General features: G+C 49.2%; 2 protein-coding genes across 6 annotated transcripts; one reads left to right on the top strand and one right to left on the bottom strand.

Moving 5' to 3' along the window:
• The first annotated feature begins 5083 nt into the window (after nt 1-5083).
• Nucleotides 5084-12981, top strand: LOC100284043 (uncharacterized). Of its 2 annotated transcripts, NM_001370570.1 has the most exons (11): nt 5130-5375; nt 5561-5626; nt 5743-5781; nt 5902-5968; nt 6227-6300; nt 7380-7518; nt 7602-7694; nt 9219-9284; nt 9674-9787; nt 11507-11620; nt 12469-12965. In NM_001370570.1, the coding sequence occupies exons 2-11, from the start codon at nt 5598-5600 to the stop codon at nt 12856-12858; spliced, it is 1125 nt and encodes a 374-aa protein (NP_001357499.1). In that variant the 5' UTR covers nt 5130-5375; nt 5561-5597; the 3' UTR covers nt 12859-12965. The 2 variants fall into 2 exon arrangements, with proteins under 2 accessions (XP_035821795.1, NP_001357499.1); XM_035965902.1 differs by lacking the exons at nt 5743-5781; nt 5902-5968 and having other exon boundaries at nt 5084-5375; nt 5561-5742; nt 12469-12981.
• Nucleotides 12982-49711: 36730 nt separating this feature from the next.
• IDP798 (Cleavage and polyadenylation specificity factor subunit 2) lies at nt 49712-58920 on the bottom strand. Of its 4 annotated transcripts, NR_182144.1 has the most exons (20): nt 58398-58892; nt 56946-57114; nt 56679-56775; nt 56461-56587; nt 56269-56384; nt 55945-56039; nt 55715-55866; nt 55361-55418; nt 55177-55284; nt 54658-54910; nt 53859-54037; nt 53487-53582; nt 53269-53367; nt 52733-52864; nt 52181-52225; nt 51566-51730; nt 50863-50937; nt 50300-50404; nt 50109-50179; nt 49712-49971 (listed from the first exon to the last, which is right to left on the bottom strand). NR_182144.1 is itself a non-coding variant. In XM_035965918.1 (19 exons), exons 1-18 carry the CDS (start codon nt 58544-58546, stop codon nt 50306-50308), a joined length of 2214 nt encoding a protein of 737 aa, XP_035821811.1. In that variant the 5' UTR covers nt 58547-58920; the 3' UTR covers nt 50011-50179; nt 50300-50305. The 4 variants fall into 4 exon arrangements, 2 of the variants coding, with proteins under 2 accessions (XP_035821811.1, NP_001151557.2); NR_182145.1 differs by having other exon boundaries at nt 49781-49971; nt 50109-50404; XM_035965918.1 differs by lacking the exon at nt 49712-49971 and having other exon boundaries at nt 50011-50179; nt 58398-58920.
• Nucleotides 58921-70680: the final 11760 nt, after the last annotated feature.

Genomic DNA, 70680 nt, shown 5'->3' on the forward strand with positions numbered 1-70680 from the left:
CTCCATCTCCCTCTTGGTGTGATCTCCCGACATCACTTCGAGCGGTTAGGCTCTAATAAAGCACCGGGCTTTGATACTAATTGAAAGTCGCCTAGAGGGGGAGGGTGAATAGGGCAAATCTGAAATTTACAAACTTAATCACAACTACAAGCCGGGTTAGCGTTAGAAATATAAATGTGTCCGAGAGAGAGGGCGCAAAACAAATCATGAGCGAATAAGGAGCAAGACACGATGATTTGTTTTACCGAGGTTCGGTTCTTGCAAACCTACTCCCCATTGAGGTGGTCACAAAGACCGGGTCTCTTTCAACCCTTTCCCTCTCTCAAACGGTCCCTCGGACCGAGTGAGCTTCTCTTCTTAATCAATTGGGAACAAAACTTCCCGCAAGGACCACCACACAATTGGTGTCTCTTGCGCCTTGATTACAATTGAGATGATCGCAAGAAAGAATGAAAGAAAGAAGCAATCCAAGCGCAAGAGCTCAAAAGAACACAACAAATCTCTCTCACTAATCACTAAAGCCTTGTGTGGAAGTGGGAGAGGATTTGATCACTTGGGTGTGTCTTGTATTGAATGCTTAGCTCTTGTAAGTAGTTGGAAAGTGGAAATCTTGGATGACTTGAATGAGGAGGTGGTTGGGGTATTTATAGCCCCAACCACCAAACTAGCCGTTTGGCGAAGGTTGCTGGCGACGGGCGCACCGGACAGTCCGGTGCGCCACCGGGCAGTGTCCGGTGCGCCAGCCACGTCACCCGGCCGTTAGGGATCGACCGTTGGAGCTCTGACTGGTGGGGTCGCCTGGCTGTTCGATGGTGCACCGGACAGGTACTGTAGACTATCCGGTGCGCCTCCCGCGCGTGCTTTGACTCCGGCGCGCACTGTAGCGCATTAAATGCCTCTGCAGGTGACTGTTGGCGCCGTAGTAGCCGTTGCTTCCGCTGGCACACCGGACAGTCCGGTGTGCACCGGACACTGTCCGGTGACTCACCGGACAGTCCGGTGAATTATAGCGGAGCGCCCTTGAAAATTCCCGAAGGTAGCGAGTTTGGCTTCGAGTGCCCTGGTGCACCGGACACTATCCGGTGGCACACCGGACAGTCCGGTGCGCCATACCAGGGTGCCTTTCGGGTTGTCTTTTGCTCTTTTGTTTGAACCCTTTTCTTGGTCTTTTTATTGGCTTTTTTGTGAACCTTTGGCACCTGTAGAACTTATAGACTAGAGCAAACTAGTTATTCCAGTTATTTGTGTTGGGCAATTCAACCACCAAAATCAATTTGAAATAGGTGTAAGCCTAATTCCCTTTCAGCAAGTCCATTAGCCATGAGATGATGGTTAAGGATTTTAAGCACATTGAAGACTTGGCTCAAGGAAACATCTCCAACACCGAGCCACAAGTCGCCGCCTTCAAGGCAACAAGTGGAAAGGAGGAGGGAGCCTCAAGAAAGGAGCTTCCAATTGATCCCTCCAAGCTTGATGTTGAGGAGATTGACCCTCATCATCAAAAGCTTTCGGCAAATCTTGAAGACCTGGAAGGAGGACTACAATCCTCAAGGAAAGAGGACATGCTACAAATGTGGTAAGCCCAGTCATTATATAGCACAATATCCATATGCCAGTGCTAATGACAGGGAAGAAGTCAAGAAAAGAAATAATAAGGTTGGGAAGAAGAAATTCTTTTACAAGAGAGGTGACACTCATGTTGGCAAGGAGTGGGACTCGAGCGAAAGCTCCTCCAACTTCGATGATGAAGAAGTCGCCACTCTCGCCTTCAACAAAAGTACCCTCTTCCCTAAGGCTGACCACACATGCCTAATGACAAAGGTGAGCAAAAAGAAGGCATGTCCAAGATCCTCTCCTAAATACACATGCTCCAATAGTGAATCAAACAATGAATCTAGTGATGAGGAGGATTTGTCTAAATTTTTCAAGGGCCTTAGTAAAGATCAAATATCTAAAGTGAATGAATTGATCAAAACCATCAATGAGAAGGATGAACTATTGGAAAAGCAGGAGGATCTACTCTTTGATGAAAATGTGAAATGCACTAAGCTAGAGAAGGCCATAACTCATGAAACTGAGAAGAATAAAATTTTGACTAATTAGCTAAAAGTTTGCGATGATTCAAGTTCTTGTATTAAATCTGAGAATGTTCATGTTGAACATGCTAAGGGATGTAGGGTGAGTAATACGAAGATGTACTAAACACTTCTTTTGACTGGGTTGTTTGGGCAGCAACAACGAGCTCTTTTTTTGCTTTTGTATTGTGATTTGACAGGTCTTCGTAGTGTGACCTTTATTCTCTACAGAAAACGCAATACAACTTTCTTGGTTATATATTGAATCTGCCCCCAAAACTTCGGCCACCTCTTCCTCCTCTTAAAGCTGGTAGACGAAAATAGCTCTATGAAGATTGTTGTTGTGTGCCTAATTCCTGGGGTTACTTTGATTGGCCTTGAGGCTGACCAGTCTTTTCTTCGTTCTGGCCTGAGTTGTGTATGCTTAGGATGTGTATTGAATGAAACCTTCCCCCAAAGTCCCTGGCCGTCTCTATGTCTCTCTGCGCTTCTTCCCTTCTTTGGCGAAAATCATTGTCCACCCTGATGTACTCATCCATCTTTTGTAGTAAGTTCTCTAGGGAATGAGGGGTTTTCCTAGCAAAGTACTTGGTTGCAGGTCCTGGACGAAGCCCCTTTATCATTGCTTCGATGACAATGTCATCTTGTACCATTGGCGCTTGGGCCCAGAGTCGAAGAAACCTTTGGACATAAGCCTGAAGGTATTCGTCCTACTCTTGTGTGCATTGGAAGAAAGCTTGTGTGCTGTAGTGGGCTTTATTTGAAAATCTTAGAAGCTGGTGATGAGCATGTCCTTAAGGTTCTACCATGATGAGATGGCGCCTGGCAGAAGAGATGAATATTAGGTTTGAGCTACACTCATAACTGCCATGCCAAAAGATTTTGCATCACTATTGTATTGCCACCATAAGATGATATTGTAGCTTTGTAGCTCATCAAAAATTGCTTTGGGTCTAATAGACCATCATACATCGACAATTGTGGTGACCTGTATAATGGTGGCCATGACATAGCCTATAACTCTGCAGCCAATGGAGAAACATCATCATACAAGAAGTCGTCATAATTATGGTCCTCATGGCGAATGTCCTTCTGATAATGTTGCTCCTCTGGTTGCTCAATTTGCTGCGTTATGTTACGCATTTCCTCTGACGCTTTCATCGATTTGCTTCTGAAGTTGAGAAACCCAAGGCATCTTCTCTTTACACTTTTCTACTTGTTGATGAAGAGATTCGAGATTGTGGATTTGTTGGTCGAGCTCATCCTACTCGCTTTTAACTTCTGAGAGAAACCAAGAACAAAGCAATATTAATGAGAGGATTATCCTCCCTTTAGTAAATTCCCTTCTACGAAGGAGTTGACTAAAGGGAGACTAGTTAGGTACCCATGCTTATATATCACAGATACCTTGATAATAAAAATATTCCGTTCCCAGGTTTGAGTGTTGTAGCAAAAGCATGTGATCAATTGTGACACCTTGTTTCTTTCATTTCTTCTATTTCTTTTATCCTGATCAATGTGTAAGAAACACCTAATTAACTCGTCAAGTTTTCAAATACAGGTCATGCTTGGCCTTGAATCATCATAAAGAAACATACGTGTCTAAAATAAGACACGCATTCATATTTTGCTATTATACACCTGCCTTGTGTTGTTAGTTCAAATTCATTTCTATCACGATGACAAAACCCTTGACAATTTATTTATTTACATACAAGGGCACATGGAGATGCATGCAGGCTTGAGTCAAATTTTTTCATTTCTTGGGCAGCAAACTATTAAGGGCATGGTTGGTATGACTCCAGAGCAAAACTCCAAAGAAGAGTTCGCCAGAGCATGTCAAACACATTAACTCCAGAGTTATAAATTCTATGAAGTTTTTGGAGTTACAGTACAATTTTTCTGAGTACCTCTTTTGCTGTTCCGAAAACTCCAAAAAAACAACCTAGTCATGGAATTTAGAGTTATTTACCCGTCATCGCCACCGGTTATGAGAAACAATCTAAAATCTAGAGCAGAGCTGCTTCACCCAGAGTTGCAAAAAAATGGTCTAGATCAAAACTTTTTTTACTCCAAAAATGCTATGTTATTGATAAAATCATGATTTAAAATACAGAGTTATTATATACGCTCTCAAACAGCTTTTGGTCTAAAATCCTGTGATATACTCAAATACCATAATATTGTCTCGAAATTAAGAAATATCGTGTTCCCGAACAGACGTTTAACATTACTCACGTGAATAGGGGTTTTGAAAGCCGTTGCCATCCCATTCTTGGGTGAGAAAGCCGCTCGGTTCGCTCACCTGCCTGTGTTGCCTTTAGAGATGGCAATGGGTACCCGAAACCCGAAACCCGATGGGTTTTTACCCCATTAGAGTACGGGTTTGGGTCAATTTTCATACTCATGGGTTTGTTAACGGGCATAAATCTATACCCGACGGGTTTATGGGTACGGGTTTGTTCCTATAGTATCCAAACCCGCGAACCCGTGGGTTTTTTAAACCCGACCAAACCTAGTGCATATTGTCATTTTATTTTATAAACGAACAACAAACTTGTTATTCCTTATTTACTTGCTAATTTTTATCAAATAGTGAATGTATAAGTAGTCGGTGAGAGTGTTGCTTGCTTGCTATTATAGTTTTTACTAGTGTTATATATGTGGTGGATGGATAACTTAGTGCAAGGTCACTTAATTATACAACTTATTATTTGTATTACATTCTCTCTACTAATAATTTTTATACCAAATCATGAACTCATTGTTCATCACATAAATTTTGGACCATGATCTCATTAATCCTTACGATACTTATTGATTATAGGAAGAACAAGCATATTGGAGATAAAACCCGTGGGTAACCCACGGGTACCCGCTAACTCGATGGGTACGGGTTTGGGCAAAATCTCAAACCCGTCATGGGTACGGGTTTTTTAATGGGTATAAATATTTTTCACGGGTACGGATTTGGGACGGTAAAACACAGCGGGTTTGTACCCATTGCCATCTCTAGTTGCCTTGCGACTTGCGAGTGGGCGGCGGAGTGCCCGAGTCGGTGCGGCCGTGCAGGAGCGTTTGCTGTCTCCGTTTCCGTCCCGTTCCCTTTCGTGGACTGTTTTGGAAGGCGTTGCGATGAGACGCTGCTGCGGCGGCGGCGAGGAGTGCATCCCTCGGCGATGAGCAGAATCACCACGGGATCTTAATCTCCCTTGCCTCGTTTGCGGAGAGCCTGCGCTGTCGGCGGCGGCGCACCCCCCTCCCCTTCCCCCGGTGCTTCCGTCTGCTGGCTGGACTCAGGTGAGCACAGTGAAGCTGCCAGCCTCTGGCCTCTGGGAGCCCCATCCCACCAATGCCCCCTAAACGAATCTGGCTCGTGCACTCGTGCGTTTTGCCGATTGTGGCCGTGGGGATTGACGGGTGGATTTTCCCTTTAGATTTCTTCAATTTTGATTGCCAATTAAAGCTTAACGCTTGATTTCCAGTTCTTCCAACTCGGCCCTTAACAAGAGAACGACGACCATGCCGATGCGTGGCGTCGATTTCAAGTGGTGCGTCTGCCCCCTCTCGTCTCGCCGCTTCTTCCTTAACTCGTCCCCTCGTTAAATCCCTCCTTGGTGAGTCAAGGTTTGACTGATTGAGAGGCTGGGTTTGCGATTCATTGCAGGTATGATGGGTTCTTCCTCTCCATGCTCGCCACTAGCGTGTATCCTACTTCACCCGATAAGACCTTTACCAACTTCGTCCAATCCAATTTGTTATGTGTGCACCTATATTATTTTGTTGCTAAATGCTATTCCTTAATAATCGTCTGATGCATGATTAGAATTATCGTTTCCATTAATTGGAAGAGGTATCGCCTGTGTGCCCACCCGCTCCACATTTGGATAGTGGTATGGTCTCTTCCTTGCCCCTGTTCTTCCTTAGTACTGTATCTAGATACATAGAAAAAAATTCATTCCTTCCATCAAAAGAAGACATTAAGACTGGATGATTAGTGAAAATTTGCACGTTATCCTGTGAAAACATCATCTTTGGATGACTGGAGGGAGCAAGTTTCTAGGGTTGGTTTGGTTCTCTCTCGGTGCTTACTACTACTTTAAGGATCGCATCTACTGTAATTCATTGCTTCAACTGCCTGCATGCAACAGGTGGACTACACCACTGTCTTCATCTTCCGCCTCCTAATGTTTGTTGATAATGGTCTCGCTGCAGGAATGGGATTGTAAGTCATTTTAAGCCCCACCCCCCATCTTGCTTTTTTTTTCCTAATTCAGCAAAGTATCGCAATACAAACTAATTGCACTGCAATTTAGCATTTTGTATTTACATATGCAAACACGTCTTTGCTGACCCTTGCTGCAATTGAGCATCATATTCATGCTCTCACTGCTTTATCAGCCACCAAAAAAGCTAAATAGAAAAGCAAGTTGTCAGCAGACATGCTAACAGCGCGATGGTTTAGCACCCAGGTGTGGCGCTCCGCACCTGGGTCAAGCCCTGGCGCTGCGTGGGTCGTGTGCCCACCTCTCTGGTTTGTAACAGAACAGATGGTTCCGTGACCGCCAAAGAAGCAAGCACGTGTGAGGTTCCTGCCTGCTTTCTAGAGTTCAGTGGGCCCCTACTTTAAGGTGAAGTCAAGGCGATGTCCCTCCCCTTGATTGAGTCTAGATTCTAGAAAACAAGTTGCGTTCTGAATGAGTAAAATGACCTCACCAACATGAATTACAAGCAGCCACCTGATTGCAACCTGGTCCTATTTGTGTTAAACTAATCAAATTGTTAGTTCTATGACAACTCTTAATGAAAACAAGATTATCGAGATGCATATGCTAGATGGATACCTATGGCTGTGTGATTTACCACCTGATGAGTTCATTTAAGAAAATGGTGAGTCAATAAAAAATATTGGGTTTGTAGTCTCGATTTTTCTTTGTCCAAAGTACTCCATTTTTAATCAGCTAATGAAACCGTCTAATTAGGAGATCTCAGTTTTTTTATATATATATGGAAAGCATGATTCTAAGATTTGAATTTCAATGTGACTGACTGACTGTATCCTTATGATCAAAATAATGATAGCTGTGCCATTTATGATTTATCTTGGTGCATGGGAGTTTCTTGACACCTGTTTTCCTACCATAATTTTTGCTACCTTATGGTTGTCGTTCTTATACTGATGTTTTAGGTTTCTAAGCTTTGTCTTGTTTGTTTGCTCCACTACCAATGACTAACTGAACTTTGCAAAAGTATGGCTGTCAGTTTATTCTATTATGTATCTTCTTTTTTGAAAAAAAAATATAGAGATCTCGGATGGCAACAGAGATATGCTCGTTTTTGTGGAAGAATAATTGTCCTCTCAGTTCTTGTGCTACTTCTCTACCCCTTTCTCTGGGTTTGGACTGTGATTGGAACATTGTGGTTTAGCACTGCAAGAGGCTGCGTGAGTTCTCTTATTCTTGATATAGGTACTACTTGTGTTATTTTATACAGTAAATTCTACTAAATGCATTTTATTCTTTTTAGTTGCCAGAGGAAGGACAAAAGTGGGGCTTCTTGATATGGCTGCTTTTCAGTTACTGTGGGCTCGCCTGTATTGCTTGTGTAGCTATTGGGAAGGTACTATAAAGTTCTTGGTACAATTTTTAAATAATTATCCAACGGTGATGTTAATATGCCATTCGTCAAAAATACTAGTCTGGTGATGCTGCTACTGGAGTTAGATTTGCTGGCCGTCATAACTGAATTGTACAGGCATATTGCAATTTGTTCTTACACGGAGTCATGGATTGAAGTTGTTAAGCTCGGTTTCAGTCTGTGTACAATGTACAGAACTGTTATTTTTTTTGGGAAAGAGCAGGAGAGCTGTGATTCATTAATTATAGAGAGGAAAAAAGGTTCCCAAACAACCTACCCTCTCATACGGGAACCAAGTATTAGGGGCGGAAAATACACTCCAACTACGTAAACCACATGACCCGGCTACAACCCAACAGATTAGGTTGCCCTTCCTAGACCTAGGGCTTGGAGCTTTTTAGCTCCCGCCATGCACCACAGGCTGTGCTTATTCTTTAGTACACTCATGAATCATGATCGAGCTAACTGAAGGAGATATACCATAAAAACACACGACTTTCTATGCTTCCATATGCACCAAGCTCCTAAGACAATCAGGGAGTTCACTCCTTTTCTGTCCTCTTTGCTGATTCTCCTCCCAGTCAATACTGTTACTTAATCTTGATGTATTAACATCTTCTGTTCATCGGCTGGAATAATATCAAGCTAATTTCTTGGCAGTAGTTATTTCCAGAATGTTAGACTGTATATGTCTCTATCTGTACTGGGCCTTCCAGCCCAGCCTATGTAACCATATATATATTAATACAAAGCCCACTGAAAGGGCTAGGGTTTCCAAATTTTCCAACATGGTATCCAGCCAAAAATTTCCCTCACCTTCCCTCCCCTAGTATTAGTGTTGGGAGTTATCCCAAACATGAGATGGGAAATGCTCTAGGGTCTGGTGTGTGTGTGTGTGGGGGGGAGCCCCCTTTGCCTCATGGACTATTCACAAGGGAGATGCGAGGAGGGAATCTTCCTCCCTATCCCTTTTAGTTTGCAATTTACACACCGGTCCTTAGTTTTACGACTCGACCCTTTTTACAAGAGGGGAGGGGGTAAGACTAGGCCATGCCTCATCCCCAACAATACTCACAAGGCACAATGATGACTATACTAATGAGCGTAACCGTGCTTAGATAAACTTTGTGCTATGACATTGATGCAATTTTGTTGGATTCACAAAAGGATGAGATGTTACTGATCCACTATTGTGTCAAGTCTTTAATCTTACTATATTGATGATCATCTTCTTCTAATCAACATAAAATGATATGTTTTATATGTGGTCACTTGGGCCCAACACATCCATACCTCACATACTAACAAAAACTAAAGATGTTCATGTGTTTGAGTTTTCACTATGCGTTTAACTTTAACATGCAATGTGACATGATAAAGGCATGTTCCTGCACAAGTATAATATCATATGGAGCCATAATATTATTGACTTTTTATTACTGTGGCTTTGATCATTCTGAGGATTATTTGAGTAGATGTGGGCAATTTATATGTTTTATTTTGTAGTGGTTACACCGAAGACACGCACTTCAACAGAGAGCACAACAAGGAATTCCAGTCTCTGAACATGGGGTAATGCTTTTCTCTATTTCTGTGCATCTGCATCCTGTCACAAATATAAAATGAGCTGTTGGCGCTGCAGTCGGAAAGTATCAATTGTTTTCGTGCTTTTTTGTTAGTGCTTTTATATCAAGTCCAACTTAGACACACCAATAATATTTTAGTGCAAGTGTAGCTACATAACATATTTATATGAAATTTATTGGGGATTCTTTTGTGTACAAATACACGTTCTTTTTCTTTTTCTATAGGTACACCTAAGAGTTGATTTGCTTTTCTTCCATGCCTAAACTTTCTTTTTTCTTGGGCAAGATTGTATATTTTGGTTGGATGTACATGTTTCTCAATCTATAATTGACTGTTTATTCTAGTGGTATATATTTTGGTGTTCATCTGTGCAGGTTTTAGTTGATATGATCCGTGTTCCTGACTGGGCATTTGAGGCTGTTGGCCTGGAAATGAGAGTGGGTCAAGATACTGCATATCATCCTGGTCTTTATTTAACTGATGCTCAGGTGAATTGATTTGGGCGATCTTGCACAATTTTTTTTTACTTTATGGCTAAAATATTTCCTTGTATGCTTAGCTGTAGATTTAATGGTGGCATGACCTTTTGGTTGTCATTATGGTCATGGAATAGGTCTAGATTAGCAAATATTTGCATTTTTTTGTCTCTCAGTATAGGGAGCAGAAGAACCTACACATGTTTTTTTTTTACTTTGATTAGAGAAGGCTTATAATAAAATATCAATGAATGGTGTGCAATGGGCTTTGCACAAACATAAAGTTTCAACGAAATACATTAGACTCATTAAGGACATGCATAATAACGTTGTGACTAGTGTTCAAACAAGTGACAGACACATATCACTTTCCGATTAGTATAGGACTACATCAAGGCTCGACTTTGAACCCTTACCTTTTTGACTTGGTGATGGATGAGGGGGATATCATTTGGTATATCTTTTATCGTGGATGATGTATTCTAGTTGATGAAAGTTGGACAGGAGTAAATAAGAAACTGGAGTTGTGGTGGGAGACTCTAGAGTCCAAAGGTTTTAGACTCAGGAGGACTAAAAACCGAATATATGAGATGCGACTTCGACACTACTACACATGTACGAGATGTTAGTTTGGAAGGTCAAGTGGTGCTCAGGAAGGATACCTCTCGGTGTTTAGGATTAATGCTACAGAGAGATGGAGATATTGATGAAGATGTTAGCCATAGAATCAAAGCAGGGTGGATGGAGTGGCGTGAAACATGTGACATTCCATGTGATAAGAGGGTACAACAGAAGCTAAAAGGCAAGTTTTATAGTACAACGATTAGACCTGCTATGTTGTATGGTGCAGAATATTGGTCTAAAAAGGACGATATGTTCAACGGATAAGTATTGTGGAATGTGTATGCCGCGTTGGTTTTGTGGCCATACAAGAAGAGATCGTGTCAAACATGGTTTTTAAAGTGGTATGGCGAGACAAGGCATTGGACTGTTTTTGGACGCCTAGGCGAGGTAGGTGAGCAAGGCGCCTAGGCGTTGAACCATCGTCTGGACGCCTAGGCGGCACCTTTAAAACAGTGGTGTCAAGAACGATATACGTGATAGGCTAGGGATAACACCAATTGTAACAACATCGGTTGGGATGGTTTAGATATGTCCAACGAAGACTTCTAAATGCACCAGTGTATAGTTGGATCCTAAGGCACAATAGTAATGGAAAGAGAGGCAAGAGTGTCAGAGTTGACATGGGAAGAGACAGTAAAAGGAGACTTAAATCATGGAATATATCCAAAGATTTAGCCTTAAATAGGAGTGCTTGGAAAACAACTATTCACGTGCTTAAATCAACCCGTGACTTTTGTTGGGTTTCAATTGTAGCCTACCCTAACTTGCTTGAGATTAGAAGGTTTTGTTGTTGTTCTTGACTGTTAGAAATGAACATTCTGTAATTCTATGAAAAAATAGCAATGTGATAATTCTACATAGAGACCGAAGCGCTCAAGGGTTAGAAGATCAATGCTGAAGCTCCTTGCTTAAATGTTTGAATTTTCCTGTGCTCTTCTCTAGTCCTTGGGAAGTAAACAAAAACTCCTGTAATTCCACTCATATAATATCATTAGAGTATCATTTACCTGATCTTATATCTACTGTATTTTATACCAGTATTATGTTAGAACCAAAATTTCCTTCAATGGATTGTACATAGAATTTTGAGTGATCCTTTTTGTGCAGAGAGAAGCAGTTGAGGCACTGATTCAAGAGCTTCCAAAATTCAGGCTGAAAGCTGTTCCAACGGACTGCAGTGAATGCCCCATCTGCCTTGAAGAATTTCATGTTGGCAATGAGGTAAAATCAACTCCTATAGACTTGTCTCGACATCAATCCCTAATAGTTACTACCTCCATTTTCAAATTATAAGTTACTTTGTCTTTTCTAGGCTATGTACTTATATATACACGCAATGTCTGTACATAACGAAACTATGTGCCTAGGAAATAAAAAATGACATATAATTTGGAACAGAGGGAGTAGTTAGCTAATAGCTAAAAACTATTCCCTCTATTCGAAACTGCAAGTTGTTATAGCTTTTTCAGGTATATAGATTTTGCTATGCACTTAGGTATACGCTGTCTAGATGCATAATAAAATCAATCTGTGTATTTAGAAAAACAAAAACGATGAAACAGGTATAGGGTTAAGCATTAGATAACTAATTATTAGCAAGGGGGTCTTTTGATCCACTTAATAGGTGGTTGGATAGTTAGAGATGTATATGAACTATTAGCATCCCTCCACCAACTAATAAACTATTCACTCCGTTCTAATTTATAATTCGTTTGACTTTTTACCCTAAGTTTGATCGGTTCGTCTCTCTCAAAAAAAATCATAATTATTATTAAATTTACTGTGATATCGTTTGGCATATAATCTATTTTAGGTATGGCTTTGATTTTTTTTTCGAAAAGCTTTGAATAAGGCAAACCAATCAAATTTGGGTAAAAAAGTCAAACGAATTATAAATTAGGACGGAGGGAGTAACTATTAACACCTCCACTTGCTAATGGTTAGCTGGTCTATTAATATGCCTGTTTAGATCCCCACTTGCTAATTTTAGCTGCAAGCTATCGGCGCTAACCGATGGAAACAGGCTACGTATCCTCATGGGTCTCCAAATCCAATACATGTCCATGCAGGTCCGTGGGCTCCCATGCGCGCACAATTTCCATGTGGAGTGCATCGACCAGTGGCTTCGGCTGAATGTCAAGTGCCCACGGTGCCGGTGCTCCGTCTTCCCCAACCTGGACCTGAGTGCGTTGAACAATCTTCGGTCGACCAGCGAGCCGGACCATCCATCCGCCAGCGCCAGCAATGTAACGACGGCAACTGCAGCGACGAGATACGTGAGGTCGCAGCCGGCAGGTCAAAGCTATTTGGTGCGGTTGCAGGGGCTGCTGCTCCGCCCTGTCCGGCACGATAGCGTGGAGAGTGACGGTGAGCCGGCGGTGGGCAACAGTCGCTTGGTTGGCACCGAAGAGCTGCCTAGCATACTTGTAGACGATGGCCATCAGCTGCCAGATCGCTGACTGATTTGATGACCTGATGGATCCAGCATACTTGTCAGCATAATTTAGGATACTTGTCAGCTTTTCTTTTACAGTTTTCTTTTGCAAATGAAATGCGAGTTTTGTTGAAAGAATTTTTTTTAACTGAACACTGAAATAAGCAAATAAAATTATTTAGCTCAAAGGAAATAAAATTACATTACTTAAAGAAATCACACAATACATACAATGCATTAAAAATAAAACTAACATTGTCGGGGACCATAATTAGGGGTACCCCCAAGACTCCTAATCTCAGCTGGTAACCCCCATCAGCGTAAAGCTGCAAAGGTCTGATGGGCGCAATTCGGGTAAAGGCTCCATCCACTCAAGGGACACGATCCCGCCTCGCCCGAGTCCAGCCTCGGGCAAAGATAGCCGACCCAGAAGGATTCACGTCTCGCCCGAGGGTCCCCTCAAGCAACGGGCACACCTTCGACTCACCCGAGGCCTAGCTCGGGCAGGCTTCGCGGAGAAGCAACCTTGGCCGGATCGCAACGCCAACCGACCGTATCGCAGGAGCATTCAATGCAAGGATCGCCTGACACCTTATCCTGACGCGCGCTCCTCAGTCGACAGGGCTGAAATGACCGCAGTCACTTCGCCGCTCCACTGACCGACCTGACAGGAGAACAGCGCCGCCTGCCCTGCTCCGACTGCTGTGCCACCCGCCAGGGTGAGACTGACAGCAGCCAAATCCAGCCTCGGGCGCCATAGGAAGCTCCGCCTCGCCCGACCCCAGGGCTCGGACTCAACCTCGACCTCGGAGGAGTCACCGCCTCGCCCGACCTTAGGCTCAGACCGACCACGTCACAGGGGGGCCATCATTACCCTACCCCTAGCAAGCTCAGACTACGGGGAACAAGACCAGCGTCCCATCTGGCTCGCCCCGGTAAAACAAGTAATGATGGCACCCCGCGTGCTCCATGACGACGGCGGTTCTCAGCCTCTTACAGAAGCAAGAAGACGTCAGCAAGGACCCGACATCTCCGACAGCTGTGCTCCCACAGGGCTCAGGCGCTCCTCCGACGGCCACGACATCACATGAACAGGGCAGCAACACCTCTCCAACAGCCACGTTGGCATGTAATTAGGGCTCTGGCTCCTCTCCGCTAGACACGTTAGCACATTGCTACACCCCCCATTGTACACCTGGGCCTTCTCCTTACATCTATAAAATGAAGATCCAGGGCCCTCGTACGAGTGGTGGCCGCGCGGGAGGACGGGCCGACGCACAAGGCTCTCGCTCTCTCTCTCTCCCACGCGAACGCTTGTAACCCCCTACTTCAAGCGCATCCGCCCTGGGCGCAGGACAACACGAGGTCGCGATTCCCCTTATTGTTTCCCCCTTGTGTTCCGTCTCGCACCGACCCATCTGGGCTGGGACACGCAGCGACAATTCACTCGTCGGTCCAGGGACCCCCCGGGGACGAAACGCCGACAGTTGGCGCGCCAGGTAGGGGCCTGCTGCGTGTTGACGAACAGCTTCCCGTCAAGCTCCAGATGGGTAGTCTCCAGCAACCTCTCCAACCCGGGACGCTGCTCCGTTTCGGGAGTCTTGAGTTCATGTCCCTCGACGGCAGCTACGACATGATACTCCTTCCTTCGCTGCGCGACAATGACAATGGCGGCCGTCAGCCCGCCCGCCGGCGGCGGAATCGACGACGTCTTCCCCACGTGGCGGAAGAGCAACATCCGGGTCTGTCCCATCACCTTCCCCGCCGACGGAGGAGGTGGGGCAGCCATGGCCAAGCCGGAGGCGGCTCCTCGTCGGCTGTCGAGCGAGTCGACGGCGCCGGCGCCCCAGCGGGGGACACGTCAGGCGTTGACCTCGCGTCTGAGACGAAGACGAGCGTCGTTTCTCCGCAACACGCCAACCCCAAGCAGACGGATGACGCCAGCACGCTCGCGAAGGGCTTGCTAGGCGTTGGCCTCGTACCTGAGACAACGGTGCAGTCCGTCCCTGACGCGCCTTCGTCACCACCCATCGATCAAGAGGTACCGTCCGTTTCCCATCCTATGCCTTTTAGATTCAGCTTCGACCCACCAAGCGATCCCGCTTCGGTGGGCGCTTTCATAAAGGCATATCCAAACCTTCCGGGGTACCATATGCGGTCAACCTGGGACCGACTGACGGCCGTCTCAACCTACGGGCCCCCGGGTTCCGAGGAAGATGACGAGCCCGACTCTGGTTGGGATTTCTCCGGGCTCGATGACCCCAGTGCCATGCGGGACTTCTTGACCGCATGTGACTACTGTCTCTCCGATTGCTCCGATGATGGCCATAGCCTTGACGACGAGGACTGTGGCCCAAGTCGCGAATGTTTCCACGTCGATCTAGGGGGTCTCGACGAAGGCAACCACCTTGGTATGCCGGAGGACGGCGATCCCCCTAGGCATGCGCCTCGCGTTGACATCCTTCGGGAGCTAGCTGTGGTCCCAGTCCCTGCAGGGGGTCAGGACGCACAGCTCGAGCAAATCCGCGAGATGCAGGCCAGGCTCGACGAGGAAGCAGGACAACTTGTGCAGCTCCGGCAAAATATCAGGCAGGAGTGGGCAGGCCGGGCACCGGCCGGAGAAGCGCGTCATCTGGCCTAGGACGTCCAGCACCGCATCGCCGACAATGCCAGGACAAGGCTGCCCCCGGCTTCCAGTGGGGTCGGCCAGAACCTGGCTGCAGCAGCAATACTACTCCGAGCGATGCCGGAACCATCCACCACCGAGGGGCGACGTATCCAGGGAGAGCTCAAGAATCTCCTGGAAGATGCCGCGGTCCGACGGGCCGAAAGCTCTGCCTCCCGAAGGCAGGGATACCCCTCGGAGCATCGCGCCGCGACTTCCCGATTCATGCGGGAGGCCTCGGTCCACACCGGGCGCACGCGGAACACAGCTTGCGGCCCCGGGTCGCCTCGGCAACGAGCACCACCGCCGCGACCATCGAGCCCACCTCGACGAGAAGGTGCGCCGAGGCTACCACCCCAGGCGTGGGGGACGCTACGACAGCGGGGAGGATCGGAGCCCCTCGCCCGAACCACCCGGTCCGCAAGCTTTCAGCCGGGCCATACGACAGGCGCTGTTCCCGACCCGGTTCTGAACCCCGACTACCATCACCAAGTACTCGGGGGAGACAAAGCCGGAACTATGGCTCGCGTACTACCGGCTGGCCTGCCAGCTGGGTGGAACGGACGATGACAACCTCATCATTCGCAACCTTCCCCTGTTCCTCTCCGACGCCGCCCGGGCCTGGCTGGAACATCTGCCTCCTGCGCAGATCTTCATCTGGGACGACCTGGTCAGAGCCTTCGCTGGCAACTTCTAGGGCACATACGTGCGCCCTGGGAACTCCTGGGATCTCCGAAGCTGCCATCAGCAGCCGGGAGAATCCCTGCGTGACTACATCCGGCGATTTTCGAAGCAGCGCACCGAGCTGCCCAACATCACCGACTCGGATGTCATCAGCGCGTTCCTCGCCGGCACCACTTGCCGCGACCTGGTGAGCAAGCTGGGTCGCAAGACTCCCACCAGGGCGAGCGAGCTGATGGACATCGCCACCAAGTTCGCCTCTGGTCAGGAGGCGGTCGAGGCCATCTTCCGGAAGGACAAGCAGCCTCAGGGGTGCCAGCCGGAAGACGTCCCCGAGGCGTCCGCTCAGCGCGGCGCGAGGAAGAAGGGCAAGAAGAAGTCGCAAGCGAAACGCGACGCCGCCGCCGAGCACAAGAACCCTCGGAAACCTCCCGGAGGCACCAACCTGTTCGACAAGATGCTCAAAGAGTCGTGCCCCTGCCATCAGGGTCCCGTCAAGCACACCCTTGAGGAGTGCGTCATGCTTCTGCGCTACTTCCATAAAGCCGGGCCCCCGGCGGAAAGTGGCAGAGCCCACAACAACGACAAGAAGGAGGATCACAAGGCAGAGGAGTTCCCCGAGGTCCGCGACTGCTTCATGATCTACGGTGGGCAAGTGGCGAACGCCTCGGCTCGGCACCGCAAGCAAGAGCGCCGGGAGGTCTGCTCGGTGAAGGTGGCGGCGCCAGTCTACCTAGACTGGTCCGACAAGCCCATCACCTTCGACCAGGGCGACCACCCGGACCGCGTGCCGAGCCCGGGAAAGTACCCGCTCGTTGTCGATCCCGTCATCGGCAACGTCAGGCTTACCAAGGTCCTCATGGACGGAGGCAGCAGCCTCAACATCATCTACGTCGAGACCCTCGGGCTCCTGCAGATCGATCTGTCCTCGATCCGGGCCGGCGCAGCGCCCTTTCACGGGATCATCCCCGGGAAACGCGTCCAACCCCTTGGGCAACTCGATCTGCCCGTCTGCTTCGGGACTCCCTACAACTTTCAAAAGGAAACCCTCACGTTCGAGGTGGTCGGGTTCCGAGGAACCTACCACGCAGTGCTGGGGAGACCATGCTACGCCAAGTTCATGGCCGTCCCCAACTACACCTACCTCAAGCTCAAGATGTCGGGCCCCAACGGGGTCATCACCGTCGGCTCCACGTACCGCCACGCGTACGAATGCGACGTGGAGTGCGTGGAGTACGCCGAGGCCCTCGCCGAATCCGAGGCCCTCATCGCCGACCTGGAGAACCTCTCCAAGGAGGCGCCAGATGCGAAGCACCACGCCGGCAACTTCGAGCCCGCTGAGGCGGTTAAGTCCGTCCCTCTCGACCCCAGCAACGACGCCTCCAAGCAGATCCGGATCGGCTCCGAGCTCGACCCCAAATAGGAAGCAGCGCTCGTCGACTTCCTCCGCGCGAACGCCGAGGTTTTTGCGTGGAGTCCCTCGGACATGCCTGGCATACCGAGGGATGTCGCCGAGTGTTGGGACCATGCTTCGTCGCCGAAGGTCCTGCAGGAAGAAACAGCTTCGGCTGAAGCTGTCTGTACGTAATGCCGAAGGGTACCGTTCATAAAGCTTCGGAATTGCAACGTATCCGAAGATGAAGGGTCGAACCGACTTAAAGATAGAATGACCTTTTAGTCCATAAAGGTCTGAGTCAATGTTGTAAACTTTTATGAGGGGTATGATTGTAATTCCTCACAGGCTGTGTCCTGTGCCTATAAATAGTGAACAGTATTCCTTTGCTGTTCACGCATTCCTGTAATTGCAATCGCATCACTCGGAAATTATCCTTTGCCAAGGCAGAGGTATAAATGTATCTAATATTTGAATACATCAAGTTTATATAATTTACTTGTCTTTAATGCTTCATATCTCGCATTATTTTATATAATTTCTGAGAGTTTAATTACGAAGATTCAACATTCGTAATTGTACCGTTTTTAACCTTCGTTCGAAGTTCATTAAATCCTTAAGGAAATAATGCTTCAGCGGACGAAGGGCATTAACATTTAACATTTTATGTTGCCTTATTCTTAATTCATAGCATTTGAGAACAAGTCCCCAACATTGGCGCCCACCTCCGGTGAACTCACTTCCACTTTTCTGAGCTGATGGCTTCGTTCAACATTCAAGCTAAAGCTGCTTCGGCTCCGAAGCTGGTACTCCCGATAACAGGCGGTTCATGTTCAGAGCCAGCCAACAAGAAGCAGAAGAAGGAGGCACAGAGAAGGGTACAGCATGTCGGGGTGCAAGGACCCTTCATCAAGTCAAGATGGTCTCACATTCCTATTACCTTCTCCCAAGAGGACCTTCAACTCAAAGATTACCCACACAACGATGATATGGTTATCTCTTGTGTTATCAAAGGATTTCTGGTTCACAATGTTTTGGTTGATACAGGCAGTGCAGCTGATATCATATTTGCTAAAGCCTTCAGACAGATGCAAGAGCCCGAAGATAAAATTCTTAATGCCACACATCCCCTTTGCGGCTTCGGAGGAAGGCAGATTGTAGCACTCGGCAAAATCTCAATGTCAGTGGCCTTCGGATTTATCAACAACACAAGGACTGAACAAGTTATGTTTGATATTGTTGACATGGAATACCCTTACAATGCAATCATTGGTCGTGGTACTCTTAATGCCTTCGAAGCAATTCTGCATCCAGCTTATCTTTGCATGAAGATACCTTCGGACCAAGGCCCCATTGCTATTCATGGAAGTCAAGAAGCTGTCAGAAGGGCCGAAGGAAATTGGACAGACTCAAAAGCAATCCATAATATAGATGGAACTGAAGCTTGTGAGCAATACAAGTTCAGAAGGGAAAAAGCTGCTTCGGCTGATCAGCCGAAACCCATGCTCTTATGTGAGGATATAGTAGAGCAGAAGGTGCTATTGGGATCTCAATTGTCCGAAGAGCAGGAGAAAACCTTGATAAGGTTTTTGTTCAACAATAAAGATGTTTTTGCTTGGTCAGCTAATGATCTTTGTGGAGTTAACAGGGATGTTATTGAGCACTCGCTCAATGTTGATCCATCCTTCAGACCTAGGAAGCAGAGGCTTCGGAAGATGTCTGATGACAAGGCCGAAGGTGCTCGGAATGAAGTGAAAAGACTCCTCAGTGCCGGAGTTATTAGAGAGGTAAAATACCCAGAATGGTTGGCTAACACTATTATGGTGAAGAAGGCCAATGGTAAATGGAGAATGTGTATCGATTTTACTGACCTCAATAAGGCATGTCCGAAGGACGAGTTTCCACTACCAAGGATAGACTCTTTAGTTGATGCAGCAGCTTCATCAGAGCTTATGAGTTTGCTGGATTGCTATTCAGGCTATCATCAAATTTGGATGAAGAAAGAGGATGAACCGAAGACCAGCTTCATAACCCCTAGTGGGACATATTGTTACCTTCGGATGCCCGAGGGGCTTAAAAATGCTGGAGGAAGCTTCAGCAGAATGACAGCGAAGGTTCTATATTCTCAGATAGGCAGGAATGTACTAACTTATGTTGATGATATCATTGTAAAAAGCACGAAGCAAGATAACCACATTGCTGATTTACAGGAGACCTTCGCTAATTTTAGACAGGTTGGTCTAAAGCTGAATCCAGAAAAATGTGTCTTCGGAGTAAAGAAGGGGAAATTTCTTGGTTGCCTAGTTTCAACAAAGGGAATTGAGGCCAACCCAAGTAAAATCGAAGCTATACTTCGAATGGAGCCACCAAGTACAAAAAAGGGGGCTCAAAGATTGACAGGAAGGCTGGCATCTCTCAATAGATTCATATCCAGATCAGCAGAGAGAAACTTACCATTCTTCGAAGTGCTGAAGTCAGCCGAAGTCTTTCAATGGGGACCAATCCAGCAGAAAGCCTTCGAAGAGCTAAAGCAGTATTTGATAGATCTAACAACATTAACTCCACCTACGCCAGGGGCTCCTTTGTTATTATATGTGGCAGCTTCGCACTTAGCGGTAAGTGCAACACTTGTTCAGGAGAAGCTTGAAGGCCAAGTTAAGAGCCAGGCCCCAATATATTTTGTATCCGAGGTTCTTAGTTTATCAAAGAAAAATTATACAGAATTGGACAAGGTACTATATGTTGTTTTGATGGCCTCCAGGAAGCTTCGGCACTATTTTCAAGCTTACAACATAATTGTTCTTTCTTCACAACCTCTGAAGGATATTATGAGAAACCGAGAAGCTACTGGAAGGATTGGAAAATGGGCTGCAGAGCTCAATGAATTTTGTATCGATTATGTTCATAGATCTTCGATTCAATCCCAGGCGTTAGCAGACTTCATTGCTGACTGGACGCCAGGGGCTCAGGAGGAAGAAACAAATAAAGATGCCGAAGCATGGACATTGTTTTGTGATGGGTCTTGGGGAACCTTCGGAGCAGGAGCGGCTGCTGTGTTGGTTTCACCTTCCAAAGTTAAAACTTGTTATGCGGCAAAACTTGATTTTAGTTGCATAAATAATATCGCTGAGTATGAAGCTTTGCTCTTGGGTCTTCGAAAATTAAAGGCAATGGGAATCAGAAGAGCCATTCTTAAAACTGATTCTCAAGTTATCTCTGGTCATATTGACAAGAGTTACAAAGCAAGAGACCCGAAGCTTGAAAAATATCTAGATACAGTCCGAAGGATTGAGGCTTCCTTCGAAGGTTTCTCTGTCAAAAATATTCCTCGTGGAGAAAACGAATACGCTGATCTATTGGCTAAGTCAGCAGCCCAGGGGCTGCCCATACCTTCAGAAGTATTTTTTGAAACAATAAAAGCACCTTTGGTCGAGCTTCTTGAAAGAGCAATCCTTAATATATCCCCTGTTCACAGCGAAGATTGGAGAACTGAGATCGTCTCTTTCCTTCAGGGTAAATTTCTTTCAGATGACGAAGCTTATAACAGGAGAATAGAAGCAAGAGCTCGACCATATGTCATAATAGAAGGGGAGTTATACAAGCGTGGGGTCTGTTCCCCATTGCTCAAGTGTTTATCCAGATCCGAAGGTATAGAATTAATGAAGGAAATACATGCAGGCCTGTGTGGATCTCACATTGGATCTAGGCCCTTGCTTGGGAAAGTTTTTCGCCAAGGATTTTATTGGCCAAAGGCAGCTTCGGATGCAGCGGATATAGTCCAAAAGTGCGAAGGTTGTCAGAAATGTGCAAGAGATCAAAAACAACCTTCGTCTTTAACTCAATTAATACAACCCACTTGGCCGTTGCAAAAGTGGGGTCTTGACTTGTTAGGTCCATTACCACCAGCACAGGGGAACTTAAGATATGTGGTAGTGGCAGTGGAATATTTTTCCAAATGGATTGAGGCAAAGCCTTTAGCCACAATAACTTCATTTACTATTCAAAAGTTTTTCTGACAAAACATTGTTTGTCGCTTCGGAGTGCCGAAGGCTATTACTGTGGATAATGGGACACGGTTTGATTCTGAGGCCTTCAAAGAATTTTGTGATCAAATCGGCACGAAGATTCATTTTGCATCAGTCCGACACCCAGAGTCAAATGGACTTGTCGAAAGATCCAATGGAATCATAATGACAGGAATAATGAAGTCAATCTTCAATTAGCCCAGGGGAAAGTGGCCGGATGAGTTAATCAAAGTGGTGTGGAGCCATAATACAACTATATCAAGGTCAACAGGCTTTACGCCCTTTAAACTATTGTTCGGTGACGAAGCAATAACTCCAGAAGAAGCCAAAGCAGGATCAATAAGGACAGTAGCTTTGGCAGAAGGCGAAGACGAAGCTGATTCCTCTGTAGAAAAAGATGCTATTGAAGGGATCAGACTTCAAGCTGTGGAAAACATCAATAAATATCAAGCTGAAACAATAAGATGGCGTGACAGAAAGGTCAAGCTGAAGAACGTTGAACCAGGACACTTGGTGCTTCGAAGAGTAGCTAATCCTGAGACAGTAGGCAAACTACAGCTGAAGTGGGAAGGCCCCTTTTTAGTAGTATCTTCGTCGAGACCCGGTTCCTACAGATTGAAGGATATGGACGGCAACGACATTCCTAGATCGTCGAATGCGGATGAGCTTCGGCGATATTATGTTTAGTTCGATGTAATTTTTTATATTCTTTTTTGTGGCACCCTTTTCCTTTCCAAAGGGGGAGAAAGGTTTTTAATGGGGCCACAACATGTAATTTTTCCTATTTCAATTTTATGAGAGCGATATCCCCCAAAAAATGTAAATGTAAATGCAAAAGGAAAAAAAGAAAAGGAAACAGGGAGAAGCTCAAAAGTCGTTCCTAAGGGAATGCAGAGCTTACAGCGAAAAATAAACGTTGATTCCGCCGAAAGTAAAAGGCGAAGAAGCTCCTAAGGGAGGCTTACAGCGAAAAATAAGCGCTGATTCCGCTGAAAGTAAAAGGCGAAGAAGCTCCTAAGGGAGGCTTACAGCGAAAAGTCAACGCTGAAGGACTATGATTATGTGTTTTGATATTCATTTGCACAATACATCCCATCATGTCATTTGCATTCATAAAACATGCATTTAGACATATATAGAATCATCATTATACCGCACAAAAAACAAAGATGCTTCGACAATGAGGGAAAATCGAAGGAAAATTTTTATGCTTCGTTGTGCACGAAAAGAAGGGAAGGTGTTTTTTGCCTTCGGCTCAAAAGAGAAGTTTCGTTCACAGCAAAGCAGACTGTATGCGGATAAGGGAGACAGAATATATTACAAGGTATGTACAAATTTACATGAGTTGTTTCATAGCTATATTACAAGAGTTTTTCCAGAATTTTTGCAGGAAAGCATATTGTAAACAATTTTAAGCTTCAGCTAAGGCTTCGTCTTCAGCTTCGTTAAACTTCAGCGTTGTCATTCTTCAGCTTCGTCATCCTGTGCATACCAAACAGCAGAGTAAGAAAGGTGCAAATTTCAAAGGAGAAGGTAAAAGTAACAAACATAAGTTTCTTACCGGCTTAAGATGGCTTCGAGCTTCGTCGCCTGCCATTTTTCGCCCGCCACTTACCCAGATCTGGGTCATGAATCTATTTCCGATGCTTCTGGCTAAGCTTGGGATATCAATTAAATCTGAAGCTGACAAGCTGAAGTTTGGTCTGTTCACAATGTTTCCATGCGTGCAGCCAGCCTTCAAAAAAGCAGTAGCTGTGCCCCGAGAAGCTACCAGGGCGCAGAAGTCGGCGTGCCCACCAATAACTTCGTCAAGGGCATCAACTTCGCCTTCAATATATTCTAATGTTCTCGGCAGATTTTTAGCTGAAGGTGTAAATTTCGAAGAGCTAGCTCCGACAGAGTGAAACACATCCTTCAGCCGCTGCACACATCGGCTGCCGAAGCTTAAGCATTTCTCCTGAAGTTCTTTAAAGGATTTCTGCAAATTTGAGTATTTATCCACTTCAGTTTTCAGGCTTGCTTCAAGATATTTCTTTTCTTGCTCGAATTTTTCTGATTATCGGAGCAATTCATTCTTTAATTTGTCATTCTCCGTTTGGACTTCAGCCAAAGAACCCTCCATGGTCTGAATAACAAAATCCTTCTTTTCTAATGCACCTTCGTGCTCTTTGACCATGATTTCAAGGTCTTGTATTGTGAAGTCTTTCTTTTTCAGATTGGCTTCGTGATTTTCAACTTTTTCAGCCAAATCTTGAATGACGGCTTTGTTTTTCTCTTCTTCCAGATCTTGTTGCATTTTTAGAACCTTGCTTAATAATATTCTCTGTCAAAACGATCTTCGTTAGAACACGACCTAAAAGATAATAATAATAATAGTAATAAAATAACAAAAATATTCGTTACCTTGAAGTTAGCATAAAGCAAGCTTCCGGCGATGTGGTGTCGTTGATAACGGCACATGTCCGCTTCCAGCTTCGGCAAGCCAATGCTTTTGGAGAGGGTTCTAACAATTTTGGCCTCGTTGCGGTTCCGAAGGCATCTTAGTTTCCCTTCGTTGACCCCACCAAATAGCACAACCCCTGATTTATATCCGCAAGATATAGCATATTTTTTCAATTCCTTTTTCTCGGCGTCTATTAACTCTTGTCCAAGCAAATCTTGAAAGTTAAAATTTCCTTCTTCCGAAATTTCATCAATTTGTTCTTTCCCCTTTTTAGTTGCTGTGTTCACCGCAGCAACAGTAGCTTCTTCTTCAGCCATTTTCATGAGTATATTATCAATAACCTCAAGTGTGGTTTCCAGGTTCGACTCTTCGGTGGTCCCGACTTCGGCCCCAGTAGCTTCGGCTTCGCCGGTTTCAGCTTCAGTGGTTTCCACTCCGGTAGCTTCGGCTGCGGCGCCTTCGGCTTCGGCAGACTCGGCAAAGACAATTTTTGACACCGTTGCCGGTGGCGGCGTCTGATGGATCACATCTGTCACTTGAATAATTCTCCGTTTTTTCGGCTTCGCAGGACTTTCTGCTGCCGAAGCTGCCTTGTCCTTCTGAAAAAACTTCGTCAGTTCCAGTGCCAGTGGACTTAGCCTGATAGGCAAGGGTTCAGTCATTACCTTCATAATCTCTTCTACTTCAGCAGCAGAAGGAGTAACATGAGTATCTTCTTCTCGAACCAGCGTTTCCGGCCCTGGAGATGCGCTTTTTCTCTTTCTTGTAGTGGCCACCTTCGGCTCAGAGTTTAACTCTTCAAGGCTAGGTTTGTCAGAATCTTTCTTTTTCTTTTTTGCTACCTTGGCGACCTCTTCGTCAGTAGCGCTGGCAATTCTTTTTCGCTTTGGGCCTCCAGCATCCCCGCCCACTCGACCATAGTCAGCATATTCAAAACCTATAGCGTCAAGTACCCTGTTCAGCCTTCGCTTCGGCCGAGTGCCGAAGGCTGCTGTCATCAGCTGGTCCTCTTTTTTGGAGTAATTTCCAAGAATTTCATTACTCATTGTTTCAATTGTATCGAGCCATTCTTGGCAGGGTGCTTTAAAATATTTTTTAAACTTATAATAATAAGGCAGTCTGACAAGTTCCCCTTCTTTCTTTTCCCCTTTAAGCTTCGGCATGGTCCACTCTTTCATAGTTGGAAAAACCCTGAAGGCCAGGAATTCCTGCACTAAATCTCTAGTGCCAATATGTTCTGCAATAATTTTGAATTCAGCCAGTGCAGCCCAAGTTGGACCTTCTACTGCCATTTTGTATCGGGGTCTTGTTTCTCCGAAGATCAGTTCAAGAGGGCTCTGTACCAGCTTCTCTTTGTCTTCGTCAACTTTGACATAAAACCATTCTGATTTCCAGCCTGCCGGCCATTTGCTTCGGTAGCTGATCACAGGAAACTTCGTGGTCTTCCGATAAGCAAAATTATAGCAACCAAAATTTTCATGCAATCCATCTTTTCTGGCCTTAGTCTGGTAATGCAGCTCATGAACTCAACAGAAGCTGTCGGCAAACGGCTCCACTGCCTGGCTTCGGAGAGCCCAGATATAAACACTAAGCCTGACAATGGCGTTAGGTGTCAGCTGATGAAAATAGATCCCAAACCTTTGCAGCACATCAGAAATCATTCTATTCAAAGGAAACCTCAACCTAGCTTTCAGAAAACTCTTGAAAATAACTATTTCATCCTTTTCTGGCTTCGGGGTAGTTTCCTCCCCCCCCCCCCCGAAGCGAAGCAGCTTCTTCTCATTTTCACTGAAATAGCCTGACTTTACCATTTTGGAGAAATCGGCCTTGGAGACAGTCGACTTTCCGAAGTCCAAATGGCTGGGCTTGCTCGGTACGGCGATATGGTAATCATCATCGGAAGCAGCTTCCTCAATATCTCCTTCCTCTGCTTCGGTAGCAACTTGTTCTGTATCGGCAACAGTCTGTTCTGTTTCGACGGTGGGGATTCCTTCCGAGGACATCAATCCGGATCGTCGCATTGCTTCGGAGATAGGAACAGTCTCCGCTCCTTCGGCTTCGCCTCCCTCACGCTCAACTCTAGCGGTAGAGCGCACTCTGGCCATTTAATTCTGAATTTCTTGGGAACTAAATAACTTCCTCTTCCGAAGCTTTTCTTCTGACGAAGTAGGCTTTAAACTGGAGCTTCGTCTGATTGCGAGAGTCAAGCTTCGGCTATGGTTAAAAATTTTGGCAGCAAAACAGTGCAATAGCAATGAATGCTGTGGTAACTTCACACCTACCCGTCTGTTTATATAGTACTGCAGGTAAGAAGGTGAATCGTCAGGATTTTTACACCAGGCAAACAGCTGCTCACACCCGCTGCGCGGTGGACCGCAGAGACCAAATAGTAACCCTGCAGGGTGGGACCGCTACGCGCTCGGAAACTGTACCGTTTCTCGACAACGAGCTCAGGGAAGGTGTTTTTCGGACCTTCGGCTTCCGGAAGCCTAAGAGACTTTTTTCACGGATCAAGCTCGTTACGAAAAACGATCTAGCACCGCGAAGGGGCTACTGTTGGGACCATGCTTCGTCGCCGAAGGTCCTGCAGGAAGAAACAGCTTCGGCTGAAGCTGTCTGTACGTAATGCCGAAGGGTTGAGAGCACCTAGAGGGGGGGGTGAATAGGTGATCCTGTAAACTTCAAAACTTAAGCCACAAAACTTTGATTAAGTGTTAGCACAGTTAATGCCAAGTGGCTAGAGAGAAGATCTTGCACAATATGATAATCACAAGGAGTTCAACACAGAGAAGACACAGTGATTTATCCCGTGGTTCGGCCAAGTACAAAACTTGCCTACTCCACGTTGTGGCGTCCCAACGGACGAGAGTTGCACTCAACTCCTCTCAAGTGATCCAATGATCAACTTGAATACCACAGTGTTATGCTTTTCTTTCAATATCCCGTTTGCGAGGAATCTCCACAACTTGGAGTCTCTCGCCCTTACACTTGAGATTCACAAAGAAATACAGAGTAAGGGAGGGAAGCAACACACACAAATCCACAGCAAAACGCGCACACACACGGCCAAGAGTCGAGCTCAAAAGACTATCTCAAGGTTCTCACAAGAACGGAGCTCGAATCACTTAGAATGACAATCGGATGCGCAAAGACTGAGTGTGGATGATCAGGAATGCTCTAAGGTTGCTTGGGTATCTCCTCCATGCGCCTAGGGGTCCCTTTTATAGCCCCAAGGCAGCTAGGAGCCGTTGAGAGCAAATCCAGAAGGCCAATCTTGCCTTCTGTCGTCGGGCGCACCGGACAGTCCGGTGCACACCGGACACTGTCCGGTGCCCGATTTATTTCCATAAACAGCGCAGCCGACCGTTGCCGACCGTTGCAGATCTGGCGCACCGGACAGTCCGGTGCACACCGGACAGTCCGGTGCCTCCTTCCGACCGTTGGCCAGACCACGTGTCGCGCGCAGATTCTGCGGCCGACCGTTGGCTCGGCCGACCGTTGACTCACCGGACAGTCCGGTGCACACCGGACAGTCCGGTGAATTTTAGCCGTACGCCGTCGGCAAATTCCCGAGAGCAGCGTCTTCAGGTCGAGGCAGCCTGGCGCACCGGACACTGTTCGGTGCACCACCGGACACTGTCCGGTGCACCACCGGACAGTCCGGTGCCCCAGACCGAAACAGCCTCCTGGCTGTACACAGCCAACTTTCTTCTTCTCTTCTTCTTCCTGTTTCTAATACTTAGACAAGTATATTAGTACACAAAACCAATGTACTAAGACTTAGAAACATATCTTTGCTCTAGATTTGCACTTTGTTTCATCCATGGGCATTGATTCACGTTTAAGCACTTGTGTTGACACTCAATCACCAAAATACTTAGAAATGGCCCGAGGGCACATTTCCCTTTCAATCTCCCCCTTTTTGGTGATTTATGCCAACACAACATAAAGCAACTAGACAAAGTGCAAAATCACTTCAAATAAAACTCAAATTGATTTTGATTCAATTTTGGCATATATGGATCATCCTTTGCCATCACTTGGTTTGTTTTTGCAAATCAAACTCAAATCTCTATCTCTAAGTCAAACACACATGTTGGAGCATAAAGAGAGTCATCCCAAAAGAGATTGATCAAAGATTTCAAAAACTCCCCCTATTTCCCATAATCAGCACTTCTCCCCACAAGAAGCCAACTTTTGACAAGAGAGACAATAAGAGACAATAAAAGCGTTTGACAAAGCAAAAACTCTATTCTACTATTTTCAAAATCTCTCAAGTGGTAGCTGATCCATTTATCGCTTTGGCCTTTATTTTCTCCCCCTTTGGCATCAAGCACCAAAATGGGATCAATCTTGGCCCCATAACCCCATTGCCTCACCAAAGTCTTCAATTAAGAGCAAAAAGGCAATAAGATTTCATGAGATGAACTTGGAATAAGTTACCCTCTCATCGGAGTGTAGTGGAAGTCTTTCATGGTCCAAGTCCACCTTTTCCCTTTCAATCCTCCTTCGAGACTAAATCATCAAACTCAAGCACATGGTTAGTCTCAAAGGGTCAAGTTGTAACACATCTCCCCCTAAACATGTGCATCACTTTGCAACGGACTTGTGAGGTCCAGGGAGTGTTTGTACAACTTGAGCACCATAACAAGCAACAAAATGCAAAAAGGAACATGATCAAAAAGCATAAATACATGTATGCTACATTTCAATCCAGGTTCCGCGAATCTAAGACATTTAGTTCACTACGCAACCTGCAAAAGGTCTTCTCATCTAGAGGCTTAGTGAAGATATCGGCTAGCTGGTTCTCGGTGCTAACATGAAACACTTCGATATCTCCCTTTTGCTGGTGGTCTCTCAAAAAGTGATGCCGGATGTCTATGTGCTTTGTGCGGCTGTGCTCAACAGGATTTTCCGCCATGCGGATAGCACTCTCATTATCACATAGGAGTGGGACTTTGCTCAGATTGTAGCCGAAGTCCCGGAGGGTTTGCCTCATCCAAAGTAGTTGCGCGCAACACTGTCCTGCGGCAACATACTCGGCCTCAGCGGTGGATAGGGCAACGGAGGTTTGTTTCTTAGAGTTCCACGACACCAGGGACCTTCCTAGGAATTGGCACGTCCCTGATGTACTCTTCCTATCGACCTTACATCCAGCATAGTCGGAGTCTGAGTATCCAACTAAGTCAAAGTTAGACCCCTTTGGATACCAGAGCCCGAAGCAAGGCGTAGCAACCAAATATCTAAGAATTCGCTTCACCGCCACTAAGTGACAATCCTTAGGATCGGATTGAAATCTAGCACACATGCATACGCTAAGCATAATATCCGGTCTACTAGCACATAAGTAAAGCAAAGATCCTATCATTGACCGGTATGCTTTTTGATCAACGGACTTACCTCCTTTGTTGAGGTCGGTGTGTCCGTCGGTCCCCATCGGAGTCTTTGCGGGCTTGGCGTCCTTCATCCCAAACCGCTTTAGCAGATCTTGCGTGTACTTTGTTTGGGAGATGAAGGTGCCGTCCTTGAGGTGCTTCACTTGGAACCCAAGGAAGTAGTTCAACTCGCCCATCATCGACATCTCGAACTTTTGCGTCATCACCCTGCTAAACTCTTCACAAGACTTTTGGTTAGTAGAACCAAATATTATGTCATCGACATAAATTTGGCACACAAACAAGTCACCATCACATGTCTTAGTAAAAAGAGTTGGATCGGCTTTCCCAACCTTGAAAGCATTAGCAACTAAGAAATCTCTAAGGCATTCATACCATGCTCTTGGGGCTTGCTTAAGTCCATAGAGCGCCTTAGAGAGCTTACACACATGGTCGGGGAACCGATCATCCTCGAAGCCAGGGGGTTGCTCTACGTACACTTCCTCCTTGATCGGCCCGTTGAGGAAAGCGCTCTTCACATCCATTTGGTACAACCTGAAAGAATGGTGAGCGGCATATGCTAGCAAGATTCGAATTGATTCTAGCCTAGCCACAGGAGCAAAAGTCTCCTCGAAATCCAAACCTGCGACTTGGGCATAACCTTTTGCCACAAGTCGAGCCTTGTTTCTCGTCACCACCCCGTGCTCGTCCTGTTTGTTGCGGAACACCCACTTGGTTCCCACAACATTTTGCTTCGGACGAGGCACCAGTGTCCAAACTTCATTGCGCTTGAAGTTGTTGAGCTCCTCCTGCATGGCCAACACCCAGTCTGGATCTAGCAAGGCCTCCTCTACCCTGAAAGGCTCAATAGAAGAGACAAAGGAGTAATGCTCACAAAAATTAACTAATCGAGATCGAGTAGTTACTCCCTTGCTAATGTCACCCAGAATTTGATCGACGGGATGATCCCTTTGAATCATCGCTCGAACTTGGGTTGGAGGTGCCGGTTGCGCATCTTCCTTCATCACATGATCATCTTGTGCTCCCCCTTGATCATCCGCCTCCTGTTGATGAACCTGTTCATCGTCTTGAGTTGGGGGTAGCACCGTAGTTGAGGAAGATGGTTGATCTCGTTCATCTTGTTCCTGTGGCCGTACTTCCCCAATCGCCATGGTTCGTATAGCTGCCGTCGGAACATCTTCTTCATCTACATCATCACAATCAACAACTTGCTCTCTTGGAGAGCCATTAGTCTCATCAAATACAACGTCGCTAGAGACTTCAACCAAACCCGATGATTTGTTGAAGACTCTATACGCCTTTGTATTTGAGTCATAACCTAACAAAAACCCTTCTACAGCTTTGGGAGCAAACTTAGAATTTCTACCCTTCTTCACTAGAATGTAGCACTTGCTCCCAAATACACGAAAGTAAGATACATTGGGTTTGTTACCGGTTAGAAGCTCATACGACGTCTTCTTGAGGAGGCGGTGAAGGTAGACCCTGTTGATGGCGTGGCAAGCCGTGTTCACGGCTTCCGACCAAAAACGCTCGGGGGTCTTGAACTCTCCAAGCATAGTCCTCGCCATGTCGATTAGCGTCCTGTTCTTCCTCTCTACCACACCATTTTGCTGTGGTGTGTAGGGAGCGGAGAACTCATGCTTGATCCCTTCCTCCTCAAGGAACTCCTCCACTTGAAGGTTCTTGAACTCGGACCCGTTGTCGCTCCTTATCTTCTTCACCTTGAGCTCAAACTCATTTTGAGCTCTCCTGAGGAAGCGCTTGAGGGTCCCTTGGGTTTCAGACTTATCCTGCAAAAAGAACACCCAAGTGAAGCGGGAAAAGTCATCAACAATAACTAGACCATACTTACTCCCTCCTATGCTCAGATAGGCGACGGGTCCGAAGAGGTCCATATGCAGCAGCTCCAGGGGTCTTGAAGTGGTCATCACATTCTTGCTGTGATGTGCTCCTCCCACTTGTTTACCTGCTTGACAAGCTGCACAAGGTCTATCTTTTTCGAATTGCACGTTAGTCAAACCTATCACGTGTTCTCCCTTTAGAAGCTTGTGAAGGTTCTTCATCCCCACATGTGCTAAGCGGCGATGCCACAGCCAGCCCATGCTAGTCTTAGCTATTAAGCATGCATCTAGACCGGCCTCTTCTTTTGCAAAATCAACTAAATAAAGTTTGCCGTCTAATACACCCTTAAAAGCTAGTGAACCATCACTTCTTCTAAAGACAGACACATCTACATTTGTAAATAGACAGTTATACCCCATGTTGCATAATTGACTAACAGATAGCAAATTATATCCCAAGGACTCAACTAAAAACACATTAGAAATTGAGTGCTCATTTGAGATTGCAATTTTACCTAATCCTTTTACCTTGCCTTGATTCCCATCACCGAATATAATTGAATCTTGGGAATCCTTATTCTTGACGTAGGAGGTGAACATCTTCTTCTCCCCCGTCATATGGTTTGTGCATCCGCTATCAATAATCCAGCTTGAACCCCCGGATGCATAAACCTGCAAGGCAAATTTAGGCTTGGGACTTAGGTACCCAACTCTTGTTGGGTCCTACAAGGTTAGTCACAATTTCCTTAGGGACCCAAATGCAAGTTTTGTCTCCCTTGCATTTTGCCCCTAACTTCCTAGCAACTATCTTCCTATCCTTTCTACAAATAGCAAAGGAAGCATTTAAAGTACAATAAATTGTAGAAGGTTCATTTACTACTTTCCTAGGAGCATGAATAGTATTCTTTCTAGGCACGTGATGAATAGCATTTCTCCTAGTCATACTTCTACCATGCATATAGGAAGAACTAGAAGCAGTCATGGCATAAGAATCATAAGCATGTGAATTAAAAGCATCATAACTTCTAACAGCATTTCTAGAATTTTTCTATCATAATACAAAAAGGCATGGTTCTTTTTAGCACTAGTAGCCATAGGGGCCTTCCCTTTCTCCTTAGCGGGAATGGGAGCCTTATGGCTTGTTAAGTTCTTGGCTTCCCTTTTGAAGCCAAGTCCATCCTTAATTGAGGGGTGTCTACCAATCGTGTAGGCATCCCTTGCAAATTTTAGTTTATCGAAGTCATTCTTGCTAGTCTTAAGTTGGGCATTAAGACTAGCCAATTCCTCAGTTAGTTTGGAAATTGAAACTAAATGATCACTAGAGGCATCAACATCGAAATCTATACACCTAGTGCAAATATTAACATGTTCTTCACAAGATGTTGATTTACTATATTTTTCTAGTTTAGCATTTAAATCATCATTTATGCTCTTTAAACTAGCAATTGAATCATGACATGTAGACAACTCACAAGAAAGCATTTCATTTCTCTTAATCTCTAATGCAAGTGATTTTTGTGCTTCTACAAATTTGTCATGTTCTTCATACAACAAATCTTCTTGCTTTTCTAAAAGCACATTCTTATCATTCAAGGCATCAATCAATTCATTTATTTTGTCTATTTTAGATCTATCTAAACCCTTGAATAAGCATGAATAGTCTATGTCATCATCATCACTAGACTCATTATCACTAGAAGAAGCATAAGTGGAGTTTCGAGTACTCACCTTCTTCTCCCTTGCCATAAGGCATGTGTGACGCTCGTTCGGGAAGAGGGATGACTTGTTGAAGGCGGTGGCGGCGAGTCCTTCATTGTCGGAGTCGGAGGAGCAATCCGAATCCCACTCCTTTCCAATGTGTGCCTCGCCCTTGGCCTTCTTGTAGTTCTTCTTCTTTTCCCTCTTGTTCCCCTGTTCCTGGTCACTATCGTTATCGGGGCAGTTAGCGATAAAATGACCAATCTTACCGCACTTGAAGCATGAGCGCTTCCCCTTTGTCTTGGTCTTGCTTGGCTGCCCCTTGTGACCTCTTAGCACCGTCTTGAAGCGTTTGATGATGAGAGCCATCTCTTCATCATTAAGTTCGGCCGCCTCAATTTGTGCCACCTTGCTAGGTAGCGCCTCCTTGCTTCTTGTTGCTTTGAGAGCAAGAGGTTGCGGCTCGTTGATTGGTCCATTCAAGGCGTCGTCCACGTACCTTGCTTCCTTAATCATCATTCGCCCGCTGACGAATTTTCCTAGGACTTCTTCGGGCGACATTTTGGTGTACCTGGGATTCTCACGAATATTATTCACCAAATGAGGATCAAGAATGGTAAAGGACCTTAGTAATAGTCGGACGACGTCATGGTCCGTCCATCGCGTGCTTCCATAACTCCTTATTTTGTTGATAAGGGTCTTGAGCCGGTTGTATGTTTGGGTTGGCTCCTCGCCCCTTATCATTGCAAACCTTCCAAGCTCGCCCTCCACCAATTCCATTTTAGTGAGCATGGTGATGTCGTTCCCCTCGTGAGAAATCTTGAGGGTGTCCCATATTTGCTTGGCATTGTCCAAGCTGCTCACCTTATTGTACTCGTCCCTGCACAAAGAGGCTAGCAACACAGTAGTAGCTTGTGCATTTTTGTGAATTTGTTCATTAATAAACATAGGGCTATCCGAGCTATCAAATTTCATTCCATTCTCTACGATCTCCCATATGCTTGGATGGAGAGAGAATAAATGACTACGCATTTTGTGACTCCAAAATCCGCGCGTAGTCCTCCCCATCAAAGTGTGGAGGTTTGCCAAGAGGAATGGAAAGCAAATGCGAATTCGAACTATGTGGAATACGAGAATAATCAAATGAAAAGTTTGAATTGACCGTCTTCCTGTAGTCGTTGTCGTCGTCCTTTTGGGAAGAAGAGGATTCGTCACTGTCGTAGTAGACGATCTCCTTGATGCGCCTTGTCTTCTTCTTCTTCCCATCTTTACGTCTGTGGCCCGAGCCAAAGTCATTGGATTTATCATCTTTTGGCTCGTTGACGAAGGACTCCTTTTCCTTGTCGTTGATCACGATTCCCTTCCCCTTAGGATCCATCTCTTCGGGCGGTTAGACCCCTTCTTGAAGAGAACGGCTCCGATACCAATTGAGAGCACCTAGAGGGGGGGTGAATAGGTGATCCTGTAAACTTCAAAACTTAAGCCACAAAACTTTGATTAAGTGTTAGCACAGTTAATGCCAAGTGGCTAGAGAGAAGATCTTGCACAATATGATAATCACAAGGAGTTCAACACAGAGAAGACACAGTGATTTATCCCGTGGTTCGGCCAAGTACAAAACTTGCCTACTCCACGTTGTGGCGTCCCAACGGACGAGAGTTGCACTCAACTCCTCTCAAGTGATCCAATGATCAACTTGAATACCATAGTGTTATGCTTTTCTTTCAATATCCCGTTTGCGAGGAATCTCCACAACTTGGAGTCTCTCGCCCTTACACTTGAGATTCACAAAGAAATACGGAGTAAGGGAGGGAAGCAACACACACAAATCCACAGCAAAACGCGCACACACACGGCCAAGAGTCGAGCTCAAAAGACTATCTCAAGGTTCTCACAAGAACGGAGCTCGAATCACTTAGAATGACAATCGGATGCGCAAAGACTGAGTGTGGATGATCAGGAATGCTCTAAGGTTGCTTGGGTATCTCCTCCATGCGCCTAGGGGTCCCTTTTATAGCCCCAAGGTAGCTAGGAGCCGTTGAGAGCAAATCCAGAAGGCCAATCTTGCCTTCTGTCGTCGGGCGCACCGGACAGTCCGGTGCACACCGGACACTGTCCGGTGCCCGATTTATTTCCATAAACAGCGCAGCCGACCGTTGCCGACCGTTGCAGATCTGGCGCACCGGACAGTCCGGTGCACACCGGACAGTCCGGTGCCTCCTTCCGACCGTTGGCCAGACCACGTGTCGCGCGCAGATTCTGCGGCCGACCGTTGACTCACCGGACAGTCCGGTGCACACCGGACAGTCCGGTGAATTTTAGCCGTACGCCGTCGGCAAATTCCCGAGAGCAGCGTCTTCAGGTCGAGGCAGCCTGGCGCACCGGACACTGTCCGGTGCACCACCGGACAGTCCGGTGCCCCAGACCGAAACAGCCTCCTGGCTGTACACAGCCAACTTTCTTCTTCTCTTCTTCTTCCTGTTTCTAATACTTAGACAAGTATATTAGTACACAAAACCAATGTACTAAGACTTAGAAACATACCTTTGCTCTAGATTTGCACTTTGTTTCATCCATGGGCATTGATTCACGTTTAAGCACTTGTGTTGACACTCAATCACCAAAATACTTAGAAATGGCCCGAGGGCACATTTCCCTTTCAAGGGTACCGTTCATAAAGCTTCGGAATTGCAACGTATCCGAAGATGAAGGGTCGAACCGACTTAAAGATAGAATGACCTTTTAGTCCATAAAGGTCTGAGTCAATGTTGTAAACTTTTATGAGGGGTATGATTGTAATTCCTCACAGGCTGTGTCCTGTGCCTATAAATAGTGAACAGTATTTCTTTGCTGTTCACGCATTCCTGTAATTGCAATCGCATCACTCGGAAATTATCCTTTGCCAAGGCAGAGGTATAAATGTATCTAATATTTAAATACATCAAGTTTATATAATTTACTTGTCTTTAATGCTTCATATCTCGCATTATTTTATATAATTTCTGAGAGTTTAATTACGAAGATTCAACATTCATAATTGTACCGTTTTTAACCTTCGTCCGAAGTTCATTAAATCCTTAAGGAAATAATGCTTCAGCGGACGAAGGGCATTAACATTTAACATTTTATGTTGCCTTGTTCTTAATTCATAGCATTTGAGAACAAGTCCCCAACACCGAGCACTCGCTGGATGTCCGAGCTGGAGCCCGACCCATGAAGCAGCCTCTGCGCCGATTCGACAAAGAAAAGCGCAGAGCTATAGGCGAGGAGATCCACAAGCTGACAGCTGTCGGGTTCATCAAAGAGGTATTCCATCCCGAATGGCTAGCCAACCCTGTGCTTGTGAGAAAGAAAGGCGGGAAATGGCGGATGTGTGTAGACTACACTGGTCTAAACAAAGCATGTCCGAAAGTTCCCTACCCTCTGCCTCGCATCGATCAAATCGTGGATTCTACTGCTGGGTGCGAAACCCTATCGTTCCTCGATGCCTACTCAGGGTATCACCAAATCAGGATGAAAGAGTCCGACCAGCTCGCGACTTCTTTCATCACACCTTTTGGCATGTACTGCTACACTACTATGCCATTCGGTTTGAGGAATGCGGGTGCGACGTACCAAAGGTGCATGAACCACGTGTTCGGAGAGCACATTGGTCGAACGGTCGAGGCTTACGTCGATGACATCGTATCAAGACGAGGAAAGCCTCCGACCTCCTCTCCGACCTTGAAACGACATTCAAGTGTCTCAAGGCGAAAGGCGTAAAACTCAATCCCGAGAAGTGTGTCTTCGGAGTCCACCGAGGCATGCTCCTGGGGTTCATCGTCTCCGAGCGGAGCATCGAGGCCAACCCGGAGAAAATCGCGGCCATCACCAACATGGGGCCCATCAAGGACTTGAAAGGAGTACAGAGGGTCATGGGATGCCTTGCAGCTCTGAGCCGTTTCATCTCGCGCCTCGGCGAAAGAGGCCTACCTCTGTAGCGCCTCTTAAGGAAGACCGAGCGCTTCACTTGGACCCCCGAGGCCGAGGAGGCCCTCGGGAACCTAAAGGCGCTCCTTGCAAGCGCACCTATCTTGGTGCCCCCCGCTGCCGGAGAAGCCCTCTTGATCTACGTCGCCGCTACCACTCAGGCGGTCAGCGCCGCGATCGTGGTCGAGAGACGAGAAGAGGGGCACGCATTGCCCGTCCAGAGGCTGGTCTACTTCATCAGTGAGGTACTGTCCGAGACCAAAATCCGCTACCCGCAAATTCAGAAGTTACTGTACGCGGTAATTCTGACGCGGCGAAAGTTGCGACACTACTTCGAGTCTCATCCGGTGACTGTGGTGTCATCCTTCCCCCTGGGAGAGATCATCCAGTGCCGAGAGGCCTCGGGTAGGATTGCAAAGTGGGCGGTGGAGATCATGGGCGAGACAATCTCGTTCGCCCCTCGAAAGGCCATCAAGTCCCAAGTCTTGGCGGACTTTATGGCTGAATGGGTCGACACCCAGCTTCCAGCAGCTCCGATCCAACCGGAACTCTGGACCATGTTTTTCGACGGGTCGCTGATGAAGACAGGAGCGGGCGCGGGCCTGCTCTTCATCTCGCCCCTCGGGAAGCACCTCCGCTACGTGCTGCGCCTCCATTTCCCGACGTCCAACAACGTGGCCGAGTACGAGGCTCTGGTTAACGGGTTGCGCATCGCCATCGAGCTAGGGGTCCGGCGCCTCGACACTCGTGGCGACTCGCAGCTTGTCATCGACCAAGTCATGAAGAACTCCCATTGCCACGACCCGAAGATGGAAGCCTACTGCGATGAGGTTCGACGCCTGGAGGACAAGTTCTACGTGCTCGAGCTCAACCACATCGCCCGATGATACAACGAGACTGCAGACGAGCTGGCTAAGATAGCCTCGGGGCGGAGAACGGTCCCTCCGGACGTCTTCTCCCGAGACCTACATCAACCCTCAGTCAAGACCGACGACACGCCCGAGCCCGAGAAGGTCTCGGCCCTGCCCGAGGCGCCCTCGGCTCAGCCCGAGGCACCCTCGGTCCCCGAGGGTGAGGCACTGCGCGTCGAGGAAGAGCGGAATGGGGTCCCGCCTAATCGAAACTGGCAGACCCCGTACCTGCAATATCTCCACCGAGGAGAGCTACCCCTCGACAGAGCCGAGGCTCGGCGATTGGCGCAGCGCGCCAAGTCGTTCGTCTTGCTGGGTGACGGAAAGGAGCTCTACCACCGTAGCCCCTCAGGCATCCTCCAGCGGTGCATATCCATCGCCGAAGGTCAGGAACTATTGCAAGAAATACACTCGGGGGCTTGCGGTCATCACGCAGCGCCTCGAGCCCTTGTTGGAAACGCCTTCCGACAGGGTTTCTACTCGCCAATCGCGGTGGCCGACGCCACTAGGATTGTATGCACCTGCCAAGGGTGTCAATTCTACGCAAGGCAGACGCACCTGCCCGCTCAGGCTTTACAGAAAATACCCATTACCTGGTTGTTTGATGTGTGGGGTCTAGACCTCGTCGGTCCCTTGCAGAAGGCACTCGGGGGCTACACGCACCTGTTGGTCGCTATCGACAAATTCTCCAAGTGGATCGAGGTCCGACCCCTAAACAGCATCAGGTCCGAACAGGCGGTGGCGTTCTTCACCAACATCATCCATCGCTTCAGGGTCCCGAACTCCATCATCACTGACAACGGCACCCAGTTCACTGGCAGAAAGTTCCTGGACTTCTGCGAGGACCACCACATCCGGGTGGACTGGGCCGCCGTAGCTCACCCCATGACGAATGGGCAAGTAGAGCGTGCCAACGGCATGATTCTACAAGGACTCAAGCCAAGGATCTACAACGACCTCAACAAATTCGGCAGGCGATGGATGAAGGAACTCCCCTCGGTGGTCTGGAGTCTGAGAACGACGCCAAGCCGAGCCATGGGCTTCATGCCGTTCTTTCTAGTCTATGGGGCCGAGGCTATCTTGCCCACAGACTTAGAATACGGATCCCCGAGGACGAGGGCGTACGATGACCGAAGCAACCGGACCAACCGAGAAGACTCACTGGACCAGCTAGAAGAGGCTCGGGACATGGCCTTACTACACTCGGCACGGTATCAGCAGTCCCTGCGACGCTACCATGCCCGAGGGGTTCGGTCCCGAGACCTCCAGGTGGGCGACTTGGTGCTTCGGCTACGACAAGACGCCCGAAGGCGCCACAAGCTCACGCCTCCCTGGGAAGGGCCATTCATCATCGCCAAGATTTTGAAGCCCGGAACATACAAGCTGGCCAACAGTCAAGGCGAGGTCTACAGCAACGCTTGGAACATCCGACAGCTACGTCGCTTCTACCCTTAAGATGTTTTCAAGTCGTTCATACACCTCGTTTACATACACAAACAAAGTCTAACCATCAAGGAAGGGTCAGCCTTGCCTCGGCAAAGCCCGACCCTCCCTCAGGGGCTAGAAGGGGGGAACTCCCTCTGCGTCAAAATTTTCCTCGGAAAAAGTCTTTCTGCCAGAACATCTTTCGTGCTTTTCAACTACTTCGAAAGTGGGATCCTGAAAACGACGGAGTACACGTAAGCGGCAAGGTCGACCGAGCCGAGGGACTCCTACGCCTCCGGGATACGGATACCTCACTCATCACCTTCTGCGATAAGTAACTCACGCTCGGATAAGCGATTCCGCTGACCGAACAAGTCTTAACGCTCGAGAACTTTCTGCCGAAACGATTTTTCGTGCCTTCTCGACTATATCGATAACAGAATCCTACGGACGAGTAAGAGTACACGTAAGCGGCAAGGCCGACAGAGCCGAGGGACTCCTACGCCTCCGGGATAAGTAACTCTTGCTCGGATAAACGATTCTGCTACCGACAAACAAGTCCGGATACTCGAAATAGGAGGAAAAGAAATGCAGCTTTACAACACGACGACGGTATGTTTGGGCCTCGGCGGCCGCAAAAAACATACGCACACTACAGATAAACTGTTCCTGCAGGATCAGACATCAGTAGGGGGAGCAGCAGCACCCTCGGCATCGACTCCACCTTCGGCGGAATCCGGCCCGGCCTCGGACGACGACACGGTCGGAGGATCTCCACCTCGAAGGAAGATGTCAGCACCGCGCCTGAGCCATCGCCGCTAGGGCCTCCTCCAAGAACCCGGCCCGAGCAGACGGCTCGACCGGCCGCTCCATAGCCTCAGCCAGCTGTCCCCCGAGAACATCAGCCCGGCTCATGGCCTCGGCAGCCCGACTCCAGGGTTGGTCCCGCTAGTGGACGACCCGGCCAGGCTTCGGCCACCGCTGCTACGCCTCCTCGGCCTAGGAAGTCCCCTGCTCCTGGGCCGACGAAGTCTTATTTTTGAGCCAACTCCGCCTCTGTCCATGCTGACACCGCTGCCTCCGGCTCCGACTCATCGCAGAGCGGCCGAGGGTTTCTTTAACTAAGCAAGGGAAGCCTCGGGCGGCAAGGCCGCCCGAGCCGAGGGACTCCTACGCCTCCGGGATATGGATACCTCACTCGTCACCTTCCGCACGAGGCAACTCACACTTGGTTAAGCGGTTCAGCTAGCCGACAGGCGAGTTCTAGTGCTCGAAATGAGGAAAAAACATGGTATTACACCCAAAATACCTAGATGTTCAGGCCCCGACAGCCGCAATGAACAGACACCGGCACTCAAGGTGCCATTACAAACGAAACTCCGGTTCCACTCCCGCGGGTATGAACAACCTCCACATCGGAGAGCCTGCGGGACGACAAACTCCGGGCGACTCGCCAGCAACCTCTGCAGCAGCAGCGATGGTCCTAGGACGGACGTTGCCGCCGGAAGGCTCTCGTTCACGTCCCCACTCAAGGGACGAGAACCAGATATTAAAGCCAAAGAGCCGGAGGTCGGTCCGCGGGTAGCGCTGACGGTCTCGTCGGCGGAGAAGCTTTCTCCAGCTGCCACCACCTCAGCACCGACGGCGGTGTCCACCTGTCCACCAACACCGCACCAGCGAGCGCCGGCTGCCCCAAAGCGCACCGGCAGGTCCTCACTCCCGTCCTCGCCACGAAAACGAGGACAGAGGACGGAATGTTGCACCCTGGCTGGGCAGCAACAGTTCGCCTTCCTCGGCGTGGCTGGAGGGCGCCTCCTTCGTAGAGCTGGAGGATGGTTTCCACCCCCAGAAGCTGGAGGAAGAAGCGGGACGCCGGCCCACGCGAAGGCAGGCCCCGGCTCAGCTCGCCCTCCGCCCCAGCAAAGATGATGAAGATCCTTGAAGCTGGGGGCGGGGCAGAGGCCGCAGCCCGGTTTGCTTCTCCCCACCATCAAACTGGTGGTCACCATCTTGGGTGACCACCGGCGAGGGGATGCAGCCGGGCTACCTGATGAAAATCCTTGAAGCCGAGCGATGGCTGAAAGGTACCAACTTCCGCGAAGTTGCGCTCCTCCAACAACAGCAAGACGAAAGCAACGCGGGTGCTCCCCATCCGGGGGCTCGGAAGGTGGAAGGGCGCAATGCATGAAGGGAGTGCGAAGGCATGGCTGCCATCCAAGGGGGTCGCCCCCTTTTTAAAGGCGACTCCCCCCACTTGTGTCCTCAGCCGTCGCAGACCGAGTCTTCACCGACATGCTCAAAGGTCCTCCCCCTACGACACGGGGGATGGGTCCCACTCGTCATATAGGATGGCCTAGGACAGAAGAAGCTAAACCGCCGCGTGCGGAGCGCGTAACTGTCCAGCGGTTACAAGCACTCCTCCACTTTCGCCCAAACCAGCGGGTGAAAGGGCGAACCGCCATGCAGGCGGCATGCAACCGCACCAAGGGGGCGCACCCTTTCGACTTCAACGCGTCCTGCATGGAGGCCTAGGCCCACACGTCATGTAACCGGCGCGCCGGTTACTACGTGCGAGAAACTGCACCACCACTTGCGCCAGTACCGCGCCTTCTCGACTGCGGAACCGGTGCCGCGACTCGAGGCAACCCTGCGCATGGCCCAACAGTGCCAACCGAGCAAATCCGTCACGGGTTAGTCCGCCGCGGGAGAAGGCACGACGGTCGATATGGCCAAAAGTGGGCCGGCAGTAATGGCGGCGGCAGGCGGGCGGAAGCAGCAGTCAAATCCTCTACAGGCTCACGTCCCCTCCTGGGACAGCGAGAGAGCCCTCTCCCACGACGTGAAGACGACGCGCCCGTGTTCCGTTCCTCGAACGGCTCGCGCACGCACAACGGCTGCCCCGCCAACCACTCGTCCCGTCGCATTAACTCTGCGGCAGAACAGGCGACACCTTTGGCAGGCGAAGCGGGCGACGCTTCACCTCCGCCATAATGACCGCGTCAAAAAAGGTGTGCCACGTCGTTCAATTTTGTATCCTTTTCCTCTTCCCCTTTCTCTCTCTTACTACAGGGACCGGGAAAGGGGATACTCCGAAAGGGATCCTTCTCCGCGAAGGAAGCGGGCCCCGAGCCCTCCTACTGATCAGAGGTTCGAAGGCTGGCCCCTCGGAAGGGTTCGACAGCTGCCTCAGAGCACTCGGGCTCTGCGCCCACTACTGGTCAGAGGTTCGGAGGCTGGCCCCTTGGAAGGGTTCGACAGCCGCCTCAGGCCACTCGGGCTCCGCGCCCACTACTGATCAGGGGTTCGTAGTCTGGCCCCCGAAGGGTTCGACAGCCGCCTCAGAGCACGCAGAGCGAGGGATGACTCTGGGTACGTCCGATACATGGCCGAGGCTCGGGCTACGCTCCCGAGGTACCCTAGGACATTTCTGAGACCAGCAGGAGCGATTCTATAACGGAATCCCATCAGAGGGAGGCATCGAGCCCTCGGACCCTATCAAACGAGACCGGGTTCGGCAAATCACCTGCAGGTACTTTTGGAGCGCGCCTCTGGGCCACTAGCCGACCCTTATCGAACGGGGCACGAGCGTCCACTCGGATCACCCGTTAGCAACTCACTGGAGACACCATGTTCAGCGCCCTCCGAGGGCAACATGGCACTTTCCCCCCCCCCCTCCTCCTTGCGGAAAGGCGACAAAGGGGCGTATGATAAAAGCCGAGTTAGTCCTTGACCGTCCTCTCGCTCTGTGCGGAGGCTCGGGGGCTGCTCTCGCAAACCCGGCTCCGGCCAAACCGTTGACAGCGTCAACATACCAGCCCGAGAACTTGGAACCTGACTATGCACCCGGGCAACGACCAGTTCGCATGAGGGAACAACCAGACCGGCCGAGGCGTCACAAAAAGCGCTAAGACCTCGGAGGAGTCAAACCACTCCTCCGAGGCCTCGGGGGCTACACCCGGCGAGTACGCTCGCGCGCACCCACCGAAACGAAATGCAACCGAGAAAGGTCGGTCCCCTTGCAAAAAAGTGCGACAAAAGCCTCCAAGCGAGTACCAACACTCCCTTCGAGGCTCGGGGGCTACTGTCGGGGACCATAATTAGGGGTACCCCCAAGACTCCTAATCTCAGCTGGTAACCCCCATCAGCACAAAGCTGCAAAGGCCTGATGGGCGCAATTCGGGTCAAGGCTCCGTCCACTCAAGGGACACGATCCCGCCTCGCCCGAGCCCAGCCTCGGGCAAAGATAGCCGACCCAGGAGGATTCACGTCTCGCCCGAGGGTCCCCTCAAGCAACGGGCACACCTTCGACTCACCCGAGGCCCAGCTCGGGCAGGCTTCGCGGGGAAGCAACCTTGGCCGGATCGTCACGCCAACCGACCGTATCGCAGGAGCATTCAATGCAAGGATCGTCTGACACCTTATCCTGACGCGCGCTCCTCAGTCGACAGGGCCGAAGTGACCACAGTCACTTCGCCGCTCCACTGACCGACCTGACAGGAGAACAGCGCCGCCTGCCCTGCTCCGACTGTTGTGCCACCCGCCAGGGTGAGACTGACAGCAGCCAAGTCCAGCCTCGGGCGCCATAGGAAGCTCTGCCTCGCCCGACCCCAAGGCTCTGACTCAACCTCGACGTCGGACGACGGTCTCCGCCTCGCCCGACCCCAGGGCTCGGACTCAACCTCGACTCCGGAAGGCGGTCTCCGCCTCGCCCGACCACAGGGCTCGGACTCCACCTCGACCTTGGACGACGGTCTCCGCCTCGCCCGACCCCGGGGCTCGGACTCAACCTCGACTCCGGAAGACGGTCTCCGCCTCGCCCGACCCCAGGGCTCGGACTCCACCTCGACCTCGGACGACAGTCTCCGCCTCGCCCGACCCCAGTGCTCGGACTCAACCTCGACCTCGGAGGAGTCACTGCCTCGCCCGACCTCGGGCTCAGACCGACCACGTCACAGGGGGGGCCATCATTACCCTACCCCTAGCAAGCTCAGGCTACGGGGAACAAGACCGGCGTCCCATCTGGCTCGCCCCGGTAAAACAAGTAATGATGGCACCCCGCGTGCTCCATGACGACGGCGGTTCTCAGCCCCTTACAGAAGCAAGAAGACGTCAGCAAGGACCCGACAGCTCCGACAGCTGTGCTCCCACAGGGCTCAGGCGCTCCTCCGACGGCCACGACATCACATGAACAGGGCAGCAACACCTCTCCAACAGCCACGTCGGCATGTACTTAGGGCTCTGGCTCCTGTCCGCTAGACACGTTAGCACAATGCTACACCCCCCATTGTACACCTGGGCCTTCTCCTTACATCTATAAAAGGAAGGTCCAGGGCCCTCGTACGAGTGGTGGCCGCGCGGGAGGACGGGCCAACGCACAAGGCTCTCGCTCTCTCTCTCTCCCACGCGAACGCTTGTAACCCCCTACTGCAAGTGCATCCGCCCTGGGCGCAGGCCAACACGAGGCCACGATTCCCCTTACTGTTTCCCCCTTGTGTTCCGTCTCGCGCCGACCCATCTGGGCTGGGGCACGCAGCGACAATTCACTCGTCGGTCCAGGGACCCCCCGGGGTCGAAACGCTGACAAACATTGTTTGAAAAAAATACATAAATCATAAGAATAAAATCTAATTGTCATGGTGTAGAATCCAAATATGCTCTATCAAATCATTTTGGAGTTGATCATGCACTGAGCTTGCATGGAGTGCGACCACTTTTGAAGTGCGGCCTCTTGTTGAAGGATGGTTGCAAAGCTCATCAATGCTTGTGAGATAACGATTGTTGCTGTAACAGAGAACTCTATCTCATAGTTATCTATGTGTGCAAACGGAGAACTCGACTATCTCAATTGTCTATGTGTGTACAATGATATATGCACACATGACTACACTGAGTGCCTATTGGGAGGAAGAACGATTTAGGGTTGCGAGGATATGGAATCGAGCCTTGAGCACCCCAAATGACCTCTCCACGTCCTTCAATTTCTGTCTTGGTATACAACAAACATCTTCTAGTTTGAAGTATGTGGGAGCGAAACGGTCTTCATGAACACCGGTCGACGAGAGTATATACCATCACCGAGGTAGTACCTCTGTTTGTACTCGTGGCCATTCACCATGAAGTTCATGTTTGATGCTTCATCCTTAAGCACGTCAATGAACAATGGTGATTGGTTGAACATGTTCATGTCATTGTTTGATCCCGCCACAAAAAAGCATGTAAGATCCACAAGTTATATGAGGCAACTATCTCAAGCATGATGGCTAGGGATTCGATGTCTTGTATTGCGAATTGTCCTCTTCATCTAATAGGATAGTCCCTCCACTTTCAGCGTATGCAATCTATACTCCCTATCTTACCAAGAAATCTTCTTTCCTCCCCCTTAGCTAATAAATGCCTAAGGCTATCAATAGTGGGACGACACATGTGCTACACCTAAAACATGCAATAACACCTCTACATAATAGTTTAAGATATTCTAAGGCAAAACTTTTCCCATTTTGATATATTCATCGATGGAGTCAGCAACACTACTGTACGCAAGTATATGTAGGGCAGTTGTGCACTTCTGGTGCGGGAGAAACCACTGCGGTTGACAGCATCAGTTCGAAAAGTGAAGTAGGGGGGGTGCCCACCTAGCCTCTCCAAGATGTCAAGGAAGAGACTCCTCCACATATGATACCTTCGACAAATGTAGAGTGACAGGCAGACGCACGGGTCAGTGAAGTAGCCTTGCATCAACTGGTCGGGCGGCTTCATGGTTGCGGTTGATGTACTTTTGATGTTGCCTTCTCAACATGGAAGACTCAGGCAAGTTCTACCGCCAGATGCATTATGTCTTCTTGCAGCAACTCACAATGGAGTAAGTTATTGTGATCCTGCTACTGTAAAAAATATGTGCATCATGCTCAATTAGGAGTTTTTTTGGGAAAGTTACGGAAGGAGATCCATCATTTTGCAATAAAAACAACATAAAAACCCTAGATAATTTCGAAATCAGGCCAAGCATCTTAATACATATGCAAAAACATTATTGACCCACCATTGATTACAAGATTTAGCTTTTATGAAACGCTATTGGTTTGGTACGAATAATTACAGTCGTCACTCAAGGAGTGGGAACTGCCATTCTGACCCTTCTTGGGGGATTCCATCCACAAACATAAAATTTATGGTTGATCGATATTGCACGTCATCATTTAGCTATTGTATTTATTTTTATTATTGAGGTCATATGCATTGAACTAACTTCAGAATTGGACACAATATCAAAGATCTTTTAGAAGCACATACTCCTCCGAGGGGTCGATTAGGACGTGGGCATAAAGGTCTTTATGATACAATCAGTAATTAATTTATTATGATTCTTTAGTTATTTATTTTGTATTTGAAATTTTAAGAATTTTGACTCATTCTAAGTATTTCTTATTGTCGAACCATAGCCATAGTCATAGTAATTGCACTTGTTAAAGAAACTAGAAGAATTAGGGAAATGAGTTCAAACGGAAGACAGTCGTGTGGGCGAGGTCATCGGCAGCCGGTCGTGGCCTCGCAGGGCCTAGAGATGCCAATGGATGTGATTTACCCACGTACCCACGGATAAAAAAAACCGTTGGACACGGTTTTGGGTACGAGCCTATACCCGTGGATACGGATACGGGTAGCATTTGATATCTGTGGATATTTTTAAAAGAGGTACGAAAAATCAGTATCCATACCCGAATACCTGAATATCCGTTAAAGTAACCTGACATGTGGGGTCACTAGAGTTTGGAACCACTTCACGGACCACAACCAACCCAACTGCCCAAGTCCCGTACTCCTGTCGCCACAAGCCTAGGTTGATCCAGCGAAGCCCTCGCTCTAGTACCCTCTCTTCGCCGCCCACTCCATCTCTCCCACTCCTACCGCAGTACCGCTACCGGCTACCGGTTGTCGCCGCCGCCACCACCCCAGTCCCCAGTCCCCACCCCCACCCTCCTCGAGACCTCGACGGCCAGCCGCCACCTGGCCAGGCGGCCAAGCGGCCACGACGACCACGGTCTGGCGCTCGACGGTCCCCACGTCGAGCACTGCGTAGCCGCGCAGGACATCGCCAGGACTGCGCAGGGTTTAGGGTTTGATCGATCTTCTCCACGCGACCACGTCGAGCACTGCACAGGACATCACCAGCTCGCCCAATAGATCCAGTTTCTTTGTAGGTTCTTGTAGTTTTTCAGATTCTTATAGGCTTTTCAGATTGGAAATACCATGATCCTGGTTACTTTTATCAACTCAATGACTTACAGCTACCATGGAAACCCCTAGTGGTGGCACTCAACAAGCCTCTACAACTGGTCCTCCTACCATGGTGGTGGAGTCCTCATCAGAGCAAGAGGACATACCTGCTTCGTCAGGATCAAAGAGGAAGCTCAGATCTGATGTGTGGAAGGATTTTGATCAGGTTGAAGTTGATGGAGTAGGGAAGGCTAAATGTAAACATTGCAAGAAGAAACTTTCGGGCATCACAAAAAATGGTACATCACATTTGCACCAACATCTAAAGTCTTGTATTTGGAAACCCCTAGTTGGTGGAAGTTGGAGGGAACTCGTTATCCCACTTTGAGGCTGGTTGCTAGAGACATTTAAGCTATTCCAATCACCACAGTCGCATCTGAACCAACTTTTAGCACAAGTGGCAGGCTTTTAAGTGACTATCGCAGTCGTCTCACTCCTAAAATGGTGGAAGCTTTGATGTGCAGTCAAAGTTGGCTTCGTCACACTCTTCAAGGTGAACTTTTCTTCATTTTTCCAATATGTTATATTTGAAGTATATAGATACTAATGTGCATGTGACTTTATTTTAGGTGCTGGTGATGGAAGATTCAATAGTTTTTGGTCTTGCCTTGAAGATAATGAAGAAGACATGAAAGAAGAATCTTGTGTGTTGGCTGCTGATTCTGAATAACCAGCTGGTCTTTGGTGTTGATTCTTGTGGCTTGTGTGTTTGTAATTTTATCAATTTGAACAATTCAGATTTGATTTTGCTAGACAATTTTATATTGCTCGTTGTATGCCTTAATACATGTATCAAATTTGATTTGCTAGACAAATTCTGTATGGTTGTAAGTTTTATCATATTTAAATTTGTCGGACAAATATGTTATCATATTTGAATTTGCTGGATTTAAATATGTTGTATGTGTAGTGGGCAAATGAATATATCCACGGATATCCGTTACCCGATGTGGATACTATTTTTTATTCGTAGCGGGTAACGGGTACGGGTTCGGATATCGAATATAAGTCGCGGATATGGGTGTCCAGAGACATTATTCGCGGATAGTTTATCTGTTGCCATCCCTAGCAGGGCCATGGTGGTCGGCCGTGCGTTCTAGCCGCTGGCTGTGACTGTGAGGCCAAACTTTGTTGGACATGTATACGTGGATGATTTAATTAGACCAAGACACGACATGGATAAATAGTGGGTCGTGTCATGTCCGCCCGTATGCCGAAGTCTGAGCTCAATCATGGTCCTATTAGTTTCAAATGAGCCGTGTCGGTCAATCGTGTTGTGCCATCGTGTCGTGTGGCCTAAGATCTGTCTCGTAACAGGGCTCGAAAATAACTTATTTTTCCCCTATTTTTGGTTGTTCATTTTCTCCATTTTTTTCTAACAGAACTCAAAAATAGATCTAAAGGGGTGATCGAGTTGGTCATATTTGTATATATGGTAGGCTAGATTAAGACAAGTAAGCTTAGGCCACAAATGGGTCGTGTTCGGTTTGATGGGCCATGCATGCTTAACATCGAGCTAAATAGGCCGACAGTAAATAGGTCATGCTCATGCCACCCTATGCGGTTGTATCCAAGCCAAGCACGACCTATGACATGTCTCGTGTCGGTCCGGGCACCGTACCGTGCCAAAATGATCGTGTCTCGTTTGACCCATATAGTCCGACCCATCTGGTCACCTATACGGACATATTTAGTTCAGCTTTTCTCAAAATCTAGCTGTCATAAGAATCTGCTTATGGAGATAATCTAAGTATCATAGAGATTATGTACGGAGAAAGATAAAATGGTACATAGGGTTTATGGCGTAGAAAGTAACGATTTCCTACTATTGAAACAGTTTGACCAATTCTATGTCTATATTAATTTTAGACGGTTTTGACTAAAACGATTTTTATAAAAACATGCTGAAAAGCTAAGCAGTTTCTGTTGTGCTTCGTAATGCGGTTGTGGTGGCCATATCGCGTAGGTAGATGATTGAAAATTGGATGCATGCCTCGAGGGACGAAAACAATTGGGATCGATCAAGATAACTATTCCATTATGATTTTTACATTTTATTTTGAAAACGGGACTAGTGGAATGACAAAAATGATAAAAACAAACGAAAAAAATCGATAAAAATTAAAATGGAACATAAAAAACAAAAACATAGCCGCATAGAGTATAGGTATTTAAGATATATTGATATCCATTCAAATCTTACGGTCATAGACCAATAATATTCGTATCTGATCTAAATCTAAAAAGAAAATATATCTAATCTAAATCTAAAGAGAAAATATGATACAAGCATTACCCATCTCCGATCTGATTGATTGCACCCCTAGGTGGAAAATAGGTGGACGCTTTGTCGTCGTTGTTTTTGTTCTTCTTTGGATGGATGCATTGTCATCGTTCTTGGACCACTTGGTAGTCAGCTTTGATGTTGATGAAAGAAGGTATCAAGGGGAAGAAGATTTAAAATATGCTCAACCAATTCAAAAAGAGTCAATACGATCAATATAGAACACATGCCCATAATGATGAAGGACGAAACAAGCTTCAGCATACTAACCACGGTCATCCGGAAACTGATGCCAAAACTTTGTCACGGTCATCCCACGCCAAATTTCGGACAACACAAGCCTAAGCTTGTGAAAGGGGAAACAAACAATGTAAAAACAGAAAACACCAGGATAGTCTTACAGTCAACATCTAATCTAATAATTTATAACCAATGTAAATAAAGCCTAAGCTTTGCCGTACGTTGCCTCACAGCAAGTAGAACTGCGAGTACAGAAGCTCCCTGATCTTGTAATAGTCCTCGCAGAGGGGGCCCTCGATGACGATCTGCTGGGACCCTGTGCTGCCCTGCAATATATATAATAATCGCATCACAGACGTATAATACCTTGTTTGGTATCAACAAACTGCATTTTTAGACGTGCGAAATCAAGGTTCAGAGTGGAGTTCTAAAAACTCCAAAAGGCTACAGTTTTAAGCAACATAACTTTCAGAACTAAAAGGATTCTTCAATCCAAACATTTCATATTGCTGCTTGAGGACCAAATTATTTTGCAAACTATGGTATTTCTAGAGCTCCAAAAAAAAGCTTTGCATCCAGAAAGGGCCTAAGTGTGTTAAGCCTCACACCACCGGGCAAGCCATATCAACTATGCTCGTGCAATTTTGTTGGTACAGGTCATAAAAAACTAAGGCATGTATGCATGTAACATAACAAGTTCTAAATCATAGTTCTTGAACTGGAGCATATCAAGTTCTGCCAAAACACGCAAAGGAGTATTGCTACTAAATGATGCGGAAGCTACCTTTAGGATAGAATCACCAACTTTGCGCACCATGATGTATTCGCCACACCGTAAAGCACCTCCGGCAAATTCAACCTGCAACAGCTCTTTCCTTAGCGACTATGTCAATGGTTTCAGTATACACCAACAAAGATTATTTATCCCTGCCTGCTTAATATTATCCAACCAAAAATCATATGCTGCACCTTTCATCAACCAACGCTTGTGCATGCATGTTTTTAAAGATGTCGATGCTTTAAAACTTTTGACTAATAATTCAACCAAAAATACATAGTTTTAGTGTATGCATTATATATTACTTAGATTTATATTCAAAAGTACTTTAATATGGTGTTCATTTTGTATTTATTGATGGCATATTTAAAAAATGGTCAAAGTTCCACTTTAAAGACCGTGCCAAAAAAATTATATGGCCTATTTTATAGGACGGAGTATAGGCTATGTGGAACTAAACAGCATGTGCAGGAAACAAGTGTCATCTAGTATGTCGCAGTATGCTACGGCTAGTGAAAGTTCAAGAACAAATTTCTTCTCAGCATACTTATCACACCTGAATCTCAACATATTTGATCCTCTCACGTTCAACTGAAAAATCCTACTAAATGAAATATTCATCTCCACTCCTAAAACTACAAGTTTGGATAATGGCCATATAGGTCCCAAGGAAGACACAAAGACTCACAATTCAATATAATAAACCTACCTGCCAGCCTTTGTTTTCCAAAAATTGTTTAAAATCAGACAACTTTAGATCACCCACAAGAACAGGCTTATGGGGTGGTGGTGTTGACGATGGGGGAAGCAAAATAAGCTTCTCATCTTCTTTTCCAACTTCTGCATCCACCCAAGCAATTTCATGCTCACCCAACTGCAGATCATGCTAATGTTAGTGGTTTCATAACAATGATTCGTAATCAAGTAAGTGCATATAACAAAGTACAGTGTTTAAAACCTAACCGTTTCAAGGATGAAAAACATGTTACTTGCCTTAAAAGATCTATAGGTATGGACAACTTTTTGGCATGCAAAGCCTTTGAAGTTCAATAATCAATGCAACTGGTTCGATATTATTTAGAGCTAGCAACTGAACATGCAGTAACAATCAATACAAGAAACACTCAAATCAACAAATGCCATATATGGAAGGAATTTTGCAATGAGCATTTTTTTCTATAATAAACCCAATTGGTTTGATCTGAGGGCTAAACTATACAAAAGAGAAGTTAGACCATTGGATTGTCATAACAAGGTTCTTTGGAGCTTGTTAATAACAACAGAAAGAATGAATGATAATGATTTAGGGAAATATAGCTCGTACCTTCTTAGAAATGATGTTACTCATTAACTTCTCCGAAAGTTGTACCTGAGATATATGATATGATAGCACAAACATCACAAAGTTAAGCATATGGAAGGTTGAAGCAATATGCAACATACCAACTGTGCATGATGCGGTTATGTCAGGAACACAGGCTCCTAGGTAATGACACATACACAAGGGTATTATTGCTGCCCACTAGAAGACCATAGTGTTGATAAAAAAAGGGCGTACCCAGTGCCGTAGACTTCCCGCACTGTGCGGGGTCTAGGGAAGTGTATCTTTAAGCGCCAAGCCTTACCCGCATAATATGCAGAGGCTGGGGCTCGAACCCGGGACCTTCCGATTACAGACAGTAGGCTCTACCACTGAATTGCATAACTTAATTAAATTTAAGTGATTAGTACATGACAGGGGTTTGATTTTACCTCATTTGTTCCAACAATCAGATAAGTAGCACATTTAGTATATTATAGGTTGCCTGACCTTCATGACCTCCTAAGCAAAGGTTCTACTCGGTACTTAAAGAGAGTGTGTAGTTAAGATGCTAACCTTATAAGCACATAAGTCTGATGTTACATCAATAGTTTCCTCAATCTGTGGAGCATAAACATGCAAATCTAAATTCTTTGCGCAGTGCATTTTCAAATGTTCAGTTGCTTCAGCTGATCCATGCACCAGGATCTGCAAAAAGTAATGCATGATTCAGCATAAGATAACAACTTTCTATGTACAGGTCAACCATTAACCACAAGGATAACAGTACCAGGCCACTCAAATTTTGTGCCAACTAATCAAACAAGCAGCAGGCACTTTCAATTTAAATAAAGTTTTGCAGTGGCATGTCATCCCAAAAAATGCTTAGAAATGGCATACCCTACCATCTTTGGTGTCAGACTCAGTACCACAGATATTTAAGTAAATGGAATTGAGGAGAATTCAAAAGGTTATCTTTGCCATGGAGAAGTATAACAGTATGTGTGCGCCAAAGAAAGAATATGCTCCAGAAAGTAGCATTCTTTAGTTTAAAGTGTAAAATCTAAACCATGCACGCACAAGAAAGAATATTTCAAATTAAATTCACATACAAGTTTCAGTGGAGCCACGTGAGCAATAATTGATTTTACAGAACGCCCATCAGAGCGACCTTCAAAGTCCATATAAACCAATGAGCATTTCACTTGAACCTGAAAAAATGTTCAGTATACCGGCGCACGTGTAAAATTTCAATCTGTATATAGACATATATCTAGCTCTGCAATTGATGCAGAAACTAATGAAAGAAAACAAGGAGGGAAAAACTTACAGTCATCTCGTTGGAAATGACTTTTGAGGGCGTTGAATCAAGAAGCAGGCGTGCTGAGCCATCATCGATCCTACCATCTAATCCATCTCCAGGGCCCTGAAGAATACATGCTTGTCAGAACCCAAAATAATTCAATTGATGGTCGTCTTATACCGAGTTTCATGTATTTCCAGTTCTGTTCAAAACATCTCAGTTATCACAAAGGAAAACACAGAGTTGGCTAATTTGATCCAATGAAACCACCGTCATCTTCCAGTCAATGCAACTCAGTGTTATGAACAATAACTATATCTGACAGACAGGTAATTTACATATGATCAACTTTAAAGACTCAAGAGGCATGTGGCCACATGGGTGTATAAGCAAACTTACAAGCATCAGAGTATTATCCATTTCTTCTTGTTTCATCATATAATCATCAGGGTTGATGACCTCACCAAAGTCGTCCCATTCAGCAGTGTTTTCAAAGAAGGGAAACATTGGAGCAACACTGGTTAAAGGAGGGACAAATCCATCTATGAGAATATCATTGTTCCCACCAAAATGTGAAGCTGGTAGTGTCACAAAGTAAAGAATGATAGTCAACTATACATAACATGTCACATCAAATAGAAATAAACCTTACAGCATAAGTTTGTAGAAACTAAATGGAACGGCAGAAATGTTAGCATAAGCATTGTCTTGCCTACTTCAATATAGTTATCTATACTACTCTCTATTAAGAACCTAATATGGGCACATGTTGCTACCACGGCTTCACCCTCCCCACGCTCAGCGCGCGCAAAAAATAGTGCAAAGCGAGCACTCTAACTCAAGCCGACTGCTCTAGAAAATTGAGGTTAACTATCAGACCACACATATTTTGATGTTTAGAAATAAACAATAATTATATTTGTAGTCTAGTCATCGTTCCACCCGCTTCCCCACCCCGTTGCAACGCACGGGCATATAACTAGTAATCATGAAGAGTGACATCAAACTTGATCAAGCCATTGTCTGAAGCAAGCAGAAAAAAAGTAGAGCTGAATCAAAGAAACAGCAAGTGTACTCTAGAACTCATTATCGACAGATATGCCATATTTAAGGTTGCATGTAAGTCATTTCAATAAAATATTTTATGGTTGCATGTGTGGTAAGTTATGAGAGAGATTAACATCTAGGCGTGTTATACCATTCACAGATTTTCGAGATGAGCTTGCATCAATGACCATTGGCTCAGAAGCCTTTGTGTTTGATCCATGAGAAGCCTTTAGCTCCTCTTCTTTGACAAGGCTAGCCTTTAGCGATTTCTCTTTTTTTATCCGTTCTTGCTCTTCTTCATAAGCCTTTAGTTCATTACCCACCAAAGGAATCCTCTTGCTCATAGTGACCTTTAAAGCTTTAGGGGGTGGGTCCACTTGGAGCATTCGAGCCAGTGTCCCAAACTGGAGAGCAAATATTTTCTGATCAGGTAGTTGTATAATGATACTCATGCTTGTAAGTGAAAGAACATTAGGATTAAAAGAATGGTAGTTTGATCAAAGTGAGGCTTCATAATCATATTCAATTTGTTTAAGTGTGGGCAAGCACTGTCAGCACTCAAGCAGTCATAATTCGGGAGCTTAAATACTTCCTGTGGCATGTCATTTCAGATTGCTAACTAGTGAGAGCATGTGAAGATTGATGACAAGAGCAACACACAGGAATGTACCTGTCCCTTCTCAGTAAAGAGCACTAGATTTCTTGCTTCATTTGCCATCTCCACAAATATGTCATGAGAAAAGCCAACCTCCAAACTTGCCATGGATGCCAGAACCACCTACTAAATAAGTGTTTAGTTCAAGGTTCCAACAGTATAGTAGAGAAAGAGAAACAGATAATTATGCTACCCTAACCTTTGGAGCATCTCCCAATTTCTCAAGCTCTTCTTTGTTAATTATCAGCGTGACCTTTCTGCGACATTGAACATCAAAGGTTGTTAATAATAGAATCAGATCAGATGGACCACAATTTATTATTGAAAACCTGTTCATTTAATACAAATATCCAAAATCTGAGGGGCAGAATTGGTTAAAAAAGCTAAAAGTACAGGTCAAATGTAGACTTCTAAGTTCTAATAACTGAACAACTCAGATGAGAAAATATAAAACTGTGACTTCATTATATGCATTAAAAGAGGATTTGTAAGTGAACATAGCACAAAAAGAACCAACGAAAGGTTTAGTTAGAACTTATGTTTGAGGTCATACTTTAACAAGAAGGCATTGGCTCTACTGCTTTCAAAAGATTTTGCAATTTGATCACCCATCCATTCAAGAAAACTCTTGACATAATCAACGGTACTTGTCGACACATTTGTCAGGAAGTAGATAGGGTACTGCAATCGCCTTTCATCCCAGTACTGTAACATAACAAGACGATAGCACATTATTGAACTAACAGGAATACAGAGTCCAGCAATAGTGTCAGAGATTTTTACCATATCCAATAACAAAAGAAGTTCCAACACTCTACCAGCCGTGTCAACAGGAAGTAGCACACTTCCACCAGTTGCCAGAACTTTAATTAATGATTCTGCATGAAAGATGATGGCATTAGACGATGGTACAACACCATGGCTAGGATGCATCACATATCTATATAAAAGGTAAAAACCCCATCATTTTGGAGCTCTATAAAAAACAAGAATGAACTTCATCATGAGATGACAAAACTCAGATGCTAGAACTTAGGAATACTGCTTAAACTGCAAAAGTCTAAAGAAACAGAATAATAAAAGCAGATACAGTGCCAAGTAATGTACCAATGAAATCTTGATCCTGCTTTTTTCTATAGCCTTGGTTGTTCAAAGCATTGTAAGCATCAGTTATCAGAACAGCTGGCCGCACGAAAGATCCAAGAACGGTGCCATTCAAATGCCTGGGAAAATACAACAATTTTGGTATTTTATGCCTAAAACACTAAATTAATTCTGAAAAAAAAGAGAAAAACTAACCTCTCTTTCCGATGGTTGAAGTCAACAGCATACACAACATCCTCCCCATCTTTTGTAATCTTCCAAACTGTCCCCCCCAAAAGATGCCCAGCCACATGTGGAGCAATAACAACTCCTTCACCTTTATCTATCAAAAGATATTATGTGAGCAGATGCAGTGTAGCATGCTAAAACAATGTATATCATTGTTAAGGTACAATCATCATGACCTTACTGACCATTCAGAAGGTAATTTTGTGAGTACTTCAGTCTCACAACATTTTGGAATGCAGCATCAACATCATCTAGAGTAAACAAGTCAAAGTCTGAAACTTGCTGCAAAAGAAAGATTAACAGGTAAGGGTACACTGAACAAATATAGACTACAAAGTGAAGTCCAGTTTTCTTTAGCATATTGGGAGGGAGGGAAGGAGACTATATGGCATTTTAAAGGAGTGGTTGAAAAGTGTACGCCCTAGGAAAATATCAAGCACCATGACGCTTACCCATCGAGACAGGAAATGGTCATACATGGTCAAAAGGCCAAGCCTAAACACGGGTTCTGTTGCATAAACTGGTGCAGACAGCCCAAGGTGTTTCATAGCGTAAGGCAAAGCTCCTAGATGCATCATGTCAGGATGTGACAAAAGAACAGCATCTACAGTTGGTGCAACCCTGAAAAATGTACAGTGCCTATTAGTGTAAGTGAAAACTAACAATCAATTTGCTACGACGATAAATAGCATATTGACACCAATGACATGTATGCATCTGCAGTGATGGGAAGTATCTCCTTTACTCAAGTACTCAACTGCTGAGTGTAGATTTTGGAAAGAAAAATGGAGTGCATCCTTGCATCTATAAGATGTATTACAACAAATGGCGGGAAAATGAATGGTGAAAGGATAAATCAGCGACAAGGCAATGCACTGTGATTGGCATGGTGTTACACAAAGAGGCCAAAGTTTGGACATAAGGAGCTACATGGTTTTACAGCGTCAGATAGACTTATTTCCATCCTCTTACAAGAAACAACAGATATGAGCAAGTGCGTCGATTACACTAGACTACACCTTAGGCATAGAAGATGTGGCACAATAGCCATTCACACATACATAAATTGAAACAAGATGGAGACTACACCTTTGGATGGACATGGATTTGTGAACATTCACCCTACAACACGCACACATAAATGTGCAAGCACATCAGTCAATCATTGAAACAAGATGGAGATAGCATAGGTTGCAGCACAAAAAAAACTAGGACTGTAGAAACCACGAGCTACTCTCCATCTACTAGTCACGCAGAGGCACCAATCATCAGCCAGAATTTAGACAACTCCCTTAGTCCCTTGATTAATGCAACTGAACAAATCGATGTTGCGCATTGCATTGGGCCAGTCGCCAATCCATCTGAGCACAGCGCCAACTAAACTCCCGACACACCGCCAGAGGTCATGGTTTTTAAAGCAGTATGGCGAGACAAGGCGTTGGAGTGTGCCTAGGCGAGGTAGGCGAGCAAGGCACCTAGGCGTTGGACCACTGCCCAGACACATAGGCGACTCCTTTAAAACAGTACCAGAGGTAATTCGTCGAAAAGGTGTATTCCCTCTGTCCACAAAAGAATGCAACTATGGGACATATGTGAATCAACTAGTTTAACTTTGACCAAGTTTACAACGAATAGTATTAACATTTATGTCTTTAACTAAGTTTATTATGAAAACATACTTCTAAATCGATTTAATGCTACTTATTTTGTGCCACAATTGTTTGTAATTTTTATGTAATTATGGTCAAAGTTCAATTTGTGACTCCTCGAAAAGGGAGAATTGCCTTCTTTTGTGGACGGAAGGAGTACTAAAATGTGCGCCGGGCGCAGGAGCCACTTCCACACTAGTAACTCAATCGACTACAAGCTAAGCTGACAAGTCACGAGAGAAAGAAGATGTGTACTTTGCGAGGGGTTGAAGTTGCGAGGTATCGCAGAGGTCGGTCCATCCGCAGTCGAGGAGGAAGCGGAAACCATCGACGGCGAGTAGGTAGCACAGGGGGCCCTCCCCGTACGCCCCGCTGAGAGGCGTCACCTGCACCGAAGTCCCCATCTGATCTTATAACCCCTTCGGCGGCAGCGGCGGCGGTTCCGACGCCCGGTGGTCAATCTGCGCTTTGTCCCGTCCTTCAGCCTCGACCGAGCGAGCAGAGGCCGCGGCGCTCGAGCGAGAGAAGAGGAGAGAATGGGAGGCACGGGTGCCGACCCAACGAGAGTGTAGGGCCGCGAGGCGGGGGTGGAGGAGGGCCTCCAGCCGGAGGATGAAGGAGGGCGGCGGACCGCCGAGCCGGAGGACGGAGGAAGGAGGCGCGGGCTGACGGAGGCCAACAAGCGAGGCGATTTTTTCCACTTCTCCCTCCCTCCGTTGTTAGGAGGGAATCGCGGGCCGAAAGCGCGCCGTTTGGGCCGTAGGTTTGAGACTGTGTTCCATAGATAGCGTAAATTAGAAAAATCGAAACTATATATGACAATATTATTTGTATAGTACAGTTTAAAATAGATGATGAAATGAGAGATCTACTCAACCAGTCTGTTTGATGTGGTATTCAGACCTAGAATTCTAAATTGGCAGGCGAGACTCCATATGGCTCCCACTCTACAAATTGCTGCTCCACTCCACAACTTTATATGGAGTAGACTCTATGTAAAGTTGTAGCTACCTGAAATGACTACTTTGACATTTTTGCCATTGGTTACATTTTTATGCAGTAGGAACAAAGTTTAGATCTCTATCAAAATTAGCAAATTCTTTGCCCTTACTTGTATGCTACATATAAAATTGTTCGGACTGCAAGTTTGTGAAGAACTAAAATATTAAGAACGTGGCTCCCTAAGAACTCATCAATTATGTTAAAATTAGTGATTGACTTGGGTTACTGAATAATTTTGGATGAACTTTTTTTTACATTAGTCCATGTCTATCGATGTCTATGCATGAGATTTTCGAGTGTGCATGATCGTGGGAGCCACGGAGGGCATTAGGTCATCTCCGGTTGATCCTTTGTTCCATCACGTATATCATCCTCTATTTCAAACTTTACTCTACAAGCAGTGTCAAACAACGTCGTCTACAGTGTTGTGTCCCCTATTTTACACGATCCACTAAAGACAACCTTATGGATTGCAAATAAGCTCACCGACTAGGTGATTCAGGTAGGTGGTGAGGCTACACATGTGTCGGCGTTTCGAGACAGGGGGGTCCCTAAGCCGACGAGTGAGTGTGCTGCGTGCCCCAGCCCAGATGGGTCGAGCGCGTGGGCGAGCGCGAAGGGGGGAGAGGCGAGGCGGCCGGAGCCGAGCGTGAGAGAGGTGGAAGTCCCGCGGCCTTCGTGTTCGTCCCGCGCCCAGGTCAGGTGCGCTTGCAGTAGGGGGGTTACAAGCGTCCACGCGGGTGAGGGAAGCGAGCGGTCCCAAGAGAGCGCCTGTCCCGTCCTCGGTCCCGCGCGGCCAACCTTCTCTGAGAAGGCCCTGGTCCTTCCTTTTATAGTCGTAAGGAGAGGATCCAGGTGTACAATGGGGATGTAGCAGAGTGCTACGTGTCTAGCGGAGGGAGAGCTAGCGCCCTAGGTACATGCCAATGTGGCAGCCGGAGAGATCTGGGCACCCTGCTGGCGTGATGTCGTGGCTGTCGGAGGTGCGGCGGAGCCTGGCGGAGGGACAGCTGTTGGAGCGGTCGAGTCCCTGCTGACGTCGTCCTGCTTCCGTAAGAGAGCTGGGGGCCGCCGTCGTCATGGAGCTTGTGGAGCGCCATCATTGCCTCTCTGGCGGAGCTGGCCGGATGAGACGCCGGTCTTGTTCTCCGTGACCCGAGTCGATTCGGGGTGGGATGATGATGGCGCCTACTGTTGACGTGGCGGTCTGTGCCCTAGGTAGGGCGACGTGGGGTTTCCTCCGAAGCCGAGGTTGAGTCTGCCTTCTGTTGCCGTGGCCGAGCCCGAGCCAAGGGGTCGGTCGAGGCGGAAGTCGTTCGGCCGAGGCCAGGGCGGAGTCCGAGCCCTGGGGTCGGGCGAGGCGGAGTTTCGTCGTCTTCCGGGTCTTAGCCCGAGTCCGAGCCCTGGGGTCGGGCGGAGCGGAGTTCGCCGTCTTCCGGGTCTTAGCCCGAGTCCGAGCCTTGGGGTCGGGCGGAGCGGAGTTCGCCGTCTTCCGGGTCTTAGCCCGAGTCCGAGCCCTGGGGTCGGGCGGAGCGGAGTTCGCCGTCTTCCGGGTCTTAGCCCGAGTCCGAGCCCTGGGGTCGGGCGGAGCGGAGTTCGCCGTCTTCCGGGTCTTAGCCCGAGTCCGAGCCCTGGGGTCGGGCGGAGCGGAGTTCGCCGTGGCGCCTTTGTCGAGGCCTGACTGCCTGTCAGACTTACTCTGTCGAGTGGCGCTGCAGTCGGAGTGGCGCAGGCGGCGCTGTCCTTCTGTCAGACTGGCCAGTGGAGCGGTGGAGTGACGGCGGTCACCTCGGCTCTGCCGGAGGCGCGTGTCAGGATAGAGGTGTCAGGCCTCCTGTGCGTTAAATGCCCCTGCAATTTGGTCAGTCGGTGTGGTGATTTAGTCAAGGTTGCTTCTGAGCGAAGCCAAGGCCTTGGGCGAGCCGGTGATGTGTCCGCCATAAAAAGGGGGGCCTCGGGCGAGACGGAAGTCTCTCGAGGTCGGCTGCCTTCGGCTGAGGCTAGGCTCGGGTGAAGCGTGATCGAGTCACTCGTGTGGACTGATCCCTGACTTAATCATGTCCATCAGGCCTTTGCAGCTTTATGCTGATGGGGGTTACCAGCTGAGAATTAGGCGTCTTGAGGGTACCCCTAATTATGGTCCCCGACAGTAGCCCCCGAGCCTCGAAGGGAGTGTTAGCACTCGCTTGGAGGCTTTTGTCGCACTTTTTTGCAAGGGGACCAGCCTTTCTCGGTTGCATTTCGTTCCGGTGGGTGCGCGCGAGCGCACCCGCCGGGTGTAGCCCCCGAGGCCTCGGAGGAGTGGTTACACTCCTTCGAGGTCTTAATACTTTGGCTGGTCTGGTCGTTCCCTCATGCGAACTGGCCGTAGCCCGGGTGCACGGTCGGGGCCCAAGCTCTCGGGCTGGTATGTTGACGCTGTCAACGATTTGGCCGGAGCCGGTTTTTGCGAGAGCAGCCCCCGAGCCTCTGCTCAGGGCGAGAGGACGATCAGGGACAGACTCGGCTTTTTACATACGCCCCTACGTCGCCTTTCCGCAAGGAGGAGGGGGGGAGTGCGCCATGTTACCCTCGATGGGCACCGAATATGGTGTCTCCGGTGAGCTGCAAGCGGGTAATCCGAGTGGACGTCCGTGCCCCGTTCATTGGGGTCGGCTAGGGGCCCAGAGGCACGCCCAAAAGTACCTGCGGGTGATTTGCCGGACCCGGTCCCCTGGCGACGGGGTCCGAGGGCTCGATGCCTCCCTCCGATGGGATTCCGTTACAAGATCGTTCCCACTGGTCTCGGAAATGTCCTAGGGTACCTCGGGAGCGCAGCCCGAGCCTCGGTTATGTATCGAACGTACCCCTGGTCATCCCTCGCTCGGTGTCTGAGGCGACTGTGAACCCTTCGGGGGCCAGCCTTCGAACCCCTGATCAGTAATGGGCGCGGAGCCCGAGTGGCCTGAGGCGGCCATGAAGCCCTTCGGGGGGCTGGCCTTCGAACCCCTGACCAGTAGTGGGTGTCGGGCCCACGCGATCTGAGGCGACTGTTGAACCCTCGGGGGGCCAGCCTTCGAACCCCTGATCAGTAATGGGGGGCTCGGAGCCCGGTTCCTTCGCGGAGAAGGATCCCTTTCGGGGTATCCCCCTTTCCCGGTCCCTGTTGCAAGAGATAGAGAAAGAGGAAAACGGAAAAGGATACGAAATCGGACGATATGGCGTACCTTTTCTGACGCGGTTATTACGGCGAAGGTGAAGCGTCGCGCGCTCCTCCTGCCAGAAGCGCCGCGTGTCTCGCCGCGGAGTTAATGCGACGGGGTGAGTGGTTGGCGGGGCGGTCGTTGCGCGCGTGCGATCCGTTCGAGGAATGGGTCACGGGTGCACCGTCTTCACGCCGTGAGAGGAGGCTCCCTTGCTGTCTCAGGATGGGACGTGAGCCTGGCTGACGACGTGACTGCTGCGCCCGCCCGCCTGCCACCGCTATTACTGCTGGCCCACTTTCGGTCGCTTTGACCGACGCGCCAGTCTGGCGCTGTTGGGTCGCCTCGAGTCGTGGCACAGGCTTCGCAACCGAAGAGGCGCGATGGTGGCACAAGTGGCGGTGCGGTTGCTTGCATGCAGCAACTGGCGTGCCGGTTGCTCGACGCGTGGGCCTGGGTTCCAGGCTGGCGTGTCAGAAGTCGGAGAAGCGCGTCCATCTGGCGTGGTTGCATGCCGCCTGCATGGCTGCCCGCCCCTTCCGCCCGTTGGTCTGGGCGAAAATGGGGGGTCGCCTGTAACCGCTGGACGGTCGTGCGCACCATGCGCGGCGGTTTGGCTTCTTCTGCCCTGAGCCGGCTTGCATGACGTGCGGGACCCAGCCCCCGAGTCGCAGGGGAGGGCCTTGGAGCGTGTTGGAGAAGACTCGGCCCGCGGCGCTTGGGGGCGCACGTAGGGGGAGTTGGCTTTAAAAGGAGGGAGGCTCCCTTCGTAAGGCAACCATGTCTTCTTCCTCCCTTAAGCGTCGGGTCTTCCCGTCTTCCAAGCCCCCGGATGGGGGGTATCCGCCGCCTTTCCGCCTCCTCGTTGGAGGAACGCAACTCCATGGGAGTTGGTACCTCTCAGCCATCGTTCGGCTTCAAGGATTTTCATCAGGCAGCCTGGTTGCTCCCTCCCGCCGGTGGCCACCCAAGACGGTGGCCTCCAGCTCCTGGATGGGGGGAGACAGACCAGGCTGCGGTCCCGCCCTCAGCGTCGGGTGCGTTCGTCATCCTCGCTGGGGCGGGGGCCGAGGCGAGCCGGGGCTCTATCTCGCATGCAGGTCGGCGAACCACCTCCTCTTCCAGCTTCTGGTGGTGGCAATCGTCCTCCCGCGCTGCGACGGAGTTGTCCTCCAGTCATGCCGGGGAAGGCGAACTGTTGCTGTCCAGCTAGGATGCAACATTCCGTCTTCCCCCTCGCATTCGGGGTGACGACGGCAGCGAGGATCTACCGGAGCGCTTGGGGGCGGCCCGCTCTTTGGCTTTGATGGCTTGTTCGCATCCCTTGAGTGGGACTGCGAACAAGAGCCTTCCGTTTGTAATGGCACTTCGAATGCCAGTGAGTTCGTTCATTGTGGCTGTCGAGGCCTGAACGTGTATGTAATTTTGGCACGGAGCCGTGTTTTTTCCTCATTTTCGAGCACTAGGTCTCGCCTGTTTGATTATCTGAACCGCTTTACCAAGCATGAGTTGCCCCGTGTCAAGGTGACGGGTGAGGTATCCGTATCCCGGAGGCGTAGGAATCCCTCGGCCCGTTCGGCCTTGTTATGTGAGGCTCCTCTAGCTTAGTTGAAGAGACCCCTCGGTCGCCCTTCGGTGGATCGAGGCCGGGGGTAGCGATATCAGTATGAACAGAGGCGGAGTTGGCTCGAGAATGGGAACCTGGTTGGCCGGAGCCTAGCCGTGTTGTCCGTCAGCGGGGCCGACGCCAAAGTCGATCAGTCGAGGCCTCGGATCGGGCTGGCGCCCTTGGGAGCCGGTTGACCGAGGCCCCAGGGGTAACCGGTTGAGCCGCCTGCTCGGGCCGGATTCCCGGAGGAGCCCCTGGACCGCGGCGCCGCCCGAGGCTGGGTCGGGCTTTGCTGAAGACGTCGTCGATGCCGAGGGTGCTACAGCTCCCTTCGGCGTGAAGACCCGAGCCTGCAGGATCCGATCATCTTGTAGCGTGTGCTTCCTGCGGCCGCCGAGGCCAGAAGAAAACACCCTCGCTGCACTTGCGAAGCTGCGCCTTTTTTCCTCCTGTTTCGAGCATCTGGACTTCGTCGGTAACAGGGATGTTTGTGTGAGCAAGAGCTGCTTTTCGCGGAAGGGACGAGTGAGGTATCCGTATCCCAGAGGCGTGGGAATCCCTCGGCTCGGTCGGCCTTGCCGCTTACGCGTACTTTCACCCGTCCATGAGGCCCTGTCCCCGACTTAGTCGAGAAAGCTTGAAGGACTGCTTCGGCAGGAGAGCTTCCGAACGTGATGACTCGTTCGGTCCACGGAGTCGCTTTATCCGAGCGCAAGTTACTTATCGCAGAAGGGGACGAGTGAGGTATCCGTATCCCGGAGGCGTAGGAGTCCCTTGGCTCGGTCAGCCTTGGCTGCTTACGTGTACCTCGTCGTTTCCAGGATCCGCTTTCCGAAGTAGTCAAGAAGCACGAAAGAAATCCTGCTAAAAAGAGATCCTTTTTCGAGGAAAAATTCGACGCAGAGGGGGTCTCCCCCCTTTTAGCCCCCGAGGGAGGGTCGGGTTTTGCCGAGGCTAGGCCGACCCTTCCTTGACAACTAAACTTTGCGTAGGTGCGAGGTATATGAACAACTTGAAAACATCTTAAGGATAGAAGCGACGTAGCTGTTTGATGTTCCAAGCGTTGCCGTAGATCTCGCCTTGATTGCTGGCCAGCTTGTATGTTCCGGGCTTCAGAACTTTGGCGATGACGAATGGCCCTTCCCAGGGGGGCGTGAGCTTGTGCCTCCCTCGGGCGTCTTGTCGCAGCCGAAGCACCAGGTCGCCCACCTGGAGTTCTCGGGACCGGACCCCTCGGGCGTGGTAGCGTCGCAGGGACTGTTGGTACCGCGCCGAGTGTAGTAAGGCCCTGTCCCGAGCTTCCTCCAACTGGTCCAGCGATTCCTCTCGGCTGGCTTGGTTGCTTTGTTCGGTGTAGGCCCTCGCCCTTGGGGAGCCGTATTCCAGGTCAGTGGGCAAGATAGCTTCAGCCCCGTAGACCAGGAAAAACGGCGTGAAGCCCGTGGCACGACTCGGCGTCGTCCTTAGGCTCCAGACCACCGAGGGGAGTTCCTTCATCCATCGCCTGCCGAACAGCAGGTGCGTGTAGCCCCCGGGCGCCTTCTGCAAGGGACCGACGAGGTCCAGACCCCATACAGCGAAGGGCCAGGTGATGGGTATTGTCTGCAGGGCCTGAGCGGGCAGGTGTGTCCGCTTCGCATAGAATTGGCACCCTTCGCAGGTGCGGACAATTCTAGTGGCGTCAGCCACCGCCGTTGGCCAGTAGAAGCCTTGCCGGAAGGCATTTCCAACAAGGGCTCGGGGTGCTGCGTGGTGGCCGCAAGCCCCCGAGTGTACTTCTTGCAGCAGTTCCCGACCTTCGGCGATGGGGATGCATCGCTGGAGGATGCCCGAGGGGCTGCGATGGTAGAGTTCCTCTTCGTCGCCCAGCAAGACGAATGACTTGGCGCGTCGCGCTACCCGCCGAGCCTCGACTTGGTCGAGGGGTAGCTCTCCTCGACGGAGATATTGCAGGTATGGGGCCTGCCAATCTTGGTCTGGCGTGGCCCCGCTCTGCCCTTCCTCGACGTTCAACGCCCCGCCCTCGGGGGCCGAGGGTACCTCGGGCTGAGCCGAGGGTACCTTGGGCTGAGCCGAGGATACCTCGGGCTGAGCCGAGGGTACCTCGGGCTGAGCCGAGGGTACCTCAGGCTCGGGCGCGTCGTCGAGCTTGACGGAGGGTTGATGCAGATCCCGTGAGAAGACGTCCGGGGGGACTGTCGTTCGCCCCGAGGCTATCTTGGCCAGCTCGTCTGCGGTTTCGTTGTAGCGCCGAGCGATGTGGTTGAGCTCGAGCCCGAAGAACTTGTCTTCCAGGCGCCGAACCTCGTCACAGTAGGCCTCCATCTTCGGGTCGCGGCAGTGGGAGTTCTTCATGACTTGGTCGATGATGAGCCGCGAGTCACCGCGGGCGTCGAGGCGTCTGACCCCTAGCTCGATGGCGATCCGCAATCCGTTGACCAGAGCTTCGTACTCGGCCACATTGTTGGACGCCGGGAAGTGGAGGCGCAGCACGTAGCGCAAGTGCTTTCCGAGGGGCGATATGAAGAGAAGGCCCGCACCGGCCCCCGTCTTCATCAGCGACCCGTCGAAAAACATGGTCCAGAGCTCCGGTTGGATCGGAGTCGTTGGTAGTTGGGTGTCGACCCATTCAGCCACGAAATCCACCAACACTTGGGACTTGATGGCCTTCCGAGGGGCGAACGAGATCGTTTCGCCCATGATCTCCACTGCCCACTTTGCGATCCTGCCCGAGGCCTCTCGGCACTGGATGATCTCCCCGAGGGGGAAGGATGACACCACAGTTACCGGATGGGACTCGAAGTAGTGTCGTAGCTTCCGCCTCGTCAGGATCACAGCATACAGCAGCTTTTGAACTTGTGGGTAGCGGATCTTAGTCTCGGACAGCACTTTGCTGATGAAGTAGACCGGCCTCGGAACGGGCAATGTATGCCCTTCCTCCTGCCTTTCGACCACAATCGCGGTGCTAACCACCTGAGTGGTCGCGGCGACGTAGACCAAGAGGGTTTCTCCGTCCGCCGGCGGCACCAAGACTGGCGCCTTTGTAAGGAGCGCCTTCAGGTTGCCGAGGGCTTCCTCGGCCTCAGGGGTCCAAACGAAACACTCGGCCTTCCTTAAGAGGCGGTACAGAGGCAGACCTCTTTCGCCGAGGCGTGAGATGAAGCGGCTCAGGGCCGCGAGGCATCCCATGACCCTCTGTACCCCTTTTAAGTCCTTGATGGGCCCCATGCTGGTGATGGCCGCAATCTTCTCCGGGTTGGCCTCGATGCCTCGCTCAGAGACGATGAACCCTAGGAGCATGCCTCGGGGCACCCCGAAGACACACTTCTCAGGATTAAGCTTGACTCCTTTCGCCTTGAGACACCGGAATGTCACTTCAAGGTCGGAGAGGAGGTTGGGAGCCTTCTGTGTCTTGACCACGATGTCATCGACGTAGGCCTCGACTGTGCGACCGATGTGTTCGCCGAACACATGGTTCATGCACCGCTGGTACGTCGCGCCTGCATTCCTCAGGCCGAACGGCATGGTGACGTAGCAGTACATGCCGAACGGCGTGATGAAAGAAGTCGCGAGCTGGTCGGACTCTTTCATCCGGATCTAGTGATACCCCGAGTAGGCATCGAGGAAGGACAGGGTTTCGCACCCAGCAGTGGAATCCACGATTTGGTCGATGCGAGGCAGAGGGTAGGGAACCTTCGGACATGCTTTGTTGAGACCAGTGTAGTCTACACACATCCGCCATTTCCCCCCTTTCTTCCTCACAAGCACAGGGTTGGCAAGCCATTCGGGATGGAATACCTCTTTGATGAACCCTGCCGCCGTTAGCTTGTGGATCTCTTCGCCAATCGCTCTGCGCTTCTCCTCGTCGAATCGGCGCAGAGGCTGCCTGACGGGTCGGGCTCCGGCCCGAATATCCAGCGAGTGCTCGGCGACATCCCTCGGTATGCCGGGCATGTCCGAGGGACTCCACGCAAAGACGTCGGCGTTTGCGCGGAGAAAGTCGACGAGCACTGCTTCCTATTTGGGGTCGAGCCCGGAACCGATCCGGATCTGCTTGGTGGTGTCGCCGCTGGGGTCGAGGGGGACGGCCTTGACCGTCTCCGCTGGCTCGAAGTTGCCGGCATGGCGCTTCACGTCTGAGACCTCCTTGGAGAGGTTCTCCAGGTCGGCGATGAGGGCCTCGGACTCGGCAAGGGCCTCGGCGTACTCCACACACTCCACGTCGCATTCGAACGCGTGTTTGTACGTGGGGCCGACGGTGATGACCCCGTTGGGGCCCGACATCTTGAGCTTCAGGTAGGTGTAGTTGGGGACGGCCATGAACTTCGCGTAGCATGGCCTCCCTAACACGGCGTAGTAGGTTCCTCGGAACCCGACCACTTCGAACGTCAGGGTCTCCCTTCGGAAGTTGGAGGGTGTCCCGAAGCAGACTGGGAGGTCGAGTCGCCCGAGGGGCTGGACGCGCTTCCCAGGGATGATCCCGTGGAAGGGCGCAGCACCTGCTCGGACGGAGGACGGATCGACGCGCAGAAGCTTGAGGGTCTCGGCGTAGATGATGTTGAGGCAGCTGCCCCCGTCCATCAGGACCTTGGTGAGCCTGACATCGCCGACAACGGGGTCGACGACGAGCGGGTATTTCCCCGGGCTCAGCACATGGTCGGGGTGGTCGGCCCGGTCGAAAGTGATGGGCTTGTCGGACCAGTCTAGGTAGACTGGCGCCGCCACCTTCACCGAGCAGACCTCCCGGCGCTCTTGCTTGTGGTGCCGAGCCGAGGTATTCGCCGCATGCCCTCCATAGATCATGAAGCAGTCGCGGACCTCGGGGAACCCCCCTGCTGGGTGTTCTTCGTTCTTGTCGTCGTCGTGGGCCCTGCCACCCTCGGCGGGTGGCCCGGCCCTGTGGAAATGACGCCGAAGCATAACGCACTCCTCGAGGGTGTGCTTGACGGGCCCCTGATGGTAGGGGCACGGCTCCTTGAGCATCTTGTCGAAGAGGTTTGCACCTCCGGGGGGCTTCCGAGGGTTCTTATACTCGGCGGCGGCGACAAGGTCCGCGTCTGCGGCGTCGCGTTTCGATTGCGACTTCTTCTTGCCTTTCTTCTTGGCGCCGCGCGGAGCAGACGCCTCGGGAGCTTCTTCCGACGGGCGGCCCTGGGGCTGCTTGTCCTTTCGGAAGATAGCCTCGACCGCCTCCTGGCCGGAGGCGAACTTGGTGGCGATGTCCATCAGCTCGCTCGCCCTGGTGGGGGTTTTGCGACCCAGCTTGCTCACCAGGTCGCGGCAAGTGGTGCCGGCGAGGAACGCGCCGATGACATCCGAGTCGGTGATGTTGGGCAGCTCGGTGCGCTGCTTCGAGAATCGCCGGATGTAGTCCTGGAGCGACTCCCCCGGCTGTTGCCGGCAGCTTCGAAGGTCCCAGGAGTTCCCGGGGCGCACGTATGTGCCCTGGAAATTGCCAGCGAAGGCTTGGACCAAGTCGTCCCAGTTGGAAATCTGCCCCGGAGGCAGGTGCTCCAACCAGGCGCGAGCAGTGTCGGAGAGGAACATGGGGAGGTTGCGGATGACGAGGTTGTCGTCGTCCGTTCCGCCCAGTTGGCAGGCAAGGCGGTAGTCCGCGAGCCACAGTTCCGGTCTCGTTTCCCCCGAGTACTTTGTGATAGTAGTCGGGGGTCGGAACCGGGTCGGGAATGGCGCCCGTCGGATGGCCCGACTGAAGGCCTGCAGACCGGGTGGTTCGGGCGAAGGACTCCGATCCTCCCCGCTGTCGTAGCGCCCCCCACGCCTGGGGTGGTAGCCTCGGCGCACCCTTTCGTCGAGGTGAGCCCGACGGTCGCGTCGATGGTGCTCGTTGCCGAGGTGGCCCGGAACCGCAGGCGCGGTGTTGCGCGTGCGCCCGGTGTAGACCGAGGCCTCCCGCATGAATCGGGAAGTCGCGGCATGAGGTTCCGAGGGATATCCTTGCCTCCGGGATGCAGTGCTCTTGGCCCGCCGGGCCGCAGCGCCTTCCAGGAGATTCTTGAGTTCTCCCTGTATTCGCCGCCCCTCGGTGGTTGACGGCTCCGGCATCGCGCGGATGAGTATCGCTGCGGTCGCCAGGTTCTGACCGACCCCGCTGGATGCGGGCGGCGGCCTGATCCTGACGTCGTTGGCGACGCGGTGCTGGAGACCTTGGGGCAGATGACGTATTTCTCCGGCCAGGGGTTGGCCCACCCATGTCTGTCCGGCGTCCCGACGGATCGGCTCAAGCGCCCCTGTTCCCTCGTTGAGCCTGGCCTGCGCCTCGCGGACTTGCTCGAGTTGTGGGTCGTAACCCCCCGCCGGAGCGGGGACCACAGCTAGCTCCCGTGGGATGTCGGCGCGAGGCACCGGCCTAGGGAGATCACCATCCTCCGGCATGCCAAGATGGTTGCCTTCGGTGGGATCCCCTAGCTCGATGTGGAAACATTCGCGGCTTGGGCCGCAGCTCTCGTCACCGAGGCTGCGGCTTCCGTCGGAACGGTCGGATAGACAGTAGTCACATGCGGTCATGAAGTCCCGCATGGCACTGGGGTTGCCATGTCCGGAGAAATCCCAACCGATGCTGGGATCGTCATCTTCCTCGGACCCGGAGGGCCCGTAGGTCGAGACGTCCGTCAGTCGGTCCCAAGGCGACCGCATACAGAACCTCAGTGGGGTTGCACTCGCCTCAATGAGAGCGCCCGCCAAAACGAGGTCGTTTGGCGGGTTGAGGCCGAGTCGAAATGAC

Source organism: Zea mays, chromosome 3, assembly GCF_902167145.1.
Source record: "Zea mays cultivar B73 chromosome 3, Zm-B73-REFERENCE-NAM-5.0, whole genome shotgun sequence".
In the NCBI taxonomy this organism is placed as follows: Eukaryota; Viridiplantae; Streptophyta; class Magnoliopsida; order Poales; family Poaceae; genus Zea; species Zea mays.

What these genes read in the sequence shown, in the direction of transcription:
- IDP798 (XM_035965918.1), bottom strand. Translation starts at nt 58,546, where the DNA reads ATGGGGACTTCGGTGCAGGTGACGCCTCTCAGCGGGGCGTACGGGGAG. An exon ending in TGGATAATACTCTGATGCTT is followed by an intron (nt 53,583 to 53,858) that starts GTAAGTTTGCTT and finishes TGTATTCTTCAG; the next exon opens with GGCCCTGGAGATGGATTAGA. An exon ending in CAGACTTATGTGCTTATAAG is followed by an intron (nt 52,226 to 52,732) that starts GTTAGCATCTTA and finishes CATATATCTCAG; the next exon opens with GTACAACTTTCGGAGAAGTT.
- LOC100284043 (NM_001370570.1), top strand. Translation starts at nt 5,598, where the DNA reads ATGCCGATGCGTGGCGTCGATTTCAAGTG. An exon ending in CTTGTGTAGCTATTGGGAAG is followed by an intron (nt 7,695 to 9,218) that starts GTACTATAAAGT and finishes TTTATTTTGTAG; the next exon opens with TGGTTACACCGAAGACACGC. An exon ending in TTTATTTAACTGATGCTCAG is followed by an intron (nt 9,788 to 11,506) that starts GTGAATTGATTT and finishes CTTTTTGTGCAG; the next exon opens with AGAGAAGCAGTTGAGGCACT.